We start from the raw sequence: 72089 nt of genomic DNA on the forward strand, positions 1-72089 counted from the left end.
ATATACGCTGTAGCGGTGGTGAGCGTTAGTTACCTTTTAAATTAGACGTAGTCGCGTGACGAGGGCCTCCCGTTGGGTAAACCGCTCGCCTGGTGCAAGTCTTTCGATTTGACGCCACTTCGGCGAATTGCGCGTGGATGGGGATGAAATGGTGATTAGGACAACACAACACCCAGTCCCTAAGCGGAGGAAATCTCCGACCCTGCCGGGAATCGAACCCGGGCCCTTAGGATTGACATTCCGTCGTGCTGACCACTCAGCTACCGGGGGCCGACATTAGACATCTGTGAGTTGATATTAGTCAAGACTGGCTTTAAGGCGACAAAGAAGCAGTTACTAAAATCTCACTGAGTTTTAACGAGGTTGTGTCATATGGCTACGAGGAGCTGGATTTTCCTTCTGTGATATTGTAGAAAGACTTTTCAGGAATTTAGCCACCGTAAATCACTGCAGGAAACGGTAGTCATGAGAATGTGGGGTCGTAAGGAGACTGAGCCCTGGTTGGCTACGTGACACTACCGAGAGGGAAGACCATCGTGTTCGGCATATGACTCTGGCTCATCGTACTGCATCTGGAACGGCAATTCGAGTTGCAGTTGGCAGTTAGTGACACAACGAATTGTTACGGATCGGTTACTTCGAGAACCACTCCGACCAAGACACCCAGTAGCGAGCATTCCACTGACCTCAACACTCCGCCACAGGTGTCCAGCGAGAGCTCGTTGGCGGGCAGGGTGAAGATCCGTTGTGTTTTCTGATGAAAGCTGCTTTCGCTTCGGTGAAGGTGATGGCCGTTTGTTGTTCGAAGGAGGCCAGCAGAGGCTTTGCAGTCAACCTGTCTGCGTGCACTTGACCTACGCCTAAAATTATGGTTCAAAATGGTTCAGTTCCAGACTGTAGCGCCTAGAACAGCAAAAAGTAATTAATCTACGGTACTGAAATTTCGGGAATACATTTGTCTAGGTAACGTATTTAAATGATTAACATTGCAAGACCACAGGTTAATGCAATCTCGGTATAAGCCATTGAAAATGTGCAACATTGGTACGATAATAACGGGTGTAGCTGCCAGAATGTTGAATGCAAGGATGTAGAGGTGCGGGGTGCCGGATATCATTTTATGTGATGGAATTCCATACCTGTTGCACCTGGTTGGTCAGTAGAAGGACGGTTTATTGAGTTTATGAATGACGCCGGTGTTGTCGTCCGATGATTCTCATTTATGCTCGATTGTAGACGGATCTCGCCTGGCCAAGGCAACGTGTCGGCATTCTCTAAAGCACGCTGGGTTACAATAGCTGTATGGGAACAAACTTTACGCTGTAAAAAAGCACCCTTGGAAAGGCAGCACAACAGGTCGAATCACCGGATTGATGCTCAACTTCGCATTCAGGGAGCGTGGGATAACGACGAGAGTGCTCCAGGTATCATACGAAATCCCTGCGACCGCTACGGTCGTAGGTTCGAATCCTGCCTTTTGGCATGGATGTGCGTGATGTCCTTACGTTAGCTAGGTTAAAGTAGTTCTAAGTTCTAGGGGACTGATGACCTTATCAGTTATGTCGCATAGTGTTCAGAGCCATTTGAACCATTTGATGAGAGTATGTAGCAAAGACGCTTTTTCTATAGCTATCAATTTTTGAAATCCACACATCGTACAAAAATCACACCGGTAACGAACATTTGAGGCGGATGTTGCTGACTCAGTCACAGTTTCTCAAGGTTGTTAAGGTATATGAGTCAGGCATACTGACAATACCCATAGGCCCTTTGATTAGAGATTCACGCACTCCACGTTATCTGCGATTCACGCTCAGTGACGCCGAACTAGCCAGATAGAGTGCGTCTCCAGATACCTGAGCAGCGTTACGGTTCACGGGACACATAGATGACACGAGAAACTGACACAGCCAAAGCCACAAAATTCCAAGACTCAATAGCTTGTATCTGTTAATCGAGTGAGACTAACTTCCTTATCATCCATACAGAAAAAGCACATTCCCTAGGAAACTTCCTATCAATTGAGTTAAAATGAGGTACTTGAAAGGATTTTTTTAAAAAAACTAAAACTTTGTTGTCTGATAGTCTAAAGAACTGACAACTATATGTGGCTGAATACGGATAAACGACTTTGCACTACTTGCGTTGTGTGACACTAACGCTCGTAAAAAAATGCAGACAAAAATAGAGAAACGTAAATAAAGCACCACACTACGCTGGAAAATTAAGTTTTTGTTTAGCTCTAAAAGAAGCGCGTAATAAAACGTCTAAGCCAAGCACTTCCAGCAAATTAACTACCGCAGTTGTGCCAGCGCCAGCGCACCCACACTGTTCTGAAAAGTAGAGACACACCAAACGAGCTAACGCAATTTATACACTGTGTTTAAAACACTCTGTCCCATATACTTACAGGAGGCTAGTCAGAGTTAGAAAAGCAGGTTACACATGACTGTCAGGAAACATATTTGTTGAAGTATGGGCCACTCTGCCCTACATTTTTACACATCATTCCTCCAAAGAATCTCGAATTCGTCGAATGCGAATACACTAGCACTTGATCCACCAATCTGACAGCAAATTTTAAGAAATGTCGGTCTCATGTTAAATCAGTAAATCATCTGTCCAGACATTCTATGCTTGTAATAGCATCGAAACGTAGTACGACAAAGAGAGGCTCAGATATTAAATTAGTTTCAATAAGGAAGATCGCACTGCACTGCGGTTCGTCATTCATTTCGTCGCACAATTTTCAATGTGACAGATATCTAAATAAGTGACCTAAATCCCTCAAAAGCGGTTGGACCTGATGGAACAACTAAACGATTCTGTAATTTTCAATGTGACAGATATCCAAATAAGTGATCTAAATCCCTCAAAAGCGGTTGGACCTGATGGAACAACTAAATGATTCTGTATCGAGTATGCAAAAATATATACATCTCATTTATCAGCATTAAAGAGTAGGTCTCTGGATGAGCGAGGCGTTCTCAGTTATTTGAAAAATATATAGCTACATCGTCGAAGAGGCACTCGACTAAACAGGCCTCTATTGCAAACTTCAGTGCGTTGTAATTTTGTAATTCGTTTGATGCTGATGTATTGTGGCACCCGTAGCCTAGGAGCGCACCTTATCTAGCCACTGAAGGGCAGTTTGCATGTTAACTCAGTGTCAATGAGGAGCAAGTATATCTGTCACGCTTGCTGTCTCCCCATTGCGTGCCACCTGTACAATTCTGGACATGGATTAGCATCGTCTCACGTGTTGATTGGCGATAGGTGTCTACTTCTTGGTGCGGCGGATGCTAGCCTTAATTACCCAATGAGTCCTCATCAGTTTCCTCCTCTCATGCTCCTCTTTCCGGCCTGGAAGACTTCCCACAAACGAAGACGCGGACTCGCGGTTCACTACTTGTTTGCAAACGACGAGAAAAATGTCCTTGACTTTCGACACTACCTTACCGATAGATATTATGCAGTTGCTAGCAATCTCAAAAACAGACAATTTTCCTATAGTTTCCATGCAGTGTTTTTCTTAACCCAACCTGGATATGGGGTATTGCTGCAATGAGCAATTGGTCCAACATTGTCTACTCGTTGACCCGACTATTCTCTAGTCATTGGAACGTTTTCTCCTGAAAATTACGTATCGATAGTCTCATCGAGTGTGGAGACATGACGCTCCTGCCTCCTGCGGTGTCGATTTCCCGCTACCCCCGACAGTGAGTTAAAGAAAGCTGTTTCATTGACATTCTTTGTACTACTGCTACTCGTTCCCTGCGCCTTCGTTTGTTCCTTGGGAGAGGAAACAGAAACGGCGACCAAGCCAGGCCTCGGAGTGTGACTCCTGCCCACTTTTCCCTTGCCCCTCCCTTTGCGTGACGGCAAGGACCCACTGAAAAAGAGCGGGAGTGGGGGGGGGGGGGGGGGGGGCAGGAAGCATCTTTAACTACTGCTCGAATCTCCATGGGTCCTAGGTTCAAACCCAACCGCTTTTGTATTTCGAACAAAAGTCATCAGCAATGGTGACAGATGACTTCCTGTATAATGAGTCAGCCTCAACCTGCAAGTGGCCTTGTTAATGGGGACTGAGGTGCGGGCAGACATAGTGGGAAACTACCTCTAAAAGTCGGTAATGATCAGTGGCATGTGAATGTAGAAGGCACTGGAATTCACTGTATTTTTTTTGGTCATCAGTCTACTGACTGGTTTGATGCGGCCCTCCACGAATTCCTTTCCTGTGCTAACATCTTCATCTCAGAGTAGCACTTGCAACCTACGTCCTCAATTATTTGCTTGACGTATTCCAATCTCTGTCTTCCTCTACAGTTTTTGCCCTCTACATCTCCCTCTAGTACCATGGAAGTCATTCCCTCATGTCTTAGCAAATGTCCTATCATCATGTCCCTTCTCCTTATCAGTGTTTTCCACATATTCCTTTCCTCTCCGATTCTGCGTAGAACCTCCTCATTCCTTACCTTATCAGTCCACCTAATTTTCAACATTCGTCTACAGCACCACATCTCAAATGCTTCGATTCTCTCCTGTTCCGGTTTTCCCACAGTCCATGTTTCACTACCATACAATGCTGTACTCCAGACGTACATCCTCAGAAATTTCATCCTCAAATTAAGGCCGGTATTTGATATTAGTAGACTTGTCTTGGCCAGAAATGCCCTTTTTGCCATAGCGAGTCTGCTTTTGATGTCCTCCTTGCTCCGTCCATCATTGGTTATTTTACTGCCTAGGTAGCAGAATTCCTTAACTTCATTGACTTAGTGACCATCAATTCTGATGTTAAGTTTCTCGCTGTTCTCATTTCTACTACTTCTCATTACCTTCGTCTTTCTCCGATTTACTCTCAAACCATACTGTGTACTCACTAGACTGTTCAATCCGTTCAGCAGATCATTTAATTCTTCTTCACTTTCACTCAGGATAGCAATGTAATCAGCGAATCATATCATTGATATTCTTTCACCTTGTATTTTAATTCCACTCCTGAACCTTTCTTTTATTTCCATCATTGCTTCCTCGATGTACAGATTGAAGAGTAGGGGCGAAAGGCTACAGCCTTGTCTTACTCCCTTCTTAATACTAGCACTTCGTTCTTGATGGCCCACTCTTATTGTTCCCTCTTGGTTGTTGTACATATTGTATATGACCCGTCTTTCCCTATAGCTTACCCCTACTTTTTTCAGAATCTTGAACAGCTTGCTCCATTTTAAATTGTCGAACGCTTTTTTCCAGGTAAACAAATCCTATGAACGTGTCTTGATTTTTCTTTAGCCTTGCTTCCATTATTAGCCGTAACGTCAGAATTGCCTCTCTCGTGCCTTTACTTTTCCTAAAGCCGAACTGATCGTCACCTAGCGCATTCTCAATTTTCTTTCCCATTCTTCTGTATATTATTGTCGTAAGCAGCTTCGATGCATGAGCTGTTAAGCTGATTGTGCGATAATTCTCGCACTTGTCAGCTCTTGCCGTCTTTGGAATTGTGTGGATAATGCTTTTCCGAAAGTCAGATGGTATGTCGCCAGACTCATATATTCTACACACCAACGTGAATAGTCGTTTTGTTGCCACTTCCCCTAATGATTTTATAAATTCTGATGGAATGTTATCCATCCCTTCTGCCTTATTTGACAGTAAGTCCTCCAAAGCTCTTTTAAAATCCGATTCTAATACTGGATTCCCTATCTCTTCTAAATCGACTCCTGTTTCTTCTTCTATCACATCAGACAAATCTTCACCCTCATAGAGGCTTTCAATGTATTCTTTCTACCTATCTGCTCTCTCCTCCGCATTTAACAGTGGAATTCTCGTTGCACTTTTAATGTTACCACCGTTGCTTTTAATGTCACCAAAGGTTGTTTTGACTTTCCTGTATGCCGAGTCTGTCCTTCCGACAATCATATCTTTTTCGATGTCTTCACATTTTTCCTGCAGCCATTTCGTCTTAGCTTCCCTGCACTTCGTATTTATTTCATTCCTCAGCGACTTGTATTTCTGTATTCCTGATTTTCCCGGAACTTGTTTGTACTTCCTCCTTTTATCAATCAACTGAAGTATTTTTCCTGTTACCCATGGTTTCTTCGCAGCTACCTTCTTTGTACCTATGTTTTTCTTCCCAAATTCTGTGATTGCCCTTTTTAGAGTCATCCATTCCTCTTCAACTGTGTTGCCTACTGCGCTATTCCTTATTGCTGTATCTATAGCGTTAGAGAACTTCAAACGTATCTCGTCATTCCTTAGAACTTCCGTATCCCACATCTTAGCGTATTGATTCTTCCTGACTAATGTCTTGAACTTCAGCCTACTCTTCATCACTACTGTATTGTGATCTGAGTTTATATCTGCTCCTGGGTACGCCTTACAATCCAGTATCTGATTTCGGAATCTCTGTCTGACCATGATGTAATCTAATTGAAATCTTCCCGTATCTCCCGGCCTTTTCCAAGTATACCTCCTCCTCTTGTGATTCTTGAACAGGGTATTCGCTATTACTAGCTGAAACTTGTTACAGAACTCAATTAGTCTTTCTCCTCTTTCATTCCTTGTCCCAAGCCCATATTCTCCTGTAACCTTTTCTTCAACTCCTTCCCGTGCAACTGCATTCCAGTCGCCTATGACTATTAGATTTTCGTCACCCTTTACATACTGCATTACCCTTTCAATATCCCCATACCCTTTCTCTATCTGTTCATCTTCAGCTTGCGACATCGGCATGTATACCTGAACTATCGTTGTCGGTGTTGGTCTGCTGTCGATTCTGATTAGAACAACCCGGTCACTGAACTGTTCGCAGTAACAGACCCTGTGCCCTACCTTCCTATTCATAACGAATTCTAGACCTGTTATACCATTTTCTGCTGCTGTTGATATTACCCGATACTCATCTGACCAGAAATCCTTGTCTTCCTTCCACTTCACTTCACTGACCCATACTATATATAGATTGAGCCTTTGCATTTCCCTTATAAGATTTTCTAGTTTCCCTGCCACTTTCAAGCTTCTGACATTCCACGCCCTGACTCGTAGAACATTATCCTTTCGTTGATTATTCAATCTTTTTCTCATGGTGACCTCCCCCTTGGCAGTCCCCTCCCGGAGATCCGAATGGGGGACTATCCCGAAATCTTTTACCAATGGAGAGATCATCATGACACTTCTTCAACTACAGGCCACATGTCCTGTGGATACACGTTACGTGTCTGTAATGCAGTGGTTTCCATTGCATTCTGCATCCTCATGTCGTTGATCATTGCTGATTCTTCTGCCTTTAGGGGCAACTTCCCACCCCTAGGAGAAGAGAGTGCCCTGAACCACTATCCGCTCCTCCGCCCTCTTTGACAAGGCCATTGGCAGAGTGAGGCTGACCTCTTATGCATCAAAATTTAGGCAGTGGTGGGGATCGAACCCGGGACCAATGACGTTCTGATTACGAATCAAAGACGCTACCACTAGACCACCGTTTCACTGTATTAAAGACAGATAATGTGTATCCACATGATATTGCCTGTAACTGAAAAACTATTGTAAAGGTCCCAAAATTGAAAATCATTCCCAATTCGTCCCATTTTCGTAGCTCTGGCAGTGGACCGACAGGTTGGGGGTTGTGAGGTAACGGACAAGTTGCGGCGCTCTGAAAATATTTTAAGTTCAGAGTTGCCGCGGCTGAATCGGGCCGCTCGGCAGTCCGGGGCTAGTCAGCAACCGCGTGGTACAGAACATTAGCCGGAGTGAAAGGGGTAGCCCCAGCGCATGGTCCAGGCCAACCGCATGTGTGGCAATTCCATGTTGACGCTGTAACAAGGACTGTGCTTTGTGGCGATGAAGGTGATCTGTATGCCAGGAGTACAAGAGATGGCTGGCTTTGTGGAACCATAATGCCAGACACTTCACAGTTCATGTAGAAATTAATAATAGCCAGAGGAATCATGATACCTCAAAAAGAAACAGGTACATTAGCATTATTTGAACGACGATTCTGATGGTGTAATCAAATTTTCAATATCTTTATTAGTTTAAAGTTTAGTGTCGGACTGTAAATTCTACAAGTAACATCCAGCAACGAATTTCCATCTAAACGGTTTGTCCGATTTTGTCGCTCGATGTGTCTTCAGAAAGCTATTAATGTACACCTAAATTGTTATGAATTACAGGCATGTAAGATGAACAGTACATGCGTTATTTTAGGTCAAAAGTGGCCGATTACTATTGATCACGTCAAGCCGTAAGTACTTCACAGTTACACGATAAAACGGTAGCAGCATGCTCACAAATATAGTTATTCGTCTGTGTCTTTGTTTATATCAGATATATACTATTCATGAAAAACTTAATGAAATATTTACTGTGCTTTAGAAAGCACAGAGACATTAGGCTACTGGCCTGCTTTGTTCCTGTTCCTTTGATATATGCTTATTTGATTTATTTATGTATTTAATAATGTGTGTTGGAGCGTGTTTAGGGTCCAGCCGTGGGAATATTTATTTAATTTCAAGTTATTTAAATGTAAATTCAGTATTTCGTATGTGTTTCGATATGTTTGAGAGTGTGCGTTGGCTTGGAGAAACAGCGGGATCGCTCTAGCCAATCACAGCGCTCGTTAATACGGTATGGAGAGACTGTATGGAAGTACGGGAGAAGCATTGGGTCACGGAGGACAGATGATGTTGGAGAAGCCGCGGCGGTCGGTCGCAGGAACTACATGGAGAGTGGAGCAGTTTGTCAAGGGACATAGAAACATTTCGTAGTCCCGACTTGTGCACTTGTGAGATTTCCGTGGCTTCTTCCGTGAAGACGTAGTATGCGTTTAGAAGTGAATATCTTGCGAGCTATGTTCTTGCTCATAACAAATTACGTGAAGTAGGACTCTATTGTTTCCTTGTTATTCAACTTATATTTCATTTAATTGCTGGACCATAGACATCAATAACTGTTTTGCAGTAATAAACGGCATTCTAAAAGGTACTTCTGCTATCGTACTCATCATTTAAAGTCGTTAAAATAGCACATGCAGATCTTATTAAGTTGCATTAATTTCTGTGTTACATTCAAAATTCGCAATTGCCAATTGATAGGAACCTTCGACCATCCGATTCATGTGTAAATTCATATTGTATACTGTTTGTATATTTGGCTTGTAACGCGGCAACTACGTATCCCAGCCCGTAGATAACGAAACCAGCCGAAACGTTTAATATTTCAACTCTAGAGCCTGAGGGTACGTAGTTGAGGTCCACTTCATTTCATTTTATTTGGAAGCCCGCAAGGTAACCGCTTGAAAGAGACTGAATAATCAATGGATGTGAGAAGTTTGAAAATGGTAGGTAGAAAATCTGCAAAGGGAAACCTAGGTACACCAAGGGTTAATATAATTACAACAGCAGCAAAAAATAGTATAACCACAGTAGAGTTTGTTATAAATAGGAGTTACTGTGAAAATTCCAGCGATAAAGTTGCCCTCGTAAGCACTGACAAAAAACCAACGCCGCCACCACTATTCCACGTATACGTGCTGACATCATAGAATGTAAAACTCATGTGTCATTGTTACGATATAGTTGGGGAAGTAATGGAAGTTAAAATTACGTGATAATTTACACTTTGGTAGTAGCAAGGGGCGGGGGGAGTTTTGAAATAAATCTCAGAGTAGCAAATTCCAGATAGATTGCGACATGGTCAGAGATTCCGAAATCAGTTGTCGGACTGTGAAACACATCCAGACGTAGATGAGTTAGTGACGATGGAGAGTAGACTCAAGTGTAGCAGAATCGTCTGGAAGAATCAGTGTGGAAGTAAGAATGTTACTGAAGTAATGAGAAACGATAAGAAGCGTTTCAAGTTCTGTAACGCTGTAGATACTACCACAGTGAATACCAAAGTAGGAAGTTTAGTTCAAGAGCTATTTAAATCTCTTTTATCTGTTGTACAGATACATACCGGGTGATCAAAAGTCATTATAAATTTGAAAACTGAATAAATCGCGGAATAATGTAGGTAGAGAGGTACAAATTGACACACATGCTTTTAATGACAAGGGGTTTTATTAGAACCAAAAAATACAAACGTTCAAAAAATGTCCGACAGATGGCGCTTCATCTGATCAGAATAGCAATAATTAGCATATCAAAAAAGACAAAGCAAAGATGATGTTCTTTACAGGAAATGCTCAATATGTCCACCATTATTTCTCAACAATAGCTGTAGTCGAGGAATAACTTTGTGAACAGCACTGTAAAGCGTGTCGAGAGTTATGGTGAGGCATTGGTGTCGGATGTTGTCTTTCGGCATCCCTAGAGATGTCGGTCGATCACGATACACTTGCGACTTCAGGTTACCCCAAAGCCAATAATCGCACTTACTGAGGTCTGGGGACCTGGGAGGTCAAGCATGACGAAAGTGGCGGCTGAGCACACGATCATCACCAAACGACGCGCCCAAGAGATCTTTCACGCGTCTACCAATATGCAGGGGCAACAGTCTGGATGATTGACTGATCTGGCCTTGCAACATTAACCAAAACGGCCTTGCTGTGCTGGTACTGCGAACGGCTGAAAGCAAGGGGAAACTACAGCCGTAATTTTTCCCGAGGACATGCAGCTTTACTGTATGATAAAATGATGATGGCATCCTCTTGGGTAAAATATTCCGGAGGTAAAATAGTCCCCCATTCGGATCTCCGGGCGGGGACTACTCAAGAGGATGTCGTTATCAGGAGAAAGAAAACTGGCGTTCTACGGATCGGAGCGTGGAATGTCAGATCCATTAATCGGGCAGGTAGGTTAGAAAATTTAAAAAGGGAAACGGATAGGTTAAAGTTAGATATAGTGGGAATTAGTGAAGTTCGGTGGCAGGAGGAACAAGACTTCTGGTCAGGTGACTACAGGGTTATAAACACAAAATCAAATAGGGGTAATGCAGGAGTAGGTTTAATAACGGATAGGAAAATAGAAATGCGGGTAAGCTACTACAAACAGCATAGTGAACGCATTATTGTGGCCAAGATAGATACGAAGCCCAAGCCTACTACAGTAGTACAAGTTTACATGCCAACTAGCTCTGCAGATGACGTAGAAATTGAAGAAATGTACGATGAAATAAAAGAAATTATTCAGATAGTGAAGGGAGACGAAAATTTAATAGTCGTGGGTGACTGGAATTCGAGTGTAGGAAAAGGGAGAGAAGGAAACATAATAGGTGAATATGGATTGGGGCTAAGAAATGAAAGAGGAAGCCGCCTAGTAGAATTTTGCACAGAGCACAACTTAATCATAGCTAACACTTGGTTTAAGAATCATGAAAGATGGTTGTATACATGGAAGAACCCTGGAGATACTAAAAGGTATCAGATAGATTATATAATGGTAAGACAGAGATTTAGGAACTAGGTTTTAAGTTGTAAGACATTTCCAGGGGCAGATGTGGACTCTGACCACAATCTATGGGTTATGACCTGTAGATTAAAACTGAAGAAACTGTAAAAAGGTGGGAATTTAAGGAGATTGGACCTGGATAAACTGAAAGAACCAGAGGTTGTACAGAGTTTCAGGGAGAGCATAAGGGAACAATTGACAGGAATAGGGGAAAGAAATACAGTAGAAGAAGAATGGGTAGCTCTGAGGGATGAAGTACTGAAGGCAGCAGAGGATAAAGTAGGTAAAAAGACGAGGGCTGTTAGAAATCATTGGGTAACAGAAGAAATATTGAATTTAATTGATGAAAGGAGAAAATATAAAAATGCAGTAAATGAAGCAGGCAAAAAGGAATACAAACGTCTCAAAAATGTGATCGACAGGAAGTGCAAAATGGCTAAGCAGGGATGGCTAGAGGACAAATGTAAGGATGTAGAAGCTTATCTCACTAGGGGTAAGATAGATACTGCCTACAGGAAAATTAGAAAGACCTTTGGAGAGAAGAGAACCACGTGTATGACTATCAAGAGCTCAGATGGCAACCCAGTTCTAAGCAAAGAAGGGAAGGCAGAAAAGTGGAAGGAGTATATAGAAGGTTTATACAAGGGCGATGTACTTGAGGACTATATTATGGAAATGGAAGAGGATGTAGATGAAGACGAAATGGGAGATGTGATACTGCGTGAAGGGTTGGACAGAGCACTGAAAGACCTGAGTCGAAACAAGGCCCCCGGAGTAGACAACATTCCATTAGAACTACTGACGGCTTTGGGAGAGCCAGTCATGACAAAACTCTACCAGCTGGTGAGCAAGATGTATGAGACAGGCGAAATACCCTCAGACTTCAAGAAGAATATAATAATTCCAATCCCAAAGAAAGCAGGTGCTGACAGATGTGAAAATTACCGAACGATCAGTTTCATAAGTCACAGCTGCAAAATACTAACGCGAATTCTTTACAGACGAATGGAAAAACTGGTAGATGCGGACCTCGGGGAGGATCAGTTTGGATTCCGTACAAATGTTGGAACACGTGAGGCAATACTGACCTTACGACTTATCTTAGAAGAAAGATTAAGGAAAGGCAAACCTACGTTTCTAGCACTTGTAGACTTAGAGAAAGCTTTTGACAATGTTGACTGGAATACTCTCTTTCAAATTCGAACGGTGGCAGGGGTAAAATACAGGGAGCAAAAGGCTATTTACAATTTGTACAGAAACCAGATGGCAGTCATAAGAGTAGAGTGACATGAAAGGGAAGCAGTGGTTGGGAAAGGAGTGAGACAGGGTTGTAGCCTTTCCCCGATGTTATTCAATCTGTATGTTGAGCAAGCAGTAAAGGAAACAAAAGAAAAATTCGGAGTAGGTATTAAAATTCATGGAGAAGAAGTAAGAACTTTGAGGTTCGCCGATGACATTGTAATTCTGTCAGAGACAGCAAAGGACCTGGAAGAGCAGTTGAACGGAATGCACAGCGTCTTGAAAGGAGGATATAAGATGAACATCAACAAGAGCAAAACGAGGATAATGGAATGTAGTCAAATTAAATCGGGTGATGCCGAGAGAATTGAATTAGGAAATGTGACACTTAAAGTAGTAAAGGAGTTTTGCTATTTAGGAAGTAAAATAACTGATGATGGTCGAAGTAGAGAGGATATAAAATGTAGACTGGCAATGGCAAGGAAAGCGTTTCTGAAGAAGAGAAATTTGTTAACATCGAATATAGATTTATGTATCAGGAAGTCGTTTCTGAAAGTATTTGTTTGGGGTGTAGCCATGTATGAAAGTGAAACATGGACGATAAATAGTTTGGACAAGAAGAGAATAGAAGCTTTCGAAATGTGGTGCTACAGAGAATCTACATCTACATCTACATCCATACTCCGCAAGCCACCTGACGGTGTGAGGCGGAGGGTACCCTGAGTACCTCTATCGGTTCTCCCTTCTATTCCAGTCTCGTATTGTACATGGAAAGAAGGATTGTCGGTATGCTTCTGTGTAGGCTCTAATCTCTCTGATTTTATCCTCATGCTCTCTTCGCGAGATATACGTAGGAGGGAGCAATATACTGCTTGACTCTTCGGTGAAGGTATGTTCTCGAAACTTTTAACAAAAGCCCGTACCGAGCTACTGCGCGTCTCTCCTGCAGAGTCTTCCACTGGAGTTTATCTATCATCTCCGTAACGCTTTCGCAATTACTAAATGATCCTGTAACGAAGCGCGCTGCTCTCCGTTGGATCTTCTCTATCTCTTCTATCAACCCTACCTGGTGCAGATCCCACACTGCTGAGCAGTATTCAAGCATTGGGCGAACAAGCGTACTGTAACCTACTTCCTTTGTTGTCGGATTGCATTTCCTTAGGATTCTTCCAATGAATCTCAGTCTGGCATCTGCTTTACCGACGATCAACTTTATATGATCATTCCATTTTAAATCACTCCTAATGCGTACTCCCAGATAATTTATGGAATTAACTGCTTCCAGTTGCTGACCTGCTATTTTGTAGCTAAATGATAAGGGACCTATCTTTCTATGTATTCGCATCACATTACACTTGTCTACATTGAGATTCAATTGCCATTCCGTGCACCATGCGTCAATTCGCTGCAGATCCTCCTGCATTTCAGTACAATTTTCCATTGTTGCAACCTCTCGATACACCACAGCATCATCTGCAAAAAGCCTCAGTGAACTTCCGATGTCATCCACCAGGTCATTTACGTATATTGTGAATAGCAACGGTCCTATGACACTCCCCTGCGGCACACCTGAAATCACTCTTACTTCGGAAGACTTCTCTCCATTGAGAATGACATGCTGCGTTCTGTTATCTAGGAACTCCTCAATCCAATCACACAATTGATCTGATAGTCCGTATGCTCTTACTTTGTTAATTAAACGACTGTGGGGAACTGTGTCAAACGCCTTGCGGAAGTCAAGAAACACGACATCTACCTGTGAACCCGTGTCTAAGGCCCTCTGAGTCTCGTGGACGAATAGCGCGAGCTGGGTTTCAAACGACCGTCTTTTTCGAAACCCATTCTGATTCCTACAGAGTAGATTTCTAGTCTCCAGAAAAGACATTATACTCGAACATAATACGTGTTCCAAAATTCTACAACTGATCGACGTTAGAGATATAGGTCTATAGTTCTGCACATCTGTTCGACGTCCCTTCTTGAAAACGGGGATGACCTGTGCCCTTTTCCAATACTTTGGAACGCTTCGCTCTTCTAGAGACCTACGGTACACCGCTGCAAGAAGGGGGGCAAGTTCCTTCGCGTACTCTGTGTCAAATCGAACTGGTATTCCATCAGGACCAGCGGCCTTTCCTCTTTTGAGCGTTTTAATTGTTTCTCTATCCCTCTGTCGTCTACTTCGATACCTACCATTTCGTCAACTGAGCGACAATCTAGAGAAGGAAGCACAGTGCCGTCTTCCTCTGTGAAACAGCTTAGGAAGAAGACATTTAGTATTTCGGCCTTTAGTCTGTCATCCTCTGTTTCAGTACCATTTTGGTCACAGAGTGTCTGGACATTTTGTTTTGATCCACCTACCGCTTTGACATAGGACCAAAATTTCTTAGGATTTTCTGCCAAGTCAGTACATAGAACTTTACTTTCGAATTCATTGAAAGCCTCTCGCATAGCCCTCCTCACACTGAATTTCGCTTCGCGTAATTTTTGTTTGTCTGCAAGGCTTTGGCTATGTTTATGTTTGCTGTGAAGTTCCCTTTGCTTCCGCAGCAGTTTTCTAACTCGGTTGTTGTACCACGGTGGCTCTTTCCCATCTCTTACGATCTTGCTTGGCACATACTCATCTAACGCATATTGTACCATGGTTTTGAACTTTGTCCACTGATCCTCAACACTATCTGCACTTGAGACAAAACTTTTGTGTTGAGCCGTCAGGTACTCTGTAATCTGCTTTTTGTCACTTTTGCTAAACAGAAAAATCTTCCTACCTTTTTTAATATTTCTATTTACGGCTGAAATCATCGATGCAGTAACCGCTTTATGATCGCTGATTCCCTGTTCTGCATTAATTGATTCAAATAGTTCGGGTCTGTTTGTCACCAGAAGGTCTAATATGTTATCGCCACGAGTCGGTTTTCTGTTTAACTGCTCAAGGTAGTTATCAGATAAAGCACTTAAAAATATTTCACTGGATTCTTTGTCCCTGCCACCCGTTATGAACGTTTGAGTCTCCCAGTCTATATCCGGCAAATTAAAATCTCCACCAAGAACTATAACATGGTGGGGAAATCTACTCGAAATATTTTCCAAATTATTCTTCAGGTGCTGAGCCACAACAGCTGCTGAGCCCGGGGGCCTATAGAGACATCCAATTACCATGTCTGAGCCTGCTTTAACCGTGAACTTCACCCAAATCATTTCACAATTCGAATCTCCGTCAATTTCCTTCGATACTATGGCACTTCTTATCGCTATAAACACGCCTCCCCCTTCACTGTCCAGCCTATCTCTGCGGTATACATTCCAATCCGAGTTTAGGATTTCACTACTGTTTACGTCTGGTTTCAGCCAACTTTCTGTTCCTAGTACTATATGGGCGTTGTGACCGTTTATTAATGAGAGCAGTTCTGGGACCTTTCCATAGACGCTCCTGCAGTTTACTATTAGCACATTAATATTGTTATTCCTTGTTGCATTTTGCCTACTCCTGCCTTGCCGCGTCTCAGGAGGCGTCTTGTCGGGCCTAGGGAGGGAATTCTCTAACCTAAAAAAACCCCATGTGCACTCCACACGCACTCCGCTATCCTCGTAGCCGCTTCCGGCGTGTAGTGCACGCCTGACCTATTCAGGGGGACCCTACATTTCTCCACCCGATAGCGGAGGTCGAGAAATTTGCACCCCAGCTCTCCGCAGAATCGTCTGAGGCTCTGGTTTAAGCCTTCCACTCGGCTCCAAACCAGAGGACCGCGATAGGTTCTGGGAACGATACTACAAATAGTTAGCTCTGATTCCACCCCGCGAGCGAGTCTTTCCGCCTTCACCAACTCCGCCAACCGCCTGTACGAACTGAGGATGACCTCTGAACCCAGACGGCAGGAGTCATTGGTGTCGACATGAGAAACAATTTGCAGTCGGGTGCAATACTGAAGATAAGGTGGATAGATCACGTAACTAATGAGGAGGTATTGAATAGGATTGGGGAGAATAGAAGTTTGTGCCACAACTTGACTAGAAGAAGAGATCGGTTGGTAGGACATGTTTTGAGGCATCAAGGGATCACAAATTTAGCATTGGAGGGCAGCCTGGAAGGTAAAAATCGTAGAGGGAGACCAAGAGATGAATACACTAAGCAGATTCAGAAGGATGTAGGTTGCAGTAGGTACTGGGAGATGGAGAAGCTTGCACAGGATAGAGTAGCATGGAGAGCTGCATCAAACCAGTCTCAGGACTGAAGACAACAACAACAACCAATATGGAGTGGAGCGCCATCCTGCATAAACATCGTACGTTCCAGCAGGTGTTTATCAGCCAGGCTGGGGATGATGCGATTCTGTAACAAATCGGCGTACCTCTCACCCGTCACAGTAGCAGTTTTGCTGTCCAGCGCCATCTGTCGGACGTTTTGTGAACTTTGTTTTTCTTTTGGTTTTAATAAAACCCCATGTCATTCCAAGCATGTGTGTCAATTTTCACCTCTTTATCTACATTATTCCGTGGTTTATTAAGTTTTCAAATTTATACTGACTTTTTTATCACCCTGCACACAAGGGCAAGTAGGGTAACTGAGGAGAAACATAGATTCAAAGAAGATACACTTATGTTGTTCGTCGAAAGAAGGAAATGCAAAGGTGCTCAGAAAAATAGAAAAATACAACAATGTTAGTCGCTTAGGAAGGAAATAAATATGATGTACATGGAAGCCAACGTGAAATGACTGCAGGAGAATGTGGAGATCAAAAAAAGGAGTGGTCGTCAGAAGAACTGATTCAGAATATAGAAAAGCCAAAATAACCTTCATGGAAATTAAAAGCGTGTGGATAGCATGAAGAGCGCAATGGAAATTTCACAGTTAAACGCAGATGAGGGAGCGAAGAGGTGGAAACAGGGCATTGATGGACCTTACGAGGGGACTTGTCCGAAGACGTGATATCTTTGGAAGACGCGGTATCTAGGAAAGTAGAAGGGATGGACAATATTCCTTCGGAATTGCTAAAATATTTGTGGTGTAGTGAGTGTAGTTGGTGAGTAGAATCTTTGAGGCTGGAGATACAACGTCACAATTCTTGAAAAATATCCTTCAAACTCTCCCAGATACACCGAGACGTCAAAAGTCGTAGACTAATTATATGCATGTATACAGATGGCGGTGGTATGCGTACGCAAGGTATAAAGGGACAGTGGATCGTCGCAGCTGTCATTTGTACTGATGTGATTCACTCGAAAAACGTTCCGACGTGATTATGACCACATGGCTGGAATTAAAGACTTTGAAAGCGGAATGCTCGCAGCAGCTAGACGCATGGAACATTGCAGTTCGGAAATCGTTAGAGAATTCAATATTCCGAGATCCACAGAGCCAAGAGGCTGCCGTGAATACCAAATTCCAGGCATTACCTCTCCCACTGACCACGCAGTGGCTGACGACTTTCACGTAACGAGCAACAGCAGTGGTGTTTGCGTAGGCTTGTCAGTGCTAAGAGACAAGCAGCGTCGCGTGAAATAACCTCAGAAATTAATGTGGGAAGTACAGCAAATGTATCAATTTGAACAGTGAGGCGAAATTTTGTGTTAAAGGTCTAAAGTAGCAGACAACCAAAGTGAGTACCTTTGCCAACAGCACGACATCGCCTGCAGCGCCTCTCCTGGGCTCTTGACGACATCGGTTAGACCCTAGACTAATGCGAAACAGTGGTCTCATAAGGAGAGTCACGATTTCAGTTGGTAAGAGGTGATGGTAGGATTCGACTGTGGCGCAGCCTCCATGAAGCCATGGACCCAAGCTGTCAAAAAGACACGGTTCAAGCTGGTGGTGGGTCCATTACGGTGAGCGCTGTGTTTACATGGAATGGACTGGGTCCTCTGGTCCAACTGAAGCGATCGTTGACAAGAAATCGCCATGTTCGGCTACTTGGAGACTATTTTCATGCATTCTTGGACTTCATATTACCAATAATGTTACCCTGGAGAAATGTTCGCGACTGGTTTGAAGAACATTACAGTCAATTCGAGAGAATGATCTGACCACCCACATCGCCTGAAAAGAATCAAATTGCTGCACAAAATACTACACCGGCAACACTTTCGTATTTATGGACTGTTATAAAGGCAGACAGATCAATATTTCTGTAGATGACTGCCAGTGACTTGTTGAGCCCATGCCACGTCGAGTTGCTCCACTATATCGAACAGAAGGTGGTCCGACACGATATTAGGAGATATCCTATAACCTTTGTCCCCTCAGTATGTAGCAAGGGCAGAGAAGTGTGGGTCAGCTTAAATTCTCTCTCACATCCAGGTCGCTGCCAAGAATAATAAACAGAAGAATGGAGAAGATAATCGAGGAGCTGTTAGAAGTCGATCAATTTGGCATTATAAAAGACGAAGTGACCAGAAAGGCTGTCCTGACGTTGGGTTTGATAATGGCGGCAATACTTTAGAAAAACCAAGTAACTTTCATAGGATACGGTGACGCAGAGAAAGCATTCGAAAATGTAAATCGTGTAAGATAGAAATAATCAGAAAAATAGAAATAAGTTAGAGATGAAGACATCTATACTACTATATAAAGATCAACGGTTGTTTAATGTCGGTACTAAATATCTAGAAAACTTCCTGACCAGTTTTGTTCCAATTTTTATATGAAGGGAAACATTTATTCCGAAAATCTCGAAAGTTCAAGTTGATTTCTCCATCGATGTAACTGCTCTGCAATTCATATTTAAATTCCTGGAAGAGGATTAATGCAGCCACCTTCGCCGCGCGGGATTATCCGAGCGGTCTTAGGCGCTGCAGTTATGGACTGTGCGGCTGGTCCCTCCCTCGGGGATGGGTTTGTGTGTTTGCCCTTAGGATAATTTAGGTTAAGTAGTGTGTAAGCTTAGGGACTGAAGACCGTGGCAGTTAAGTCCCATAAGATTTCGCACACATTTTGAGCATGTTTTCTCTTTGGAACCACCTTCAGACTGATTCACTACCATCATAATCTCTAACAGTGCGAGAGAATCCTAATTTTTGGACTTTCCTCTAGCTGCAGATTCCTCGACTTGCGCCAGTGGGTGGTTGGGGTTCGGGTTACGATGAATAGGCCAGGTGTCCACTATACGCAGGAGGTGGCTACATGGGTGGCGAGGAATGGGCGTTTTTTAGGTTAGAGGGTCTAGGAAAAACACAAGAAGGGCTTCAGTCACAAATGGTTCAGGCCGAACACAGGAAGAGTGTAGATACAGGAACCATCGGTATAACAGTTGTAAATTGTCGTAGCTGTATTGGGAAAGTACCAGAGCTCCATGCGCTAACAGAAAGCACTGATGCTCAAATAGTTATAGGCACAAAAAGCTGGGTAAAGCCAAATATAACCACGGAAATTTTTTTTTAGAACAACCTAACGGTGTTCCGAAAGGATAGGCTAAACACCGTAGGCGATGCCTTGCTTCTTGCTTTTAGAAGTAGTTTATTTTGTATCGAAACTAAAGTAGATAGTTCCTATGGGTTAGTATGGCCAAAGGTCATTGTTGAAAACTGGAATGAAATAATAATTGTATCATTTCACCAGCCTCCCAATTCACGTGATACAGTTGCCGAAAGTTTCAAAGAAAAGTTGAGTTTGGTTTCAAATACGTACCCGACTCATAAGATTATAGTTGGTCGTGACTTTAATTTACCCTCGAAATGTTGGCGAAAATAACAGGGTGTTACAAAAAGGTACGGCCAAACTTTCAGGAAACATTCCTTACACACAAAGAAAGAAAATATGTTATGTGGACATGTGTCCAGAAACGCTTATTTTCCATGTTAGAGCTCATTTTATTATTTCTCTTCAAATCACATTAATCATGGAATGAAAACACACAGCAACAGAACGTACCAGCGGGACTTCAAACACTTTGTTACAGGAAATGTTCAAAATGTCCTCCGTTAGCGAGGATACATGCATCCACCCTCCGTCGCATGGAATCTCTGATGCGCTGATGCAGCCCTGGCGAATAGCGTATTGTATCACAGTCGTCCATAATACGAGCACGAAGAGTCTCTACATTTGGTAACGGGGTTGCGTAGACAAGAGCTTTCAAATGCCCCCATAAATGAAAGTTAAAAGGGCTGAGGTCAGGAGAGCGTGGAGGCCATGTAATTGGCCCGCCTCTACCAATCCATCGCTCACCGAATCTGTTGTTGAGATGCTTACGAACACTTCGTGAGTGAACCACATGTTGTGTCGTACTTGTCAAGGCACATGTTCTAGCAGCACAGGTAGAGTATCCCGTATAAAATCATGATAACGTGCTCCATTGAGCGTAGGTGGAAGAACATGGGGCCCAATCAAGACATCACCAACAATGCCTGTCCAAACGTTCACCGAAAACCTGTGTTGATGACGTGATTGCACAACTGCGTGCGGATTCTCGTCAGCCCACACATGTTGATTGTGAAAATTTACAATTTGATCACGTTGGAATGAAGTCTCATCCGTGAAGAGAACATTTGCACTGAAATGAGGATTGACACATTGTTGGATGAACCATTTGCAGAAGTGTACCCGTGGAGGCCAATCAGCTGCTGATAGTGCCTACACACGCTGTACATGGTACGGAAACAACTGGTTCTTCCGTAGCATTCTCCATACAGTGACGCGGTTAAAGTTACCTTCTACAGCAGCAACTTCTCTGACGCTGACATTAGGGTTATCGTCAACTGCACGAAGAATGGCTTCGTCCATTGCAGGTTTCCTGGTGTTTCTAGGTCTTCCCCAGTCGCGAGTCATAGACTGGAATGTTCCGTGCTCCCTAAGACGACGATCGATTGATTTGAACGTCTTCCTGACGGGACACCTTCGTTCTGGAAATCTGTCTCGATACAAACGTACCGCGCCACGGCTATTGCCCCGTGCTAATCCATACATCAAATGGGGATCTGCCAACTCCGCATTTGTAAACATTTGCACTGACTGCAAAACGACGTTCGTGATGAACACTAACCTGTTGATACTACGTACTGATGTGCTTGATGCTAGAACTGTAGTGCAATAAGTCGCATGTCAACACAAGCACCGAAGCCAACATTACCTTCCTTCAATTGGGCCAACTGGCGGTGAATCGAGGAAGTACAGTACATACTCACGAAACTAAAATGAGCTCTAACACGGAAATTAAGCGTCCACACAACATCTTTTCGTTATTTGAGTGTGAGGAACCTTTCCTGAAAGTTTGGCCGTACGTTTTTGTAACAACCTGTATATTTAGTTTCGGAGGTACGCATACAGTATCATCCGATATTGTGCTAAACGCAGCAGGCCGGAGTGGCCGAGCGGTTCTATGCGCTACAGTCTGGAAGCGCGCCACCACTACGGTCGCAGGGTCGAATCCTGCCTCGGGCATGGATGAGTGTGATGTCCTTAGGTTAGTTAGGTTTAAGTAGTTCTAAGTTCTACGGGACTGATGACCACAGAAGTAACGTCCCTTAGTGCACAGAGCCATTTGAACCATTTTTTGCTAAACGTATTCTCTGAAAATTATTTCGAGCAGTTAGTTCATGAGCCAACGCGAATAGTAAACCATTGTGATAACACACTTGACCTCTTAGCAACAAATAATCTTGAGTTAATAATGAGAATCAAAACATATTCAGGGATTAGTGAACACATCGAGAGACTGAAAATTGTAACCCCCAAATCCTGCAAAACTAAACGAAAAGTATACCTTTTCAAAAAAGCAGATAAAATTCACTTGACGCCTTCCTGAAACACAATCTCCACTTCTTTCAAATTAAGAAGTGTAAACCACACGTGGCTTGAAGTCAAAGAAATACACTTCTGGAAATGGAAAAAGAACACATTGACACCGGTGTGTCAGATCCACCATACTTGCTCCGGACACTGCGAGAGGCCTGTACAAGCAAAGATCACACACACGGCACAGCGGACACACCAGGAACCGCGGTATTGGCCGTCGAATGGCGCTAGCTGCGCAGCATTTGTGCACCGCCGCCGTCAGTGTCAGCCAGTTTGCCGTGGCATACGGAGCTCCATCGCAGTCTTTAACAGTGGTAGCATGCCGCAACAGCGTGGACGTGAACCGTATGTGCAGTTGACGGACTTTGAGCGAGGGCGTATAGTGGGCATGCGGGAGGCCGGGTGGACGTACCGCCGAATTGCTCAACACGTGGGGCGTGAGGTCTCCACAGTACATCGATGTTGTCGCCAGTGGTCGGCGGAAGGTGCACGTGCCCGTCGACCTGGGACCGGACCGCAGCGACGCACGAATGCACGCCAAGACCGTAGGATCCTACGCAGTGCCGTAGGGGACCGCACCGCCACTTCCCAGCAAATTAGGGACACTGTTGCTCCTGGGGTATCGGCGAGGACCATTCGCAACCGTCTCCATGAAGCTGGGCTACGGTCCCGCATACCGTTAGGCCGTCTTCCGCTCACGCCCCAACATCGTGCAGCCCGCCTCCAGTGGTGTCGCAACAGGCGTGAATGGAGGGACGAATGGAGACGTGTCGTCTTCTGCGAGAGAGTCGCTTCTGCCTTGGTGCCAATGATGGTCGTATGCGTGTTTGGCGCCGTGCAGGTGAGCGCCACAATCAGGACTGCATACGTCCGAGGCACACAGGGCCAACACCCGGCATCATGGTGTGGGGAGCCATCTCCTACACTGGCCGTACACCTCTGGTGATCGTCGAGGGGACACTGAATAGTGCACGGTACTTCCAAACCGTCATCGAACCCATCGTTCTACCATTCCTAGACCGGCAAGGAAACTTGCTGTTCAAACAGGACAATGCACGTCCGCATGTATCCCGTGCCACCCAACGTGCTCTAGAAGGTGTAAGTCAACTACCCTGGCCAGCATGATCTCCGGATCTGTCCCCCATTGAGCATGTTTGGGACTGGATGAAGCGTCGTCTCACGCGGTCTGCATGTCCAGCACGAACGCTGGTCCAACTGAGGCGCCAGGTGGAAATGGCATGGCAAGCCGTTCCACAGGACTACATCCAGCATCTCTACGATCGTCTCCATGGGAGAATAGCAGCCCGCATTGCTGCGAAAGGTGGATATACACTGTACTAGTGCCGACATTGTGCATGCTCTGTTGCCTGTGTCTATGTGCCTGTGGTTCTGTCAGTGTGATCATGTGATGTATCTGACCCCAGGAATGTGTCAATAAAGTTTCCCCTTCCTGGGACAATGAATTCACGGTGTTCTTATTTCAATTTCCAGGAGTGTAGTATCAGCAGTAATTGAGAGATGTATACCAAATAAATTAACAACCGATGGAGCTGCTCCTCCTTGGTAAACAAAACGGATCAGAGCACTGTTGCAAAAACAGCGAAACAAACATGCCAAATATAAACAGACGCAAAGTCCCCAAGATAGGCGATCTTTTACAGAGCTCGAAATTTAGCGTGGACTGCAATGCGAGATGCTTATAAGAGTTTCCACATCGAAACTTTGTCTCGAAACCTGGAGGAAAATCCAATGAGATTGTGGTCGTATGTGAAGTAGGTTAACGGCAAGAAACAATCAATGCCATCTCTGCGCGATATCAATTGATATACTATCAAAACAGTGCTGCCACTGCAGAGTTACTAAAGATAGCCTTTCGAAATGCATTCGCAAAAGAAGACAAAGTAAATATTCCATATTTCCAATCAAGAACAGCTGCCATCATGAGTAACGTAAACGTAGGTGTCCTCGCAGTAGTGAAACAACTTAAATCATTTAATAAAGGCAAGTCTTCTGGTCCAGACTGTATACCAAGAGGTTTCTTTCAGAGTATGCTGATACAGCAGGATTCGGGAACGTATATTGTGTTCGAACATTATGAATTACCTTGAAGAAAACGGTCTATTGACACACAAGCAACATGGCTTCAGAAAACATCGTTCTTGTGAAACACAAGTAGCTCTTGATTCACATGAAGTGCTGACTGCTATTGACAAGGGAATTCAGATCGATTACGTATTTCTGGATTTCTGAAGGCTTTTCACACTGTACCACACAAGCTGATTGTAGTGAAATTGCGTGCTTATGGAATATCGTCTCAGTTATGTCATCCGGATTTGTGATTTCCTGTCAGAGAAGTTTCGGTTCGCAGCAACTGACGGAAAGTCACTGAGTAAAACAGAAGTGATTTCTGGCGTTTCTCATGGTAGTGTTAGAGGCCCTATGCTGTTCCTTATATATAGAAACGATTTGGGAGACAATCTGAGCATCCGTCTTAGGTTGTTTGCAGAAGACGGTGTCGTTGTCGATTAATAAAGTCACCAGAAGATCAAAACAAATTGCAAAAAGATTTGGAAAAGGTATCTGAATGGTGCGAAAAGTGGCAGTTCAACCTAAACATCGAAAAGTGTGAGGTCATCCACATGAGTGCTTAAAGGAATTCGTTAAACTTCGGTTACACGATAAATCAGTCAAATCTAAAGGCCGTAAATTCAACTAAGTACCTAGGAATTACAATTACGAACAACATAATTTGGAAGGAACACATAGAATATTTTGTGGGGAAGGCTAACCAAAGACTGCATTTTATTGGCAGAGCACTTAGCAAATGTAACAGATCTGAGGAGACTGCCTACACTACTATCTTTTAGAATACTGCTACGAGGTGTGGGATCCTTACCCAGCAGGACTGACGGAGTACACCGAAAAATTTCAAAGAAGGCAGCACGTTTTGTATAATCGTGAAATCTGGGAGAGAGTGTCACAGAAATGATGCAGGGTTTGGGCTGGACTTTATGAAATGAAAGGCGTTTTTCGTTGCGACGGAATCTTCTCACGAAGTTAGAATCACTAACTTTCTCCTCCGAATGCGAAAATATTTTGTTGACACTGACCTACATAAGCTGAAACGAACACCACGATAAGATAAGGGAAATCAGAGGTCTTCCAACGCGCTATATGAGGTTGGAATAATAGAGAATTGTGAAGGTGGTTCGATGAACCCTCTGCCTGCAACTTAAATGTGACTGCAGAGTATCCATGCAGATGTAGACGTAGGTTTAGATGTAAACACTTTGACAGACCTGGGCTAGATTTTGTTTTCTTTCAAGGAGACCTGGACGTGAACGGGTTCATTTTTTAAACCTCGCTCTCAGTATACTCTTGATTTACAGTGTGGAGGAAGTTAAGATTTTTTACCAACGATGAATGGCATTAACTCAAACTGTAAAATGACATTCATTGAAATATCCGTTATAGTTTAAGAATTACAGTATTTTGCCTGATAGATGTTTTTATAATACACGTTCCCATTCTGGTACAATTTTCTGGCCCATCATCACTCCAATAGCATTCAAACAGTGGTAGGCTACTGTCAACATTCATAGGAACACATTATGCCTCTCGCTTTGTAGTTTGGCGTATATTTGAGGAAACAGAAAACCCCTTTTTTATACCACATTACTATTTTGTCTGAAAAATACCGCTAAACTTTATAGAATGACAAACAAAGATCATTTCTGCGATGTATTAGGCATAATAAAATGATACAATACCATTCTTCACTTGAGAGAAATTTAGTGAAGATGGATAAAGCCATTGTAAGCCATTGTGAAGTTATATGTACGTAATGGTCTGAAAATGTAGTTTCGACAAAATGACAAAGAATGTTGACAGAGTTTTTGACTCACCGTATACCTATTTCATAACATTCCATTAGCATAATCTTGCTGGTCATCTGCTTCTTTATCCTCTGTAGACTTCCTCAGGAGCCTTTTACTTACTCTAGACTCTTTAGTGGCGACTTCCACAGCCCTTTCAGCTTAAACTAGTCGCTGATGATCACTGGCAGTCAGAGCAGCTACCATATTATTTCCTGGCTGGATGCCTAATCTGTCCATTACTTTTGTTCTGCTGATTACACCATCACTGAAGCAGATGACAGCATCCATCAAACAAACACTGTTTTTGGTACTCGCTGCCACACGCAGCTATTGAAACTCTCATTAAGGTTTTGTGTACTGCTATGTAGACATTTGCTAAGTAATTTTTTATCTGCAAGGTCCCTGTGTATTGGCTTTATTGTTTCCATGACTGTGACAGCATGGAATGTTTATGGTGATATTCCTTGCTTGAAGCCAGTCTGCAGACATCTGGTCAACTAGCGTTTAAGACTTTAATAACAATGGTTAATAAACCATACATTTTGGCAAACGGAAGAAATTTGTCTTGCAGATAGTGGCAATTTTTTCCGATTTTCAGTCGTTTTCACGTCCAGGTCCCCTTAAATGTCTTGAGGCCAAATCCAGGACAGGAACCTATGTCCGGAAATTTTATCCTACCGACACTACTGAGCACCGAAATCACAAGCGCCGGCGGTCCCACTATGCCACCCATTCGGTAGCAAATTTAACTTTGTTTGTGCGCTGACGGACCGTAGGCGGAACGTCTATTACCGGTGTGCGCTACTCAGTGATTGCAGCTACTCGACACGATGGCCAGTGGAGATGATGGAGCTAGCTGCCGCGTAGGAAGGCTTGTATCCTACGAATGCGATGCTCTGTTGCGTCGGTGGATGACGCTTCGGACGTTCGTTTCAATCAGGAATTTATTTTGCTTCTGAGGAGATTTGAAAGAGTTCCAGGAGGTTGTGTGTACTTGAATGGGACCAACCCACACTTTACCTTAAGCAAATTAGGGAAATATTGAGAAATTTATTGTGAACTTTCCGATGGGGATCTGAACCTTCCTTACGAATATGAGCCCCTGGAGCCTTGCTATATCCGGACCATTTTTCTGTACTGATACCAGTCCCAGCAAACTGAAAACTGTCATTTCCACCCAGTATACAAAGTGACGAATAGAATAAAATTAACGGCTGTCATAGAACTTTTTCCGTGCGTTCATCGAGCGGAACGGGGCTTCTCGTTTTGTCGTATCTTTCACAATGTTCGCGAAAAGCAAACGACAATTTCCGCAGCTGATGGTGAATACTGCGGTGTTCGCAATACACAAGTGCAATACGGGCTTGCTATGTTTTGCCTGTTGCCGGTTGCGATAAGGTGGAACACAAATTACAGCAGCTGCAGTTGACAGTTGCTGAATCTGAATCCAGTGCCTGCAGCAAAGGCTACGTCGAAGTGGTAGGCTGCAAGTATCTGGAGACGGGGTGGCGGGTTCCACTGGAGTAGCGCAAATACAATTATCTGCGGACCCAGTGTCCCGCTCAAAGCCGGTGGCTCCCATTGTATCCGCTATTGCTGCAAATGAATTATTCGCAGACCCTCCCTCCCTGTAGCTACCGCCAGCCGCCACCTGCGCCACGGGCGGCCACCTCCACCTCTGGGCAAATGGGGTTGAGCAGCAGTGGCCGCGTGAGTGGCCGGAAGTTCCTGTACACTGCACGGCCTCTCCAGACTGTAAAGTATCTACTTTACGCCGCTCATTTCACAACAGAGTTAGTTAAAAAGTCAAGTAATGTTGCCATTGAACTGGAAACTTTTATACCTGTATTTGTGTTCGACGGTAAAACCATCTTTACTCTTTTAGCACCGTGTTCACAAACGTGGAGCACACGAGCCACCTCTCCATACGTAACTTTAAAATTTGTTGAGTACACCAGGACAAATTGTTTAGAAACAACAGGTTTACGGATTACGCGCAGAATACTGCTGGACGCTGTGAAGACTGTGTTTATGTAATGAAATAAATAAATGTGGTATAACTCACACTTTAATGGCTTTATTGAAGCACTTATCACGGATATGAATTTTGATGCTCCCTTATATTTTTGCCTTCTGGCTCTGAGTGGATCTACTCTGAGAACTTCACGCGAAATAAGACACCAGAATTCGAATGCCGGATTTGAGTAAGTAGCCAGCGACACTACCCGCCTCATCACAGAAATACGTGTAAAAAAAAATTACGACTTTAGAAAGATTAATAGTGAAAGGGACCCTAAATCCGTAACTCGATCAAAAATAGCTCATTACATTAATGACGTGTAACGCCGCCTCTTCCTAGAGACTAACTTTGCATCTAGTTACCATTTACCGAATATTTGCATCAAATAAAAAGGGAAATCAGGTCCAAGTGGGAAACGGAATCAGAAGCATCAAACATAGGTAATTGGAAGTGTTGCGGGTGTGATCAACTCCACACACTCGGCTCTGGTTTCACGATATGTCAGTACACTGCAGTCTGTCGACCCATTTTGCTGGGCTTGCATGATATGCGTCGAGCTGGGCACTTAGTTTGACCTTTCACTCGGTGTGGTGCTGGTCGACTCGGAGAATTTGTTGATGACTCACCCGCACGGGATCTCACATGTTACTTGATAAATTTTCCGGGTTGTTTTCTTTATTTTTTTTTTCTTTTTTACATGACTGCTCTGACTTTCTCGTAGGGAGTCAAGGGCCTGAAGATGGGATTTATATCCTCAACCTGAGTGGTGTACGATTTTATCCCACTAAAGAATTTATCAAGTACAACTGTAGCAGATTTATTCATCATGAAGATTTGCAGCGCTATCTCTAAAGTCACTCGAATATGATTAAGTCAAGGCCGCTCTCCTCTTGATTTTTAGTGCTTAAACTAAGAAATTCTGAAATTTGTGTTTTGCAATAATGGACTGTAAGAATTATTTAATCATTTAGTTTTCACTTGTTCCAAGTTCCAACAAGATTGAGAACAACTCTTCTCAGAATTGACAAAGCTTAGAATCACATTCCCTGCAGGTATTACTGGTCTGCTACGAATGATATGGCGGTTTCCCGATGCCTGATAAAGTTTATTTGAGTTATCAGTTTACAAATTTATTCACAGACTTACTGAAAAGGTGCCATTAACATTGTTCAGACATTAATTATAAAATTCTTTGTATGTCACTAATTAGTGATTTTACAAACCGGTTCTGTAGGAATTAATTTAATTATAACTGAAATGATTAAAAATTAAAAAGCTTTTCCTTCATGCGATAAAACATTTTAAATTTTTAGTTCCTTAATAGCGCAGCTGTTGAAGGCTGAATTGGGTAAATGGTCATGGCTTAATAATGTAGTCACTCACAAGAGCGAATAATTAAAAAATATCACTGCTGCTAGTGCCGATAATGGCCTCTGTTTGGGGAAGAAGAGACTCAACAAGTCGCTTCAGGTACGCCTTACGCAACTGAAACCCTCTCGTTGAGTTATGAATTTGCGCCGATGCTGACTGTTACATTTGATCCGACGTTCCCAACAGTCTCTAAAGTTTCTGTTGTACTAAAGCAATGTGCTTTAGCTGGCCAGTCGAAGTGTGATGGGTTGCTTGAGCCTTTGACAAACCAGAAATATACGCATGCAGCCTTGCGATTGTAGCTGTTGTAATCCTGACTCGGCAGCTAGCTTCCTCTGCATGCTCGTTACGAAGATAAGTAAGAAAGGGCTACTTTTGGTCACAAAGAATACAGAAATAAATATCCTATTTACTGTTCAAGATTAGTTAAATTAGTTGGCCCAAGTTGACGTAAGAAAGGCACACCAAAACATCATGGAACCACCTTTGGTCTGAATTACATCCCCCACTCACTACAGATAAACCGCCTCGTTGGGTTGGCAGTGCACTCAACACCTTGGACTATTTGAAAAGGTGGTTGTAAGATTGCTTCCACACTCTACATAGCGATATAGTTTCAATGTACAGTAGCTCTTTGACACGACATACAAGGGGGTATGTTCAAATGGCTCAAATGGCTCTGAGCACTATGGGACTTAACGTCTGAGGTCATCAGTCCACTAGAACTACTTAAACCTAACTAACCTAAGGACATTACACACATCCATGCCTGAGGCAGTATTTGAACCTGTGTCCGTAGCGGTCGGGCGGTTCCAGACTGTAGCGCCTAGAACCGCTCGGTCCCCCTTGCCGGCAAGGGGGTATGTATCCTCTTCAACATGTTCCAGAACACGGTAGGATCTCACGTCAGACTTATGAGGCAATAGATGCACCGGGAGTCAGACTTGTGAGACAACAGATGCACCAGGACCTATTTCACGAAATATTCTTGCAACGATATTCGGTTTCAACTTTCAGACCTCTGTGAGACGTCGTAATGCAATGTCATTGAATGTTTATATAATACGGCAAAAGGTCTAATTAATGTAAGACGAAAGTGTTGAATTCACAGAGAGCAGCACTCAAAAGTTTGAATTTAGTGACCTCTTCACTTGCGCGAGCAGTCCTGCGTCAGCCATCTCTTCACTGCTGTTGCTCTCCTGTTATCATACTCACTTCCCCTGAGGGTTCACGCACGGGGAGAGGTTACCCACTGCATGCTTGAACGCAATATGCGTGCTCGAGTGTGTCACGCTCATTTCTATTTGTCTTCCTGAGGCATCCTGAGAGGTATATCTGATCTTTAGGAAAACTCTGCTTAAAACGAATAACAAGCTATCTTTCGTTAACGTAAAAGTTTGGTGTGAATGTATTTCCACTTTCTGTTATTCGTTAAATAAATGCAAGCACTCTCAGGCACCATCTAGTTCGCAGTCAAAGACAACATTGTACCATTGCAAAGAAGTGTTATCACGAGTGACCTGGAAATACATCTTAGCTGCATTTACGTATAATATTGAACACAGCACATACATGGGTCTGCCGTAGCACATATTTCTACTTGCGCTTTATCCCCCAATACTACTGTTACACTGCTACGTACGACGTCGAAAAGAGCGAGCGGCTGGGGATAGCAGCTGCCGTCTGACCTTCTCCCCACCAAATCACCCGCCTAAAAGCCAATTATTTTCGTAAACGGACAATATAGCCTTGCGCTGCCACAGAAACAGGCCTATCAGTTCAGATTAGTAACAAGTGAACCCAAAGCCATTTGTCGTAAAATCTCATAAATACTTAGGCGTTCGCAGCTATTCTTCTTGCTACAGAAAAGATGAGACGATTGTCTATTATATAAGCTTTCAGTACCGTTCGTTGTGCCTTCAGTTAACGACATTTCTTCTTGTGTTACAATCCAATATCAGAAACTATAAAAAATTTGAATACAGGAAGTATTATCATGTATCTGAAAGCTACCTGTCTGACAGGAAAATAGTATGCAGAAAAATCATACCGACTGTATTACATCAGTTAAGTAGTAGGTACCTGTTTCTAAAACTGAGAGGTTTAATATGTTTGATTGTTACTAACAATACAGTTCTCCAGAATTTCTGAGAATTACTTTGCAAGAATTTTTAATCCGTTTTGCTTCGCCCAACCCATGTAAATGAAATTAAAATGAGTTCCCGCTCCCTTTTCCACGCAGCGAGTATTGTGGGTTATTCTCTTGTCTGTGTAGCTGCAAAAATAGAAATAACTCTTACATCAAAAATACAGTAAGCAATACGTGACTGACGAACGTGTGGCTATGTTCAGGACAGCCGGCGGTGATCAGAGCATGATTTGACAGCTAACCATGGGTCATAAATGCCCCGTTCTGAAGCTATGCATATAAAACGACAGCCAAAATTAGGAGAACTTCAAATTCATTTTTGTGTCACATACAGTACAAGATTGCTTTGATGCAGCTCTCCAATCAAGTCTATCCAGTGCAGGCCTTTTCACTTCTTAATAACACCTTCAATGCACATCCACCTGAACCTACTTTCTGTATTGAAGGTTTGACCTTCCACTGCAGTTTTCAGCTCCTCACAGTCTCTTCCATTACCAAAATGGCGATTCCTTGATATTCTAGGACGTCTCCTACAACCGATCTCTCCGTTTAATAATATTTTTTCATAAATTTCCTTTTTCTCCACATCGGTCTACTTTCTACTCTTTACTTGAAGATCCACTTATATTCATCATAGTTCGTTAGTAACTCATTTCAAACGCTTCTATTGCCTTCTCAAAACTGTACACCACCCAAGTTTCATTTTTGTACAAGGTTACACTACAAGAAATCGTCAGAAGATACTACCCAATACCAAATATACATTCGATCTCAACAAATTCCTTTTTCTCAGAAATGCTTCTCTTGTCATTGGCAGTCGGCATTTGATATCCTTTGCACTTTGGTGGGCATAAAAATTTTGCTTCTCGAACTACTAAATTCTATTAATTTTAATAAATCTTTGATAACTACAGAAATGGAAAAAGTTTTAACTATTCGTTGCAAATTTTGAGGAGTAAAACAGTCTTACTTTATACTTTAAGCATTAAATTTATAAATGATTAATTCGGTAACTAATTTTGTTGTCCAACATATAGAACATCATGATGTAGTTCCACAGCTAAGTGTAGTACTGGTTTCCAATAAGATGTTAGCAGCAGTTGCACTTATCGTATTATTTTAAAAACCATGACTGGTATAGGCCATTATCCAGTGCTATATGAGAACCAAGAACGACTGCTAAAACAAATTTTGTAGTTGTTACTGATGGGCCTCATAATGAAGTTATTTTAAATTTCATTTTTAATTTTAATTAAATGCTTAGTAACGTTTGGCTTTTCTGGTAACCACAGTGACTCTAGGAAAATAAAATCTTAGTTTGGGACGACTTTGTTCTAGTCATGTGTAGAGATGAGTGTATTTGAGTTTTTGGGGCAGCAGGTCGCAGCGCATATTATTATCATTATCATTACCATCATCATCATCATCATCATCACTTCCTTCCAAGGATTAGGTGTTGTGGTCACCTGTTCCGATCTGTATCATCCATCTGTCTCCCGTTAATTCACTATCTTTTTTGGCAATATATTTTCTGTCTATATCAACATGATCCTTGTACTTCGTTCTATTTTGTATCCCGTCATTAACCAAAAAGTTTTGAAATGTGATCTTATTGTTTCGTTCCTTATTTTATCAATTTTATTACAGACTCTTACACATCTAATGAATTTCATCTCTGCTGACTGTATATGTGAATTTTCTTTTTTCGTTACTGTCCGTGATTCGAAGCCACATGCGACAGTAAGTACTTTATTGAATTTCTTTTGGGTTTCTGTTCTTGTCCCTCCTCCTAAAGTGCTTCCAGTTTTTCCACAGATATCTTCTTATTTATTAACCTCTTTCTCAGTGTCTTTGTCATAGTTAAAAGTAATATCACATCCCACATAACTGAAGTGACATACGTATTCTAAACTTTTCACATTAACCATTCTTTTCGATCTGACGGGATTCTTTCCTTAGAATCCCATTATATTCGTCTTATTCACAGATATGGTTGTAGTATGTCGCGCTTTGGCTCAATCTTTTTACTACTTTTATAAATTATCTTCTGTTTCCTGAATAGCTACCTAGTCATCAGTATATAACAGTTTTTAACTGTACTTTATATCCTAGTTTAGTTCCTAGCTATATTTCGTCTACCTGTTTCATAAATAGGTCGCCAATATAATAACTAAATAAAGTGGATAATAGGTTAGATCATTGTCTAACACACTGATTTATTGAAATTTCGTCTGACATTCACAAATCTGAACTTATAACTAATTTTATATTTGCGTATAGACTCTTTCTGATATCGATAAGGTGTTCAGGAAATACTTTCCTTTCCAATATTTTCCATGAAAGGGGCCTCTTTTTACCTTATCAATAAATATAAATGAGTTTTTAAACCAAATTCCCGGTTTTTTCAAGACTTTGCCTTATTCTAACTACATTACCATACACGAACGTCCATTTCCAAAGCCTTATTGTCCTTTGAGGTTATTGCATAATCAATGATTTGTAATCTTTGATTATGAATTTTTTCATATATTTTATAGCCTGCATTTAGTAAACTCATCCCTCTATCATTCTATGTGTCTTTTCTATTGTTTTTTGAAATATAGAAATAATTTTAGCTGTGTTCCATTCTTCAGGTACAGAACTGCTCCTCTAAAATATATTTAAAAATTTAAAAAGTAAAATTGTAATTGATTACTCCATATTTTATTAATTGAGCATTAATACCATCTATACCAGACTGTTTTTTTAACTTTTTGTTACATTTTAGGCTGCTTTTAATTATTTTATGTCAATTTGATGTAGAGAGTTATCAGTTTTTGTAGAACGACTTTCCTCATTGTTTTCGTCACACCACAAACTCGTGATGTATCCATTGATTTTCTGTTATTATATCAATGTTTTCAGTGTCTTGCTCCGTTTTTTTCATATGCGTTGTTAGTTTAAACTACACAATCTGTCATCTGTGGATTTCACATTGATCGTTAGCAATGAACCTTGCCAGGATCCACTATGATATCTTTTTGTTATATTCTTTGTTTTATTTCTTTTCTGTTTATATGTTTCACAGATTTTATGTGTTTGTGTTTGTAAATAGGTGTTATAAGCAGTTTGGTTTTCTTTAATATTGTTAGCTGTTTTTGTTGTCATATCTTCAGACTCCTTTTTCGGTTTCATACTTTACTTTTTCCTAGTACCTCATTAGCTATTTTCAGAAATACTGAGTTTAATATTTCCCATTCTTGCTCAGTATTGTCTTTAGTTTCAACCTGTTGTTATTGCTGTGTGAGTATTTGTTCCAGCCACTCCCTACAATGACTAGAAGAGTGGAAGCACCAACCCGCTCCGCTGCAGTTTATTTAACGCAGTAGAAAATGGGAGATAGATCTCTTAACCCTGGTAGTCATTTTATCGAAGGGAAGGTACTCTAATGTAAAACCCGGTCTCCCAGTGTGGGGGTTTGCTCGATGGGCTGGTTATCCATCTTTATGTACCTGTATGTGTAACTCGTGAGTGTAATGAATAAGTCAGATAGTTCTCAGTGTACATTATAGGTCCCTATACAGAGACGGATGTACCAACATAACCAGTAATAGTTTCGGCTAGATTTCGATAGTTTATTGTGGGCTGTCACTAGTAAGATCAACTTCACCACCATCAGGTCCCCTTCATCTACTCTACTTATATGTGGAGAGGCGATGTTAATCTCGAAACACACAGTCTATACGTATCATAAATTATAGTCCGCTTTCTGTCTGTATGTGAAGGCTTACTTCAGGAATTACTGTACGAATTTCGATACGGTTTTCATTAATAAAAATATTAATTCACTAAAAATATCTCTCTATAAAGGTATTATCTCTGTATAAAGCTTATAAATATTTCTTGAAAATTGTCTGGCCTATGATGAACTGAAGTCTATAGCCACGTTTTTCTGTCCGTATGTGAAATCTAATCAGTGGAACTAATGTAGAGATTTCGGTACGGTCTTTGCTAATAGACTGATTCACGAGGAAGGTTTGTGTGTATGAGTTAATACTGCTACCCCAGACAAGTCGACCGGCATGACATATTTAGCATTACCCGTGTAAACCAGTTTTGTTCGCTAACATATTAATAAAATGAATTCTCATTACAGTTACCAACATAGTTCCATGCTACTTGAAGTGTGCACTGCTAAATTAAATTATACCATACCATAACATACTTGTCATTGATTTTCGCAGATGAAACACTTCTGAAGCGTTATTCGATGTGGATCACGGCGACTGTAAAGATTAAAGGATTGCATAAATGTCGTTCCACTCTGCATGAGACACCTTATGAGCATCAGGAGGCTCAGAATGTCCGCTGTGGTCCAGGCAATGGAGTAGACTTATTTTTACAAAATGCATCACACTAGGTGTGTGTGATAATATAACTTATTCTGCTACCGGTTTCGGTCCGAAACCATCATCAACGGCAGTAAAAATTATCGCAGATGTAACATACATCATACATGCTTTGATGTACATTACATGTATGACATGTGATACATCTGTTATAATTTTTTCTGCCGTTGGTGATGGTATACAATAGAAACCGGTAGCAGAATAAATACCATTATCACAGACAGCACAGTGTTCCGTATTTTGTAAAATTCGTACTTGGTGTAGATCAGCGCCTAAGAATGAGGAGTAGCTTTAGTCTACCGACATGGGTGGCCGCTTATGACAGAAGAAGCAGCGAGCAGACCGCAGGTCGTGACGCTTCCATCGATGCCAGCAGAGCCGGGGGTACACGGAGATGGGGAGACAATAGCCACCGGCTGTCAGTGAATAGGCGAGCGTCATCGGCCCACGTCGACATTAACACATCGAGGCGGCATTGCGCTATCCGGCAACGTCTCGTACACAACCACTTCCGTCCCTCTACAAATGGTGAAACTGATTAAAGTCCCAGACACGCCCACTTACTGATTGGTGTATTTGTAGAGTCAAATAGGCACTGAGAACTTTATGTGTATAAATAGTACCCTATCTCGCAAGAGAATAAACACGATTATTGCCCTTCCAACAACTATCTCAATTTCCGACATTTTGCGTACAACAGTTACGTTTTGTTAACGCCCGAGGTAGGATATAATGCAGCAGGAATAGCATTTTATTACTACATTTTGGTGCCAAAAGTGGGGTCACCTCATTTCACTTGCGTTCCCGCTATTACTACAGTATTTTCGTTGGAAACCACCATCATTTATCTTCTACTTTTGAATATATACCAAGAAGGCTGGAGGCCTTATTGACCGACACATTCACAGCTCCGCTGATAGAGAAAGTGCTTTCCCCTAGCCTCACCAGGGCTACATCGCAGCCCATAGAACCATCGTGGTAGTGAAATGTCAGTCATAACTATGCGAACGTGAAGGCAACGCAGCATCTAGTCCCCGATCAACGAACTTTTGTCTCGTTCATTGTCTGATAGGAACTGTAAGGTGCTTTTTGAAAGCATGAATTTAGATGCTTAGACAGTTCTAACACCTACGTGTATTCTCCTCCGAGCATATTCTGATAGGGAATATCTCCTCCTGGTATACCGTAACCTTTTTTTCCTGGGGAGATTGGATTCTCGAGTCGAAGCAGTGCGGCATACCCCTTGACTTCTGCATCTTCGTCTGTTTTCAGCCCATCTTTGAATTAAACTGTGTCACCTGAACAGTTTCGTGGTTGTTTCTTCCACTGCTCCCTACTTCATATAGCTACATAGTTGTGTTTATTGAAGCAGCTGTAAGTTTTTGAATAGAAGACTGGTGCACTTGCGCTCATTCCCATGTTTACTACATTCCTTATCCTAGTGTGGCTTTCTGCAGTCCTAAGGACTTCCAAGTTATTTTTCAATTTTCAACCTATGCTCATGTGTTGCAGCCTATGAAGTAACCGACAACGTAACGAGTGTATATCCAGCACTGTCTCCAACTCAGCAGTGGGAATGCTCACAGTTAGGCGGGTCAGTCTCTGCACCTTCTATTCTCTTTTATTTCACAATACTGCAGCCCTATTTATTATTATAGATCTTATATAGAATTGTAAATCCACTTCTTGCCCTTGGGACTAAGACCTTATTTTTTTCACAGGCCCTCCTAGTGCACTTAGGAGCACCTTTCGCCTTGAAATGCGTATTTGTTTTGTGTGAGAGGTCCGTGTACTTCAGCATCTGGGTATATTCCTCGTGACTGGTTACAGCAGTACTCCTGGGACTAATCCGTAGTTTGTCTTCCCTACGCCAATTCTCTACAATGTTTAGGGACACAGTATCGTGCAGTGAGTTGTGCTGCAGATGGCTTCAGAGTGTGGGAACGTGACTGCTAGTGGTGACAATATCATGCTGGAGCACCATACAGACAGCTTTGAATCACATAGTGAAGGTGGCGTGAAGCAGTAAAATGTTGTTGGCTAACATCTTTCATTTGAAAGCTACTATGCAGTGGTGGCTGCTGTGTAAGAGCACAAAAGCTCGCAAACACCATAACGTTCGACATTTCCCTGATTTGTTGGTTATTTTTCTTTGAATGATGTTAGACTATCATAGACCCTGCAATATGAAACATCCGGCATTGAAATCTCCGCACCACTGCTCCTCTAGACACCGTGAAACTTGGAATAAGAGTCGCGAGCACACCTTCAGTTTTGCACGTTTTACGGAGCTTTTGCGCATGTGCAACTCTGTTGAAGTAATTGCTTTACGGGCCAAATACATACGGATTTGATAAACAACGTGCATGGTTAACGATGTGCGCAGATAGTCCTTCCCTCTCAACCAGAAGTTTACATCAGTGCCACCAGGTGGTAGCACACTGCAATATACTTTTAAGCCCTGTCGCTCGGCATAAATGACAGCAAGATATGTTAATTCACTCGCTTTCTACTGTAGTAGAATTAGATTCGACGTCAGTGTATGGTAAAGATGTACGGACAGTAAACCTATTTTATTTGTTTCTGAATGAGTTATAGTACATTGAGCTATGAATTTTATCTTACAGTAATCCATATGAGGCGCTGAAATTCATAAGTGCCTAAAGCACATCACCGTCGACTTTGAGACTGTAGCAGTTATTCTAGCTCCTGAAATCTGTTGACCTTACGATGAGTCAAGTTTATCTGTGTTTTAAGCCAACATTATACACATGAAAGTTCACGAAAAGCTGTGTCAATTGTTCCTCTGATATTCAGTTAAATGTGGGATCAACGGCGGTGTGCTTTAGGCCCTTATGGGTCTCAGCGCCTCATTTCTACTCTATTTAAGTCACCAAGTTAGTAGGCATACTACTTGAGTTAAATTATTTTCACAAACGGCACTTTGTGTTTTTAGTTAGCTGTTCACTGTGACGGAATTGACTGCCGTGTGCAGCGTAAACATGAACTTTATTCAGTCTTTCAGATGCTGACAGAAAAGTAAAGTTGTGAGGACAGGTCGTGAGTCATCCTTGGGTAGCTCAGTCAATAGAGCACTTGGTCAGGAAAAGCAAAGGTTCAAAATTCGAGTCTCGGCGCAGAACACAGCTTTAGTCTGACAAGAAGTTTCATATATAGCGCACACTCCGCTGTAGAGCGTAAATCTCATTCTGGGAACAGAAAAATGCATTACCAGGAAAAGTTAGCCGCAAAGGAACTAGGGCCTCCGAGAATAGATCCATTGATCGAGAGCGTTACTAAATCAATTCAGCGTGACCGCAAGCAAACATTTAACAAGGAATTGTACAGTTAGCAGAAGTTGTTGCGAGGGTGCAGCGTAACAACATCTGATTTTCAGTCCAGATATAAATTCATGAACCAATACATATGTTGGAGATCTTGTACGTTTGTCACAAAAAATGGAAACGCACAAAAATTCCAACTTACACAAAAACGCAAACTGGAGAGCTGCGAAAGCTTACACATTATTTCCTTATTGCCATTACTGTACTTAATTATGCACAAAACAACAAAATTCCAAAAAAATCTATTCTTTCTTTTGTCAGTGTAATGTCTCCTGGCAAACACACATTATATGTGTTAAAAAAAAGAATAATTGAACTGGATGATTGTAATTGCTTTGACAATGACTGTGTGAAATTTATGTAATAAAGAGAAACCATTATGTGTCATGTTTTATACTTGTGTAGAATTATGTACCGGTTATTTTTAAAGATAATATCTGTGTCGGCGAGTACTGAAACCGCCACAGACGATACTATTAAATATCAAACTGAATATAAATAGTAGTGACCGAGCATTACCTTCTCTGGCGTCGTTTTGGCGTTACGTGAGTAGGAAGGGCCCCTGACGCTATATTGTATGCTTGTGTAGCATGCTTTCGTCAAAATTGAGAGAAGGACGCCATTAGGCATTGATTTGTAAATATGTGTAAAAATTTAATCTGTCTAAATGTTTTGAATAGAGTTACTTAGTGAAAACTTGCATTATGATTTGTAATAAGCTTACCTGGTATTTTATCCCATACTTTTAAGACATTTTCAGTTATTTAAATATTATTCGTGGTGCAGAGCTGCGCTACAATCGAACGAGCCGCTGCCGCGGCGTATTTAAACTGCATTAAATGAAATCAATCACACCGCAAAGAAGCGGACAGGTAATAGTGAACCAAAATAATTTCTTTCAGCTTTCGGGATTGCAGGGCAGAGCAGCAGATTTTATGTTGTGTTTTACAGTTGGACGCGGGCTGCGGATGATATATTATTAATAGATAATTTACCTTCATGACATAAAAAAATCTTGCTGTGTGTAGTTCTGGTGTGGCAAACATTATAGTAAAAACATTTTCTCTCTGATAATAGTCTCATGTCCTCGTGTTAGTAATGGTACTTATTCTTGTTTTACTGTTAACAAAAATCCATTGCAAAATTTTGATGTTGAACAAACATTGCGTACTGTAACATCAGTATTGATAACGAAATAATTTTCAGTAACCTTTTCAATAACTGTAAAGTAAGAGAGAAATGCTTAATTTTATAGCGAGTTGCAGTAACGAAATTTTTGTTGAAAATTAATGATCCAAAGTAAGTCACAGCGCAGCAAGTACTTCAGGGCTCCTTTCGTAGCAACATATGTTATCTTGTATATTAGTTGTTACGCGATCAATAAAAAGAGAGAGCGAAATCAGATAAGTTATGCAGATTATTATTAATATCGTTATAATTATTGACAGTGGCTGTAGTTGTATAAATGTGTTGCTAAGCATAACTGGTATTCAGTAGGGGCTATTAATATCACACTCTCTAATGTACCTGAATCTAAAAATTTGTAAACACCCAGAATGTATACTCATGAGCCGTATCTACCACTACGCTCCACCGGACATACCGCCAAGATTACTTACACTGATAGAAGGTCAATAAAAATTTCATGAAGTCATTAATGAAAGAAAAAACGTAAATGAGAAGGACATTTAGATCTGGTCCTTATTTAGGAAAGAAGGTGGACCAATCAGAAGCGTGCACTGAATGAGAAGGCGCCAAGCTGTTATTGTAGCTCACGACGAGTCTTCTAACGAATGGCAGCGAAGCAACACGCGTCATGACGGCCAAATGGAATACGACGCCGATAATATTTCGACGAAGTTAAAAGTGCTTCGGAAAACATTTGTGTCTAACGACTTACTAGAAGTTTTAAATAACATATGAATAAATACAACACTCGCACGCTTTGGACGTATAATGTGAGCAACTGCCGAAATTTGTCGCCTTGAACAGTAACTTGGAGAACGGTCACGTGAATGTTTGAACTCTTTGTAATACTGTGAATCATTTCACTGTGTCTTGATGCGATGCTTTGATTATAGATAGCTTCCGTGGAATTTTATTTAATGAATTAACATGACCAGGCTCTTACCTGCTTTTCTTGATAACCACTAAACGTTAATGAATACAAATCAAGTGGCATCCTAAGTTTTCATGACTTTACTCCGTGGAACAGGAAGTTTTCCAACACCGCCACTGCAATTTAGTGCCATTTGTTATTTGCACGTAGAATCCTGCACCAATACGGAGACGGAGCTAGTCGGGACGAAATGCACTAGACAACTTTAGAAGATGCAAGGTAAGCAAGCTTGTCAGTAATGCTACGAAAGGCATAGCCTCATAAACTGTCATATTGATAGAAACTAGCATTTCTGCAAGGAGGGACAGATAGGCGAACGTTACAGCGAAACGTCCCCTTAGAAAAATTATACAAGACTGTGCTTAAACTGACACACAATATTTTTAGCGCAACGCAATCTGACTTCCAAAAATCCCTACGAAAGAATGGCCCTGACTAACATTAACCTATACGTTTCACAAATCACTTACCTCACAAAAATCTTCGTTACTCAAGCTACTGCAATTCAGCGAGAGCCACTACTGCCAGCTATCTAAAAGATTCAAACTACGGAAGGCACTAACTACTGATAGGCACAGTTAGCAAATGAAAGATTTTAATAGAGAACAAACAATGTATTTACCTTTATAGTCATAATATATATATCAGTTCATGACACCAATTCTTACAAATTTCAAAACTCCGCCATCTCTCTCCCCACGTCCACCACTGCTGGCGGCTCACCTCCAACTGCACAACGCTACGCGCTGTTAGCATCCAGCTGCCGCTGCCCGACACTACAATGGCAGACAACAATGCAAACTAGCCACAGACTGCACACAGCACAGCCAGTGATTTTTCATACAGAGCGCTACGTGGCGTTACCAATAAGAAAATGTAAACAGCCTACTTACATAGCCCCCATGCTCCCCACAAAAAAATTTACAAGTTGTTTTGGGCAGTGGCCAATACAGATTTGAAAATTTTTTTCATAATTACAATAACAAAGAAATGAAATGCACACACTTATCGATACAATGTTGGTCAAAAGCTAAAATTTTCTCACAGTCCATATAGACAGTCCTGATCATTCATCACAGTAAAATAGTAGTGTTTTTCTCAAAGACTGAGCAATAAAAGAAAATGCACACGGAAGTAGTGAATTTCCATGCAGTCTTGAAGAAGTAGTGTTGTCCTTCCAACGAAAGACAGTGCTGACTCTTGACATGCAGACAGGTAATGGGCCACAACAGAGTCAGTCGACGTTGAAGACTATCGGTAGGTAGGTCATCACAGAGCAGACCCACTGTAGTCCTGGTAGAGATTACGGTGTTGGTGGGCCACCAGAGGTGCAGACCCATTGCAGTCCTTGTAGAAATAATGGTATTGGTGGGTCATCAAAAGTGTAGACCCACTGTAGTCCTTGTAGAGATGGCCAGCAGCCATCTGTTTAACTGTGCAGGAGCACAATCACCATTGAAGAGTCTTGCGGATAATATAACAAGTACATAACCACCACTTGTGCACTCAGAAAAATTGTTTTTGAAATGTCCTTAGAACCAGCAATGCTGTTATCCAGTCCCTTGCTGAATTATTAACACACTTGCAAACACTATCAGTCCCTACTTCTCACATATTGTCCATATACTATGACCAACAGAAACGTGTGCAGTGAAATGTAATTTACAAGTTACTTAATTTGATGAACTGGTGTCAATTACAATTTTATAACATGAGAATACAATAACAAAGGTACAAAAAATATCATTAAAGAACATAATAGTACAGATAACATTTACAGTAATACAGGCTTTACAAAAGAATCGAAATAACATATACATCAGTGTTAGAGGAATTGTGACATGAGTACATACATCAAAAATCAGAATAACTTTTGAAACATCAACTTCACACATGAGCATTAAAACAAAACACTATAAATAATGTCTGAACATATTTACAAAGAAAATGACATAGTATTTGAAAAATTCTACAACATAAATCTTATTAGCTAAACACATAAAACACAGGAAAAAGACAAATACACAAGGGTACATAAACACATAGAGCGATAATATGAAAGGAAAGGACAGGGTTTGTTTTACTGCAGTATTTTGCATAGAGATCTCCCTTAGTTCATCATTATTTCCAAAAAGTCCTATCTAAACCTGCTTTCTGTATTCTGTTCACATCCTCTTTCAAAAATAGTTTTTCTCCACTGTACACTACTTTTTTGGCCAAACCATTTTCTTAAAGCTTCTCAATGCTTTTCTTCCAATTCATCATAGTTAATTTCTTATATAGTCTACCCCCTCTTAAGCTAACCTAAATCTACTGAGCTCAGATGCTTAACTAAGGGACGAGGCAATGCAGCAGCACAAAACAATTAACACAAACAGCAATGATAAAAAAATGGAAATTGGCAAAAAAAGGCAGCAATATTACAACTAATATAAGGCAATGCGCAGCAAACAAGAAAAATAAATCAGTAATAAAATTGGCTTAACCTAGTAATACAAAGTGACATTTAGTAGCACTATGAATTGCAAACAGCCACAGCAAATGCTATAACTTATACCTAAACATGACAAACCCACAAGCAGAAAAAATAGCACACTAAAGACAACAATGCAGATAAGGACAATGTCTATTCACATCTTAATGTCTATGCAATTAGTGGTGCACCACAAAAACTAATGCTACAACAAATTACCAAGTACTTGAAAAGAAAATTATGTATACAGTTACTTCTTATTGCTCTTTCCATTCCAAGAGCTCCTTTTTCACAGAATGTGGATCATAAAATAATTATTTAATAGATCTGTCGACAGAAAGTGTTCACATTAGCAAATGCATTTAATTTTATAAAACCAATGCTGCAACATAGCTGGAAAACAGATATCAAATGAAATAAGCAATTATGGACAAAGCATAAAAATATCATTCAATAGTCATGTGACATTTCATAAGTTAGTAGAATTCTCTCAACTCTCGTAGAAGTTTGTTATAATCAGGTGTCAGATGTAAGTATCTTTCTCAGTAATGAGCGTGTAGTATTTGCGATGCTTTCTACAAAGGAATGTCAATAGAGAGGATAATGGCCCTTTTTTTTTACCTGTGCCTCTGAAAGGCATACACTAATGGCTGTCTTTTGTCAGGTGGTTGTCGTGCAGCTGGGTGCCCACGACGCATTACGTGCAGGTGGTCACTTAATTGTCTTACCGAAATATTTACGACACCAGTGTCCGCTACAGTGGCAGTCTCATATAAAAAAAGTCACAGGTCAAGAATTTGCGTTACAAATATGTAGAAACAAAATCCTTTAAATAGAATAGTGTCCAAAAAATTTTCGGCGGCATTGTAATACATTCAAGCATTTACATACATTTCATAACTTTTAAAGTACGATTCTTGGTTTTCAACAACCTTTTTCACAAACCAGAGTCCCTAACCACTACTCATTATTACTTACCTTATTCGTCGACACTTCTTCAATATTTCATCATAACAGATACGTAGCATAATCAAATAACTCATATAGCATCAACTTAAACATACCTCAGCAGCATAATTCACATTGTCATCGTAATTATATCATAACATCTCAGTCATAGCTTTCTGCAATAATTTCGAAACTTAAAAAATATTCTCTGCTCATGTCAAAAGTGTCATCTACCTCAAACGTACTTTAAAAATCATGATCCCATACCAAATACGTCATTCAAAGCTCTCATAGTATCACAATGGTTCTGGAAAAATATGAACAGTTCACAAAGTACAGTAAAGAATACAATTTCGTAAGTGTGAAGTTATCCAACTGTGTAATTACGTAAACATCTGTCACTGATGTAGTATAATAAATGTTTGTTTCTCTCAGTTAAATGATCAGGTAGCTGTGTAATTTATGTGTTAGGTAAATATGGTACCGATGTGTAGAGTTGTATAAGCAAATACCATATTAGCTAGGGCTCCTTGTGCTTCCCAAACACATGGTACACAAAGTAAGCGTGTACCCCCCTGAGGATTAATGTAATTATATCCTCAGGAGTTACAGATTACAGCAATGGAATAAAATGTATCACGGAAAACTTTCTTTGTAATTCAAAAATCTTGAAAAATAAATGGTTTAAGTACGAAATTAATCACTCAAATGCGTGTCCTGTAACGCTAAATGTGTGTCTTACTGTAAGATAATTTTGTGGAAGTGTTGTAGTTATCGTCCTCTGTAAGCAAAGTTCTGCTGAAGTCAAGGTACTTACCTCGTAATAAAGGAAGTGAATTGCTTTGCGTATAAATATCTTAGTTATTACGCTTATTCCAGAAAAATTCAGACAAACTGTGCAGATATAAAACAGATAAACTGCAAAAGCAACATTGTAAATTGTCACTCATTAGTAGCGTCGTGATAAAATCGTGTAGCTATCACATAAACTAACCAGTGTGTCATCTGGTATCTCACAGAAAGTACTTTAAATCCAGAATGAATTTTCAAGTAATCAAAATGTTGCATTAAAATCTCATTTAGCAATACTGGTAAATGTTCTAAGTATGTGAGCCTTATAGTCGTTCCTTAATCGTGCAACTAAGAAGCAAGAATGTACACACGCAATAACACTGTGATGTCTGTTCACTATAACAATGCATTTGTAATTTCTGTTTAAAAATGTTTCCTAGGTTCTAGATTGTATGGTTAACTTCAAAACATTGTTGCATGTTAAGAGTTTCTCAGTGTGGCAAAGCATACTAGTAACGTGAAGTGAACAGCTTTATGGCAAAGACAAAGTTAAAAAGCAGATTATATTTCAATAAACGGTTTTACATGTGAAATGTGGTGTAAACCTTTTGCCCTTTATAGTACTCAGAGTTTGAACATGAATGCAATTATCATGCGGTATACGTCGGTAAAGAATACTGGAATTTTTCTCAAGGTTAGCGTCTATGTTAGTTTTCTCTGAGCCAGCCGGCGCACGCGGCTGCCTGCGGTCCGAGTCATTGTCTGTTTCTTTGTTGGCGCGCGTCGTTATTGGGATTAGGAGACCTAACTTCTACAAATTCACCTTGTCGAGAGGGCCCTGCTCTGTTTGAATCCCACCAGTACTGATGCAATTCAGGTATGTCGTTACGATCATATCGTCTGTCGTCATGTCGATAATTCCTGTAGTTTCTTTCTTGTCGGTTAAGTGGTGGAGAATTTCTCCCTGAATTGTAACTGCGCGCTGGACCATTGAGTCTGAAGTTATTCCGTCTCCGTTGATAATAATTGTTTTGGTTTCCATATTGTCTGTTTCTCTGATTGTCTCTGTGATATTCATTACTACGGAAATGCGATCTTTCTCTGTAACTATTACTCTGCCAGTGGTTGACATATGGGTGGTGTCTGTTTTGGTCACGATTTGTATTGTGAGAATAGCCTTGTCGTGTCCAGTTATTATTTCTTTCATCGCGGAATTGCGACGGATGTGACCTGTAATTGTTGTGTTCCTGTTTTCGCTTTCCACGATTGTCAGTGTCAATTTCTAATTCTTGTAAGAGTCCCTGAAAAGCTTCAATGTCGTCTTTGCAACGGCCTGCCAAAATAATATGCCGTAAATGTTCAGGCAATTTGATTAAGCAAATGCGGATGAGTTCTGACGGGCTGTATGGGTTTGACAGGTACTGATTCTTGTGCAACATGTCTTCAAAATATTTGACAAGACTGGAAAATTCAGATTGTTCGAAATGTTTCATCATCATGATGCCATGTTTTACTCGGTCTTGTGTGGCTTGGGACCAATATGCTGAGAGGAAGGCATGGTAAAATTCTCCTTCACTGTGGCAATCGTGAATGATCGATCGCATTCTTACAGCTGGTTCATTCTCTAAGTAGCCACACATAAATTCTAATCTGTGCTCTAGTGACCAGTTGGGAGGAAAACAATGAGAGAATTGATGGAGCCATGCTTGTGGATGAATGTCTTTGCAAGAATTCTTAAATGTTTTGAATTTACGGGTAGTAATGAACAGCTTATAGTCAAAATCATCGTCTCGGCGGGTCGCTTATCGGTCATTGTTACGTCTTTTCGGCGGTTCCATCTGAAAATTCGGTGTACTTTGCCAATTTCTTTCATAATCTCCAAAGTGCCCTGTGTTGTTATGTTGTGGCAGTTCCGTATTTTTATGTCCCTCTTCCCGTATTGGAGTGCGAGTGTCCTCTGAAATATTTAATTCTTGTATTACCTGTGTCAACAGATCTTGTACTTCCCGGATTTCTCTTTGGTGCTGCGTATTAATTTGATTCTGATTTTGTTTGAATTTCCTAATTTGTTCGAACTCCTCTGTGTCATTAAAGACTACCGGTTTTGTGTCATTCAGATTATCATCTACCTTCGTAGATAAATTATTCAGCTGATCCGAAAGTTCAACTACTTTCTCTGATAATGAACTAATGTCCTCCATGTGTCTTTCTGAACCAATTTTCAGAGTATCTACTGTGTCCTTTAAGTTTTCTTGAGTTTTTGCAAGTTGCGTAACCGAATCGGTAGGTGCAACTGAGTCAATTTTAGCTTGCAAGGTCTCATGATTTTCATGAACAATTGTTTGCAGTTCTTTTATGGCTGCTTCGTGATTCTGTAATGCATTTTCATGCCGCTAAAAATTGGTTGGAAATGCTCACAAATTTGTGTTTTTACGTCATTACAGACTTTTTGACATTTTGATTCGATTTTATGTAATTCAGTAGTTAAATCTTCACGTGTTTGTTCAAGTGTATGTTCCACTGAGTCTAACTTTTGAAGCTTTTGCTCCATTGCGTCTAACTTTTGCTGTGTTTGTCTCTGATTTCGTTCCATTGTGTCTAACTTTTGAAGATTATGTTCCATTGTGTCTAACTTTTGAAGATTTTGTTCCATTGTGTCTAACTGTTGCTGTGTTTGTCTCTGGTTTTTTTTATTTGTTGCATTAATTGCAATAATAATGTATTAGTCTGGAATTTGATCCTCTATGCTTTTCGGCAGTGCATTTGCACCGGCAACATTCACAGTTTGACAAGCAGAAAATGTGTCTCGACTTATTTGAGAAAACGGTGAGGACGCAAAACCTGAATGTACAGTATTTGCAAGATTGTGTCCTGTCATATCGGATTCCTGACGCGAGCTGTTGCCGACCGATCGATCGATAATGCTTCCCTGTGCACTAACTGTTTCACTTCCTACACCATTATTTGCAGCCCGCTCCATTTCCCTATGCACTATTACCAAATTACTACTTTGAACATTTGTGAATTCAATACATGGTGGCGCTAACACATTGCTTTTGTCTTCACTGTCATTTCTCAGTTTACTTTGTAGCCTAGTATTACGTTTTTCACACGCCATTATTGTCACAATATTTCACACTTTAACACAGAAAGGCACAATTTGAAGAGCAAAAATAAGAGAACACATTAACATAGCACTGAAAATAATATCTAGTTAATTGCAAGCGCAGCTGCGAAATACTTCGTGCAAAATTACATGCATGCCACAACTGTTTTACTGTACAACAATGAAAGACTGCAACTACAGAGGAAATTCTCTCTACAATTACGCGCTAGCAATAAACAAAAGCTACACTAATTACACAAACTACAAGAACAAAAATCAGAAGATTCCAGTGAGGTATCCTCGGCTAAGAGTCGACATATGAAACGTCCCCTTAGAAACATTATACAAGACTGTGCTTAAACTGACACACAATATTTTTAGCGCAACGCAATCTGACTTCCAAAAATCCCTGCGAAAGAATGGCCCTGACTAACATTAACCTATACGTTTCACAAATCACTTACCTCACAAAAATCTTCGTTAAAAATTTCAAAACTCCGCCATCTCTCTCCCCACGTCCACCACTGCTGGCGGCTCACCTCCAACTGCGCAACGCTACGCGCTGTTAGCATCCAGCTGCCGCTGCCCGACACTACAATGGCAGACAACAATGCAAACTAGCCACAGACTGCGCACAGCACAGCCAGTGATTTTTCATACAGAGCGCTACGTGGCGTTACCAATAAGAAAATGTAAACAGCCTACTTACAACAGTAATAATCGACCGTCGCCATTCGTTTTATATAAACGACACATAATGTTGCACAGTTTACTGTAAAACGCCCTGAGCTGTTGAGGAAGAAATGACAACATCGCCAACAGGTCTTTCTGTTTTGCAACTGATAAATTTTGATGATCCTTCAGATAAGCCATGGCATGGTGTACAACTGCCATGATTTTTCTCGTTTGTATATACTGACATTCTTCCGTTCTTCTCTTTCAGAGCAAGAATATTTGATGGCTATTTTAAAATAGCTCTGAGCATTATGGGACTTAACGCTGTGGTCATCAGTCCCCTAGAACTTAGAACTAATTAAATCTAACTAACGTAAGGACATCACACACATCCATGCCCGAGGCAGGATTCGAACCTGCGACCGTAGCAGTCGCGTGATTCCGGACTGAGCGCCTGAACCGCTAGACATTTAGCTATTTTAGATGAATGATTATGAAACACTTCAACCATACTGCAATTGACCATTTTACACGCCTGCTTTGAAAACAATGTTTCAGTAGCATCTTTAATATAAGAGAAGTCAGTTTCTTGCATAGGAATTGCACAGAATGGCTTCATACCTTTAGCTGACGCAACAGTCCCGTGTAAGTCTTGGAGAACGAAGGCATCGCCTACTTTTCTTTGTTTCTCTACGATTGCAAAATTTTTGACGTAGCTCAAAAATTTGTACCTGCTCAACAAACATGTCTAGTGGACTGATGACCTCAGATGTTAAGTCCCGCAGTGCTTGGAGCCGTTTGAACCATCCCAGAATAAATGGAAGAGACGTTGATGCATTGCACTAGAAACTCCATTGAGATGCACTGCTTGTCACTTGCTCCATACATCATCTAGTAATCAGTGTCTGAGACATTTTCTCCCTGTTTTGACACTTGGTACAAGTCTGGGGGCATAACAGCACTGAAAAAGTCTTCTCGGAATAAATGGCACTTCGATAGTTCGGCATTCCCACTCTACATTTTCTACACACGTCTGAACGCCTTTTGGAGCAAAGCAGTGCTGATGTGAAAACCTGAAGGTAAACGTCAAGCGGCAAACCAAGAACGCGATTGGTGGAGGAAACAGAAGAGCTACGACGGCTCGAGATTGAATCAAAGTGAATAGAAATAGCTCAAGAGCGGAGTCACTCGAGGCAGAATGTGGAGACGGCACACGACCTTCACGTCGAGAAACGCTGGTTACGTAAGTACACTAACAGAACAATAGTATCCTATGTAATGCGGAATTCGGCACTAGATGTCACTAAAGGTGGACCAGACAGCATAAAAGATGACGAAGAGTACTGAGTGCCGGCCAGAGTGGCCGAGCGGTTCTAGGCACTTCAGTCTGGAACCCCTCGACCGCTACAGTCGCAGGTTCGAATCCTGCCTCGGGCATGGATGTGTGTGATGTCCTTACGTTAGTTAGGTTTAAGTAGTTCTAAGTTCTAGGGGACTGATGCGCTCAGCTGTTAAGTCCCATGGTGTTCAGAGCCATTTGAAGAGTATTGTGTTGTCAGTAATAGCAGAATGGGAGGATCAGAAGAGTCCAATGACTTCGAAAGCGGGCTAGTCATTGGATGTCACGAGTAACAAATCTATGAAGAACATTTCAAGCCTTCTAATGCATCGAGCTGACTGTGGAGGATCAACCACAGATAAACCACCACCAGACAAACCTTATGTACTGACGGACGGGAACCGACGAGCGTTGCCTAGGATAGTTGGAAAAATTCGTATGGTCACCAGCGAAAGGTATCGTGAGTTTCAAAGCGCTACTAACAGCCACATAAGCATAATGATTGTGAGTAGAGAGTTTAAAAGTATGGGTTCAATAGACGATCAGCTCCTTGTAAGCAACACATTTTTGTCATAAATGCTAAGCGACACTTGAACGGGGGATAATTGCAATCGAATGATGTGGTTAGTGAATCACGCTACACCCCGTAGCAATGTGATGGAAGGATTAGGGTTCGGCGAATGCTTCGACAACGGTTTCTGCCACTATTGGTAGTGCCAACTGTGAAGAACGGAAGTGTTGAACCCCTTATTGAGCTTAAGAAAACGCAAAATGTGACAGGATATGAACACATTTGGCCCGATTTTGCACTGCATACAGTTTAGGGACTGTTCGGAGAAGATGGTTGCTTTTACCGGTAAGACAATCTCTCCCGTCATAGCAGTATGTGTGAGCCAAGTGCGAAGCATTTCTGTTCACACGCTAACTGAAACAATTGCGCAAACACTATAGACAGGTGACACAACAGGCAAGGGCAAAATATTTTCGAGAGAAATTTAAATGTGGGGACCACATACAACACGTTCGAAGAGTTTCCGGGATTGCAGCCGGTCGTCGTAAACTCCATAGCTGAGCCATCGAAGACAGGATTCGATGGATCACCTAAAGATGACTGCCAGGTGTCTAGTTGAAATATTGTGGTCTGAAGCTTACTGCATCCAGCTGAAATATCGAAACCTCTTCCAACATTTAATTCGTCTGGGAAATACTAAATTTCCCACATAGAAAACGTCGCGAACAAAGCGCACGCAAGTCTCAAACAACTTTACCCAATCGTTAACAGGGAAAGTACACTACTGGCCATTAAAATTGCTACACCACGAAGATGAGGTGCTACAGAAGCGAAAGTTTCCAGCCGATTTTTCATACACAAATAGCAGTTGACCGGTGTTGCCTGGTGAAACGTTGCTGTGATGCCTCTTGTAAGGAGAAGAAATGGGTATCATCACGATGCCGACTTTGATAAAGGTCGGATTGTAGCCAAACGCGATTGCGGTTTGTCGTATCGCGACATTGCTGCTCGCGTTGGTCCAGACCCAATGACTGTTAGCAGAATATGGAATCGGTCGGTTCAGGAGGGTAGCACGGAACGCCGTGCTGAATCCCAACGACCTCGTATCACTAGCAGTCGAGATGACAGGCATCTTATCCGCATTTCTGTAACGGATCGTGCAGCCACGTTTGGATCGCAGAGTCAACAGATGGGGACGTTTGCAAGACAACAAACACGTGCACGAACAGTTCGACGACGTTTGGAGCAGCATGGACTATCAGCTCGGAAACCATGGGTGTGGTTACCCTTGACACCGCATCACGGACAGGAGCGCCTGCGATGGTGTACTCAACGACGAACCTGGGTGCACGAATGGCAAAACATTTTTTTGGATGAATCCAGGTTGTGTTTACAGTATCATGATGGTCGCATCCGTGTTTGGCGACATCGCGGTGAACGCACATTGGAAGCTTCTATCCGTCATCGCCATACTGGCGTATCACCAGGCGTGAGGTTATGGGGTATCATTGGTTACACGTCTCGGTCACCTCTTGTTCGCATTGACGGCACTTTGTACAGTGGACGTTACATTTCAGATGTGTTACGACCCGTGTATCTACGCTTCATTCTATCCCTGCGAAACCCTACATTTCAGCAAGATAATGCACGACCGCATGTTTAAGGTCCTCTACGGGCCTTTCTGGATACAGAAAATATTCTACGGCTACCCTGGTCAGCGCATTCTCCAGATCTCTCACCAATTGAAAACGTCTGGTCAATGGTGGCGGAGCAACTGGCTCGTCACAGTAAGCCAGTCACTACTCCTGATGAACTGTGGTATCGTGTTGAAGCTGCATGGGCAGCTGTACCTGTACACGCCATCCAAGCTCTGTTTGACTTAATGCTCAGGCGTATCAAGGCCGTTATTACGGCCAGAGGTGGCTGTTCTGGGTACTGATTTCGCAGGATCTGTGTACTCAAATTGCGTGAAAATGTAATCACATGTCAGTTCTAGTGTAATATATTTGTCCGTTTATCATCTACATTTCTTCTTGGTGTGGCAATTTTAATGGCCAGTAGTGTACATAGACCGGTATCAAGGTCCATGTACATGACGCTTGTCAGACCTATGATGACACACGTAACTCTCGTCGACGGTAATGCAGCTCCTACACGCCTGCGCCGCCTGCCGGTTGTACAGAACTAAGTGTTACGTATCATTTGCAACGCTCCACCATACACTCCCATCTTGGATCCTCGCAATAACTACCCTCACAGAAGTATTCAAAATACTCACCACCACTATATAGGAACTCGAGACACTCAAACATTCCTTTCATCCTTACTCTGTGGAACAATGATGAGAACCATAGGCGGAAGCATAAGCGATAGGCAATAGCAGGGAAGTCGATAAACTAGGACACCAACGCACAAACAAACCGCCTACACTACCTTACACTGTGCATTCGATATATGACCTATTCGACTCTAACCGATGATTAACCCAACTGCTACAGGTATGGTGATGCTCCCTGAGAAGACAATGCCCGTATCCAGCTACAACCGCCGAGAGAGAACGCCTCGCAACGTCAAAAGTATCGGCCTGCGTGATACCCACCACTAACTTACTTAACCCCTGCATGCTCTGTCGCAGATACCAAGCAATCTGCTAGTGCTCTTACTGCCCGACCGACTATTGCAGAGGTTTTCTTCCCATGGTTCTATCCCTGACACTTTTTTCTCTCTGCCCTTTAAACCGCTACCCTTCGTTCAACTTCCGACCAAATCTATCTCAAGAGGAGCGAGTATTAATGGTTGTAACCAGACGTACGACGACAATGCAGTACCCACATCCTGCGTGTTGCCCATCATGCAACTGTGGGCGTGGAGGGGCTCTAACCTACATAAAAACGTGGTTTGTGGACAATAAGATTCCTGAAATTGACGGGCCTGACCAGAGTCCCGACCTAATGCCAATGGGACACCTCTGATATAAGTTAGAAAATTGACTTCGCTTCATATTTCCTAGTCCATCATGTCCACCTTCTAAGGTTTCAGCTCTTAATGAAGAACGGGCTATTACTCCCTCTACGGACGTTCAGACACGTCACTGAAAGTATCCCCAGCAGATTTCATTATGATTGGATGGAGAGACACCATATTAGTTTCCAATAACAAGGTGGCAGGATACTTTTGATCAGCTAGTGAAAGTATGAACGTTGAACGTTCAACATGACGTCATTGTGGATGAACGTAGTGGGCGATGGCCCCTCGGCTGCACATTGAGCAAGAGGTGCAGCAAGGCTCCTTCAATGAGATTTTGGCTAATTTTCCTTTATATCTGGTGAAAACGCAGAGCTGGGACCAGAGAGTCAGGTTCTGTATAGGGATGTTGTAGCATCTGCTGTGGTAGACTTCAGTCCTGGGGCCATTTAGATGCACGTAGATGCATGTTTACCTATCGTGTGCAAGTGTTTTCATCTCTACATGACTACTTCAACTACTACGTGGTTACTGCAGTCCTGCCTAGATAACCTCCTCTCCTTCTCTCCTCCTCTCCACACACACACACACACACACACACACACACACACACACACACACACACACATTCCTCCATTACCAAATGTATCAGGCTAAATCTGTCAACAGACTTCTTCTTTTTCTCAAATTTCTGTTCTCCCCGTTTACATTCCATATCGATTAATTACTTTTTCGGCCTACCTCCGTAATCTTCAGCACTGTTCTGTTTCCACACATTTGAATAGCTCCTAATCACGTCTTGCCCTTGCTGTACACCATTCTCATTTTACCTGCAGATAACGCCGCAGCCCAAACTAATACAATAAGAATCACCATCCTAACACGGCAGTTTTTGTTCGATATGGTTCAAATGGCTCCAAGCACTATGGGACTTAACTTCTGAGGTCATCAGTCCCATAGAACTTAGAAGTACTTAAACCTAACTAACCTAAGGACATCACACACATCAATGCCCAAGGCAGGATTCGAACCTGCGACCGTAGCGGTCGCGCGGTTCCAGACTATAGCGCCTAGAACCGCTCGGCCACCCCGGCCTTCTATGTTCAATATATTCGGTTCGTTTTCAAAATCGCTTCCTCTGCTATTGTCAGGTTGTAGCCTACCCACACTCCCCGGTAATTGACGACACGTGTACCTAATGTTTCGTAATTTTCAGAAAAGGTATCAATCCCGAAGAACTTCTATCGACAGAATGCAGATAAGCGTACTACTGGGGCTTATAGTGCAAATGAAACATATTGCACTTGCATTATATTAATGGAATGTAATTATTTAACGCAAAAGTTATTTACTGGGAACTGGAAATTTAGGAAAACTGTAATTGTTTAATGAATTAATGCGGTCACCAGGTCACTTGAGGACAAAAGTTAAGAAACATGTCGTGTGAATTTTAAATTTGCGAAACGGTTTCCGAAATTCATCTAAGCTACAAGGGTCAAACTACGTGCGAGAGCTCTACTGAAAATGCAAGATATAATAAAATATTTGATAGCTGATTAACATGACACTGAACACTTTTCAACAATTCAAAAAGAAAAGTAATTTACTAACTACAACAGGTAACACGGTACTAATAGAAAAACTATACTTTCCTATAATCTGCAGTGTCTTCAGGTTTCACTAACCAGTTCTTTCTAATTAACATAACTCTGTACAAGAAACTTAACATCTGAACACTAAATATGATACAGTTGACAGCAATCAGAAGAGGCGACGCCGAAAGTACAAAGCCAGGAGTAAACAGCTCAAAAATAAATACCTAAAGTTATATAAAACTACTGAATTACATTATGCATTATTACTTTCGCAAGGAAATTTATATTGATCATTAATATGCTTATTTCTGAAAAGATAAATAATGTAGTTAAATTTGAAAAATTTAAATAATACTTTCAATTATCGTGAACTTTCTCTTTTCACTGAAATAGCAAAATTTACGATTTACCTTCTGGTATAATGAATATTTTCGTATTAAACTTCTCCTCTGTTTTCAATAAACTAATGTACGGATGTAAAATGATAGGAATAGAATACGAATTTTGGTGCTAATGACGTAGGAAAAGTAGTGACAGTGAGTAAGAATTAAAGTTGACAAAAACTGTGAAATATCAGTAACCGATTCTACTTCGCTGGGAAGTATTTTACGTTTCCAAATTCCCAAATGGTACAGTCTTACTTTGAAGGGACACTGTTGCAAGTGGAACGTAAGGTTTATACCAAAACAATTACTACAAAAGGCTCTTCTTCCATGATGAGCAAAATTTGTTATATTTGACCACACAGCACACTACTTTCCTTAATACTCTTGAAAAGCTTCAACATAAACACTGCACTGTGGACCACACCACTGACTGCTTGCTATCTTAACAATGCCTTGCTTATTTTATCACCACGTGATTTCACACGTATAATCTGCGCGCGCTTTCACAGTTACTCGCGTCCTATTTCATACTCATTCTCGTTCTGTGCGCGCTGTCACGTACTAATGGTGTTAGTGCCTTGCCGACAGTATCTTTTGTTAAAGATTGTTACTATGTATTGTGTAAAGACCGTGACTTTATTAGTATGTCTCATAAGCTTTTCACAACATTGTTTTTAAATTACTTTTATTATGTTTCATTTACAATCTTCAAGAAAGTAATAAAGTACGTACGCTTATAACCTTATAATAAAATCGAAAATGCGAAAAGAATTAATGTGATAATAATGAATCACTGTATTGAAGTGTTTTAAGGCTATTTCTATATGCCATTTATTTCTGCCTTTAACCTTTATTTCGCTGTCCAAACAGAAAAAGCTCGTCAACTGCTTTTAGAATCTCATTAATTAATCTACCTCCCCTGACATCAATTGATTAAATTTAACTACCCTTCTTTACCCCTTTTTCCTATTATTGAATTTCATCTCATAAACATGTTTTAGGACTATTCGATATATTCAGATGATCTTCCAAATCTTTTGGCTTCACATTCCGCCCACTGATAGAATTATAATTGGTAAAACAGAAACTTTTCTTTTGTGTTCCCTGAACTTCAATTCCTTTTCCATAGTTCTCTTTCCCGGCCGGTGTGGCCATGCGGTTCTAGGCGCTTCAGTCTGGAACCGTGTGACCGCTACGGTCGCAGGTTCTAATCCTGCCTCTGGCATGGATGTGTGTGATGTCCTTGGATTAGTTAGGTTTAAGTAGTTCTAAGTTCTAGGGGACTGATGACATCAGATGTTAAATCCCATAGCGCTCAGAGCCATTTGAAACATTTGAGCCATAGTTCTTCTTAGTTGCCCTTACTGCTTCTTCCAAGTAGAAATTTAATATTACGTTGGATTCGCTATACATGTATCCCATTCGCTTCTCACCTATGGCCTCGCTTTCACCCCCTTTTGTACATGTTGTAGATAAACTTCGGCACGTTGTATTTTACCGCTGATCATAATTTAGAAGAATGTATTCCAGCTCAAAAGCGAAATACATAGGAAAAAGCAGAATTGGGATTAATGTCTCTAAATGAAAGGGTGGATGAATTCAGCAGTTAGTGGAGAGAGGGTGGAGGATGAAGGACAGCTAAAAATTTGAAACACAAATCAAAGATCGGAAGAAATATAAAGAGAACCATAATCAGGCAGGAAGACTTATACTAATCGCTTTAAGCAGGCTTATTGCGTGCAGAAGTGTTGATAACAAATTGTAATCAACATTGTCGAAAGCCCTTTTCAAATTGTCAAGTAGCAGTCTCCTCCACCCTGCTATGTTGCCGTCCCTCGCCATACTTATCTCTGTGGGAGGTCACTATCGGTGCTAAAGGTGCATCCACGGGCGTTTTGTTCCGACTGAAAACAGCGCTTTGCACGTCCAAGCTCTAGATTTCTGAGAACTGCTTTGTAACTCCGTAATTACCTCTCCGCTCAAAATTCCGATTCTTGGAACAGTAGATGAAGTACAAAGGAGGAGAGAATGATGCTCATACCCCTTTGTGAGTACTAGAAGTTGCCCCACCGACCAATAGTGGCATTTTTGTAACATACTACACGTAATAAACCAGTGTTCATTCACAGCTACGCATTTCGAGAGGACGCATGAGATGCTTTACACAAAATAATTGAATCTCGTCGAGTTGAATGTTTCTTTGTTGTAGTCTTGTACTATGCATACTTTGTACCTCATTCGCATAGCCAAAGTTCATTATACGGGTACGTCAGTATGTGATCTGATAACCAAGGGGAATTTGAACGCTGTTATAGGGAAAAGGATAGAAGAGTAATGTACAGAAGAATACCGACTAGGTAGTAGAAACGAGAGGAGAGTGTGTAATATATTTAAACTAGTAACAGCGAACACAAGCCTCACCAATTGTAAAATGAGGTGAAAAGAGTGGGACACACGGGAAAATACCGGCTGGATTACAGAGTAGTGAGACAGAGAATTCTAAAGCAGATTTTTGATTGTAAGGCGTAGCCAGTGGTAGATACGTGATGTTCACCTCACAACAAATCAAACTACTTCCATAAATGTGAGAGAGTATTAGTCCTTTTCTACCTATTCACTTTTCATTACGAGACATTTTTGGCAACGACGTATGCCTCGACAGAGAACTCGGCTGTAGAAGTCTGCATTCTGATTGTTGTGATGACGCTGCATGTCGAAAATACCTTGTTGTTCTGAAAGTATCTGCCAAGTAACCGATTATTTCTTCAACGAAACAGGTTGAAGTCAGTAGGTGATACGTCAGGACATTACGGGAGGGTAGGGGCAGGAGGGAGAGACTGAGGAAAATTCGGTAACCTAAAGATACAGTGTGTACAAAAGCAGCATGTGTGTCTGTGTAATGACAACGTTCAGCTTGAAATTTGTCGTGGATTTAAGGTACCCAATTGGACAGTTTCTCCCGACTCTTCGTTTGGCAGCTTTGTGAGGAGAGTTCAGTAATACACTCGTGGAACTTTTTACCCCATACGTGTATATGTTAGCACCACAGTCCCCAAAAATCGTTCAACACCAACTTGTCCAGCGATCGGTGGATCTTCCCCTTTTTCGGCTGCGCTGAATCCACAGCTTTTCTCTGATTGTTTCGCTCGGAATCTTAGTGATTTACGAAACACTCTTCCGTGGTGATAAGGCGGCTAAAGACAGTATCTGGACTGGGCTGACACAGCAATAACATTTGTATTACTGCTTCCTCTCGGTAGGCTGTTTTAGTGGGTGTGAGAAGTTACGAAACACAACGGACACCGACATTTGTCAAGTTCAAAACGCGAGCAGGTTGTTGAAATAATTTTCGCTGATTTCCATTTTTTCGACGGTTCACACATTGCTGACTACAATGGAAGCAGCTGCGCTAACTATCTACTGAGTAAAAGGCCGGTGCGTTATTATCCAAACCCCCACCAACACGGTACGGAATGTTGTAGCGTTAATCAGCCACAAATGTGGGAAACAAATTATCGCACGGGTAGCTTGAAATAATTTCTATACCTAAAAGGCAATGTCTTGACTGACTGGCTGGCTGATCACTGTCAAGCCCAAACTGCGACTGATAGAAATTTGAAATTTGGAGGAGTATGTGTCTTATACTGTAGGCATCGACTAAGAAGAGATTTTTCCAATCACCCCTTTGGGGGTGAAATAGGGGACGAAGGGTTTATTTTTATGTTTAAAGATGTCGCTAATATTTAGCTAGAACTACGAAAACTGTTATTTAACCCTATGGGGTGAAAACTTTTTAAAAAATATATCATTCTAAAAGAACTACTAAAGTATTTTAGAGCTACATCCTTGAACACTGATATTTGAGTTCTCTGTAAACAAATTAAAAAATTCATCGTTCGCTGTTTTTTGAAATTGAACCCCTAAGGGAGTGAAATAGTTGACAAGACTTTTCACGAAATTATTTTATTATGAAAGCATTTTCAAAGCTAACTCTAAGAAAATTTAGATTTGGCTTCTCAGTTAGAAATAAATGAAACCCCTATGCGGGGAAACGGGGGGGGGGGGGGGGGGGGATGAGAGATTTTACCGAAATATTTCATTGTGTAAGCATTTTTGAAGCTAAATCTACGAAAATTGGTATTTGGCTTCTAGAAATAAAACATATGTATGTCACTGTTTTTGGAAATGTAACCCCTAAGGAGTTGAGACAGGGAGTGAAACGTTTTGTGAAACTACGTCATTGCGAAAGCATTTTTAAACCTAAATATCTGAACATCGGTGTTCGGCTTCTCCATTACAGATGAGGAAATACGTGTTCCCCCCCTTTTTTATTTATTTATTTATTTTTTTTTTTCCCCAGTCTCTGAGGCGGTGTCACACTGATTCACGGACTCATCATCGCCCAGGCCAATCCGCTAAGGATACAAACTTGAAGTTTGCAGTGGGTATGCATCTTATGCTATAGGCATCTTTTAAGAAATGATTGTCCAAAATCCGTCTTCTAAGGGGATGAAACAGGGGATGAAAGGCTCTCTGAAAGTACGTCGCTATATTGGGAATTTTGAAGATACAATTACGAAAATTGGTATTTGGTTCCTCAGCGACAAAATAAAAAAATACGTGTTTAAACACCACTAAGGGGGTAAATAGTGGATGAAAGGTTTTTTGAAAATAAATAATTACTAAAGAACTACTAAAAGATTTTTGAGACTTTATCGATGACAAATGGTATTTGACTTCTCGGTTAGAAATAAAGAAAATACGCGTTTCAGTGTTTCTTGAAATTCAGTCCTTATGGGAGTGCAATAGGTGGTGAACATTGCTAAGAAAATACTTCGTTACAGCCGGAGCTATACATTTCTGCCATTTCTACATTTGTTTCATACAGAATTCGCGGAACCCCTCGCCTATTTGTTATGTTCAACTGCAAATCTTTATTGTCTGTTACATAGCATTACACGCTAGGAAAATACACAATGCTACCAATACGCGGCCGCAAGTGTAGCTAGTGAATCTCACAACGATACGAAAGCTGAGAGGAAAACAGTTATCTGCTACAATCACAGCCAGAAAACCAAATCACGTATTTCTGTCTGTAGTGATCGTCGCACACTGCTTTGCACGTGTCATCTCGGTGTTATACGCTAAGCTTCTCACGAATGAGACATTCTTTTATCTATCACTTTTGTCTTAGTTTCAGTGAATGAAGACAGTAAGATACGTTAAGATACTACACAATGGGAAACATGATTCTGACATTTCTGACGCACCAGACTGGAAAAGGTGATAACATAACACGAAAATTCTTGAATTAGAGGATGGAACGTAATTATGTATCACTTGAAGCAACCTTGATTAACCAGATGTTTAGTGAGAGCCTCACGAGCCCACATGCCAGAACCACGCTAATGACACTTATTCGTTGACGGGCAGAGAAAGGAGATCTTTCTCTACATCCTTGGTTACGAATCACTAGTTGTTGCAGTGCACCACGATCTTCGGACAGGTTTCCGCCCACCAGCTTTGTCGGTCGATAGCATGGAGGCAACTGTTCGGCGTGGCAGATCGCTGGTAGTTTTCTCAAGAGAGGAGATTTCATTCTAATGCTCACATCTACTGGTTTCAACATATTCTACTGATGCTGCAACTAAGATATTAGTGTGAAACTAACAGATATAAACAAGTTGTGTTGGGACAACCGACAGTTTCCTCTATAGATACATACTTAATACAGTCATCAAAAAGAGCTTAGCACCACCTCCATTTCTAGAATTCCGGAAACTGCACTGAAAATTGGAATAGAGATCAACATAACGCCCTTTTTATTGGTCACGAAACCCACACACTGCATTTTGTACCACCATACAGAAAGACCTCCACAGGTGGTGGTCCCGATTGATGTACACACCAGACCTCTAATACCCAGTAACGCGTTCCATTGCATTAATGCATGTCTGTATTCGTCGTGGGATACTATTCACAAGTTCATCAAGGCACTGTTGGTCCAGATTGTCCCACACCTCAACGGTGATTCGGCGTAGATCCCAATGAGGTTCGTGGGTCACGTCGCCCATAAACAGCCCTTTTAAATCCATCCCAGGCATGTTCGATAAGGTTCATGCCTGAAGAGCATGCTGGCTACTCTAGTCGAGCGATGTCGTTATCCTGAAGGAAGTCATTCACAAAATGTGCACGATGGAGGCGTGAAATGTCGTCCATGAAGACGAACGCCTCGTCAATATGCTGGCGATATGCTTGCACTATCGGTCGGAGGTTGGGATACGTGTGTCGTACAGCCGTTACGGAGCCTTTCATTACCACCAGGGAATTACGTCGGCCCCACATAATGCCACCAAAAATCCGTAGGCAACCTCCACCTTGCTGCACTCGTTGGTGTGTCTATGTCGTTCAGCCTGACCGGGTTGCCTCCAAACACGCCTCCGACGATTGTCTGGTTGAAGGCATATGCGACACCCATTGATGAAGAGAACGTGATGCCAATCCTGAACGGTCCATTCGGCATGTTGTTTGGCCCATCTGTACCGCGCTGCATGGTATCGTGTTTGCAAAGATGGATCTCGCCTAGGGCGTCGGGAGTGATGCTGCAAATCATGCAGCCTATTGCGCACAGTTTGAGTCGTAACACGACGTCCTGTGGCTGCACGAAAAGCATTATTCAACACAGTGACGTTGCTATCAAGGTTCCTCCGAGCCACAATCCGTAGGTACCTATCATCCACTGCAGTAGTAGCCCTTGGGCGGCCTGAGCAAAGCATTCATCGACAGTCCTGTCTCTCTGTATCTCTTCCGTGTCCGAACAACATCGCTTTGGTTCACTCCGAGACGCCTAGACATTTCCCTTGTTGAGAGCCCTCCCTGGCACAAAGTAACAATTCGGACGCGATCGAACCGCGGTATTGACCGTCTAGGCATGGCTGAACTACCGGCAACACCAACCGTGTCCCTCCTTCCTGGTGGAATGACTGGAACTGATCGGCTGTGGGACCCCGTCCGTCCAATAGGCGCTGCTCATGAAATGTTCTTTACATCTTTTGGCGGGTTTAGTGACATCTCTGGAGAGTCAAAGGGACTGTGGTTGTGATACAATATTCACAGTCAACGTGTATCTTCAGGAATTCTGGGAACAGGGGTGATGGAAAACGTTTTTTGAGCTACCGGGTGTGATGGATCTATCTCGAAACAAGCATTCTAACGGTACCAAACGAAAAATAAACCATCGACTTTCAGGGTAGAGTGGTTATTAATTTTATTAATTGCGCATCTTAAGTCAATATGTTATAGATTTTTACTCGAAATACAGTGTCAGATGTAGGCCGACTTGTTTTTTGTAATACCTATACAAAACTACCAATGTCTATAATCCACTGAGAACCTTCAGAACTGCAGCTAATTTATCCACAATCGCTGTCTTATAAAAATAATCAAGGATCATCTATTGGGGTTTAATACCAGCACACACGATTATTTCAAACGAAATTTGTGAGCACCGAGTTTTGCTAAAAGATAAGATAATTTATTAAGTCTGATCAGCTGACATACCACTGGTTATCAAATGACGGCTCGAGTACCCACATCGTCACAGGTTTTTTTTTTGTACTTCTGAATATATTGTATTATCTTTTCTTAAAAAACTCCTATAAAATGTTAATAATGACTAGTATTTCAAACATTATGACGCAATATTATTGTCGTACAGCCAATTTCGATAAACTTCAGAAGTCCTAATGGCAAAAAAAGAAACATGGGCGATAGAGAACAGATTTGCAACTAACGAATTTCTCGAAGTCATCATATCCAAGCAGATAATGTTTTTAGTTGTTGTTTTTCAGTAATAACACAAAAAATATCTTTTGTCTGTAAGCAACATTAAGAGTTTTAAATGATTGCACCATGCGGCCTTACAATCACTTAATGCGCCGAAGTGAGTGTGTGACATAGAAGTCACCAGTATTGAGAACGTTTTGGGAGGACGTTCTGTATCTAAAACAAAGAGACACATATTTTGGCTCTTTGGCGGAGTTACTCTTCATACGTAGATGAAAAAATTATGTTACATGACCATGGATGTAGAAACGTATTGTTCCCATTTTACACTTGATTTTTTCCAACTCATTAATCATGGAAAACATGCACGAATAGAACGCATTAGCATATCACATGTACCTCTTTCTCATAAGAGATATTCAGTTTCCAATTCGTGGGCACTGATACATATATCAACCCGCCGTCGTAGTGTATCTCGGATGCACTAATGTATCCCTGGAGTATTTCGTATGGTTTCGCTGTCTTCCATAATACGGTCACGAAGACTCTGAACATCTTGTACTGGTGTTCCATACACAAGAGCTTTCAAAAGCCCCAACAAATTAAAGTCCAACGGGTTTAAGTCCAGAGGGTGTGAAAACAGCAACTGGTCAATCTCTACCTATCAATCTGTCATCGAATCTGTTATTTCTAAGCGACCGCATTATCACTAAAATGAATAGGTGTTCCACAGCGCATGAAGTACCGGTACGTGTTTTGTAGCACAGATAAAGCCACATGTTCTAATAAATCAGGTAGAACGTTCCCTACGAAATTACGATAACTTTGTCCGTTGAGCCTGGGCGGAAGAAAATGACGCCCTACCACATAGGCACCAACGATGCCAACCCAACCACTAGCAGAAAATATTTTTTGACTTGCTTCAGCAGTTGCGTGAGGATTGACGTGTGCCCATGCATGCACAACTGTGAAGATTTAGAATCTGATGTCACTGAAATGACGCCTCATCTGTGATCAGCACCATTATACTAAAATTAGTGTTGACACTTTGTTCAACAAACCCTTCACAGAGGAGTAGACCGCAGCTCGTGGTTGTGCGGTAGCGTTCTCGCTTCTCGCGCCCGGGTTCCCGGGTTCGATTCCCGGCAGGGTCAGGGATTTTCTCTGCCTCGTGATGACTGGGTGTTGTGTGATGTCCTTAGGTTAGTTAGGTTTAAGTAGTTCTAAGTTCTAGGGGACTGATGACCATAGATGTTAAGTCCCAAAGTTCTCAGAGCCATTTGAACCATTTGAACAGAGGAGTATACGAGCAGGACCGTCAGAGGCTGATAGTGCCTGCACGCATTGTAAATGGTATGGACACTGCTAGCTGTCGCGTAACACTCGAACACAGTTGGCTCTCGTGGAACACTCGCCAGAAATGGTTCAAATGACTCTGAGCACTATGCGACTTACTTCTGAGGCCATCAATCGTCTAGAACTTAGAAGTAATTAAAACTAACCTAAGGACATCACACACATCCATGCCCGAGGCAGGATCCAAACCTGGGACCGTAACGGTCGCTCGGCTCCAGACTGTAGCGCCTAGAACCGCACGGCCACTCCGGCCGGCTCACTCGCCAGACAGTCATGTGGTCAACAATCAATGTTGCAGCTACAATGACATTTACTGACACTAGGATCGTCGTCAACTGCATGAAGAATTGCCACCTCCCGTAGCAATGTCACCGTCCTTCTAGTTGGCTCCGGGTCGGGGGTATCAGGCTTAAAAGCCCCACGTCATCAATGGCTTCCGCCGTTTTCCTGTAGGGCACCTTGTCCTGTGAATCGCACCCGGTAGTTTATGAACACTGGTACTGCACGATCGAAGTCTCTACATAGTAACCTGTGCACTTGCAACGCTCATACTGTTCGCTGGAACAGTTGACGTAACCTGTAAGCAATGACGTGCGTCAAATGGCAACAAAGTCATGTAAAACAGAACAATGGCGGTGCACAATGTGATCAGACGTCAACAGTAGTGCGTGTTATCAGTGATTCTAACGTTATGTTCTTGTGCGTTTCCCATTATTAATGAATTAGAGGAAATGAGTTGTGCCGGCCGCTATGACCGAGTGGTTGTAGGAGCTTCAGTTCGGAACCGCGCGACTGCTGCGGTCGCAGGTTCGAATCAGGCATGGATGTGTGTGATGTCCTTAGGTTGGTTAGGTTTACGTAGTTCTAAGTCTAGGGGATTGATCACCTCAGATGTTAGGTTCCGTAGTACTCAGAGCCATTCGAAACATTTGAAATGAGTTGTACACGGGACCAAAGTGTTTCCAGACCCATGAGCGAGTAACAATTTCTTCGTCTGCATGTGAGGAATGTGTCCTGCAATTTGTGTCGATCATTTTTGTTACACCCTGTTTCTAGAACAAAATTGCACCGTAAGTAAATTACTGCGTAATTCCAGCTGATTGTCTATTTGTGTACGTTTGCACTGTGAGTAGGGCGAAACAGACAAAACATAAATAGTTCTCGCACCATGCGCAACACACGAACGAATTCTCGCCGCATTGCTTGTGGAAAAAATGCGTGATCCAGGTTCTAAATGCAGAGAGGCAAAGAAAGGTATTTCGGTTATTAGAATATTAGCCCATGGACAGAAAAAATTATCGAACAAAAGATAGCTACGATCAAGAGTCGAACACGAACCAGTGGTTTGGTGCTCTAATTCCTCGGCTGCCGACCTCGCTTGGCTAGACGCGTAGACTTACGTGTACGAAAGCTACAGCATTAAAATATGATTTTCCGTCATCAATTTCGACCTTAAATTTTTTTTTAATAACTCGGGAGTGTCAAACAAAAAACCTAAACACGTTCCATTTTATTTTCAATATCGGCGACCCACATGTTAGACCCTCCACTTATAACCCGATTACGCTCCATTCGGTAGTAGGAGGAGGACATCACGTTTGGTTAAAATGGCTCTGAGCACTATGGGAATTAACATCCGTGGTCTTCAGTCCCCTAGAACGTAGAATTACTTAAACATAACTAACCAAAGAACATCACACACATTCATGCCCGAGGCAGGATTCGAACCAGCGACCATAGCGGTCACGCGATTCCAGACTGAAGCGCCTAGAACCGCACGGCCCCACCGGCCAGCCACTCACATTTAGCGAGAATTCCGAACAACGCAGAGACCGGGGTTCTTCACTTGCCTCTTGTAATGCCGGAAATACATATCATTTTATTTCCATCCATTTTACTATAAATTTTCTTTCATATTTTGTTACCTGAAGATATGGTATTTCTGTGTCTTTATATATTGTAATTGTTTTACTATTTGTATTTCCAGCCAGACCCTTTCTGCCCGCGCTCCATGCGACAGAGTTAACACTAACAAACATCCTAAACACTTTCGTTCTCCACACGACCTATCGCTGTAATCGTTCGATAGCATAATTTTCCCTAGGCCAGACCCAGCGTAAAAATACTAATAATATTTACACAACAAACCAATTATGCATCGATATATATATTCTGGCTGCAATAGGGCGGTGGAGCAGGTGTGTCGTGTGACGCTCCCGCGAGTTGCCGAGCTGTCGGGATTTGGCAGCATGCAATTGCGCATGACTTGCTATGAGAGTTTCTGACACGGTGTCGCGAACGGGAAGCATTAGCTGGCGCACATCAAGAGCCCGTTTCGCCTGGTGACCGTGTCGAGAAGAAGGCGCGCCAACATCCAGCTTCTGCAACAGTGACGGCCGACATTGAGTGACTATCGCCACCTCCTCGATCTACAACTTCAAACCTTCAATCAACCAACAAGGAAGACTGGAGCACGTAAAGGTTTGGAACTGTATGGCAGACCTCAACATTTCAAACTGTTTCAAAATTACAGCAACGTAGCATGAACGTTTGTTGCTCATTGTCCCAATTGCATTACCAAGCAGGGTCCCTTCCTTTTCCAGAATGAACCCGAGCGTCATTGAAATTCAAATGCCAGCATTAAAGTAATAGCATTCCATATCACTGTTTAATTTAAAAATTCAGTTAAAGTTGTCATAGCTGGATGCAATATTTAGTTTACACAAGCACAAATTAAGAGTGCGAGCTTTGTTACCATATTTTATCTTACCTGTGACTGCAGCTCAGCTTGGTATGTACTAAATATTAGTATTGTTAATTGTTCAGAATCAGTTAATTCAGGTTCAAAGTTAAGTCTCTTATTTCAAAATTGTGTAGATTCAAGTAGCTTTTTAAATGACTGTTGAGGTAGCCCAACACTAACCTCATTTTACTGAATTTCGTAGTGTTTCAGAAACAAAGTTCACTATTAATTTCAGTCACTGATTTAACTTTCAATTTTCCGGTTTTATTAATTCTTTTGCTAAATTGAGTCAGAGTGTAGCGAAATTTATTACTTCTGACAAACATTCAATTTTCACACAACACGCGTCAACCTTCAGTTGCCACGCTTTTAGTTCTAAAAATATGTGCATTAATCATTCATTTTCAGTTATTATAGTAGTTGTCCATGGGACTGGCGACCGTAATTTTCTCCAATTCTCAAATACCTAATTAAAGCCAATTAATTGTTAACGTAACGACCGCACATTTACTTTCTTTATTAATTTACCCCTTTTCTTTAAATTAATTTCCACCAATTTCATTTGCATTTTTCCTTTTATTTAGATGTAACCCTTTCCTCCCTCTTTACCGACAAATTAACTTCGGTGACCTTTGCTTTTCCCAAATTTCCATTAGGTGCACGCGTTTTAATTTTTCATTGTCATTAAGGTCGACCAGTGAGAGGGAGGCTGCACTTGGTGAAATGGTGACAGGACAATCTTCGGATTTGAGGTTACTTTGGAGACGAATTTTGCATTGTGCAAATCTCGTAACTAAGTACTGGTTACGAACAGGTCGTTACGTGTGAGAGAATAAGTAGTGGGAGGAATCGTAATTAGATTTGTGAGTTGTCATTTATATTGAAAATTTGTAATATGACTGAAGGCCACAATTACCAGAATTTGATAGACTTGAGTACGAAACAATCGGTCGTACAGTTGGTAACGCGCACCGCGGAACCCATTGTTAAGGGCAGGCGGCTAGCATGAAAGTCGCGACCGCGGAAACGCAACAAAGAGCAGAAATGCAATCCCAAACTTTAGAAAATGTTACGGAATCGGAAGTGAAACTCAAATCTGAACCCCTTGATGACGAATACGGGGGAAAATTAAAGAAGAATCCGCTACGGAAGTAAAACTGTTAGTTTACAGGAATTTAACTAATTTATTGAATGTTGTAATTAACTAAATCAAGAGTCAATCGGCAGAAATTAAAGCTCAGTCTGCCAAGCAAGAAGCTCAGTCTGAAAAATTCGACAGGAAGCTAGACAATCAGAACAAAGCTATTAATGTTGTTACCAACAATGTTGGAGTTGTTAACACAAAAGTTGATAAAATCGAAGAAGAAATTGTAACTAATAACGAAATCGGTAATCTTAAACAGGAAATGATAGGCGTTCAGGCGGAAATTGCGAAGTTAGCAGAATCGACAAAAGTGTAGGAGAAGCAGTTGCTCCGATCTTCGAGAATAAGGTGACGGAACAAATTCCATTAGTTGATCACAGAAGATAGAATCTTTAAAGGCTTTAGTGTCCGATGTAGATACTAAAGTGAGGAAGTAGCGTAGTACATGAGAAGAGAAAAAGAGGGAAGTGGAAACGCTTGCGACAATCACTTGCCAAGTAATTACGAGAGTGTCGGAAAAAGAAAAAAAAATTACGAAAAACAGAGCTATGTACCAATCTGTGCACGTAGTTCGGAATTCTTGACGAAAGAGGAGCGGTTAGACCCCTTGAAAAAAGGCGGTATACACGCGACGGATTTCATTAAAAATTGTAAAATAGTTTTACCCAGATCATAGACTAATGAGAGAAAAATTAATCCGGTTATTGACGTGTTGGCTGGTGATGCCAAGCGTTGGAGCTTAAACCTCAACATTACGAACCTGACTTTTGACTAGTTTAAAAATTAGTTTCTGGCTGAATACTAGTCAGAGCAAGAACAACAAAGAGCCTGGCGAGAATTTGTCGTACCGAGGCCTTTCGATGCGAATTCGCGCGGCTCGATGAAGGAGTTTTGTGAGGGCTGGATCAACAAGTTGGAATATTGGCATGGTCGCCGCACAGAATCCGAAATAGTCTCAGAACTCTATAAGAAGCTTCCAGATGATACAGAACGCTACATGGGAAGCAATTACAAGACAATCAATGATTCCTGGAAAGAGTTGAGGACGAGAACAATTGGCACAATAATAGCGACAGTGGTAGAGGCCATGGTAACAACAACAGAATCCGAAATAGTCTGGGAACTCTATAAGAAGCTTCCAGATGATACAGAACGCTACGTAGGAAGCAATTACAGGACAATCAATGATTTCCTGGAAAGAGTTGAGGACGAGAACAATTGGCGCAATACTCGCGACAGTGGTGGAGGCCGTGGTAACAACAACGGGTACCACAGCAACCACAACAACGATAACTATGGGAATAACGCATACCGCAATCTTCGCAGCAATAACAATAATGGTTCGGACCGTAATGACAATCGTTACAATACAAATAATAACAGGAATGACGGAAACCAGTATCATACTAGCGTGATACGGGCTTCGCAGAATAGTAATAACGCCAGAGGGTGTGACCTGCCGCCTCAGCAGTATCCGGGGAGCGGATCTGCTGGGACGAGACAAGGGAAACCATTAGCCACGCCGGTGAGGGGCCGACCGGGCGTGGAGAAATTTTGGCGGTCCAACAACAGTATAAAATCTAATTGTCGTCGTTATGAAAACTCCGTACGGAATAATCAACTGCGGAAGAGTGTGCCAGTGTTAAGAGAAAGGAGAGCGCCCACAGGTAGTAGATCAGCTGTAGACACGGCAGCAGAAAATACATTCACTGTCAGTGAGAACAATTTAAGTAGTGTTCCGGAAATCGATTATAAAGTGGCAGCTGTAACACCCACAGCGGAACTGGAAATTGAGTTTAAGAATGATTCGCAAACTGTTGAGAGGAGATCAGATGTAGAAAAACACGGTCGTCATCGAGCGAGGGGATTCGGAGAGGGATGAGGTCTGGTTAAGGCAGTTCGGTCGCTTATACGACGAACTAAGAGATTATAGGGGCCTGTACGGGCAAAGTGTTTATGGGGAGCGCGGGGAGGATCTGCCGCGTGTTCAATGGTTCAAATGGCTCTGAACACTATGCGACTTAATTTCTGAAGTCATCATTCGCCTACAACTTAGAACTAATTAAACCTAACCAACCTAAGGACATCACACACATCCATGCCCGAGGCATGATTCGAACCTGTGATCGTAGCGGACGCTCGGTTCCAGACTGTAGCGCCTAGAACCACACGGCCACTCCGGCTGGCTCTGCCGCGTGTCGTCCTGCAGGGAGATACTGTTTGTGAAGTGACAGGAAGTTCTGGCCCTAACCGGCAGACTTTACCAGAAATAGTTTATGTTAATGGAGAGCACGAGCAAGATGCGTCGTGTTTCGTCCCGCAGGAGTTGGATGTTGAAGTAGTAACAGAAAGTTCTCGCCCTAACCGGCAGACTTTATCGAAAGTTATAGTGGTAGACGTAGCCGACCATTCCGATGCAAAACTCCAGTTTAAACATTGCGAGAATATTAAGGAGAAAGATTACGAAAATTTTAGTGATAGCCGGACACGACTGGTAGAAAAGCACGTAAATTGCAGCGTGTATGAGGTTGGATCTGACGTTATACGGTCGGACGATAGCAGTGTGGGTTGCGCAGATCCAGAGGAAGTAATTGCAGATACTACTGGGCACATTCCTCCAGGTAGATTGGCAGATGAGATCAGTGTGGCCAAAGAGGATTCAACG

This window comes from Schistocerca gregaria, chromosome 2 (assembly GCF_023897955.1).
Source record: "Schistocerca gregaria isolate iqSchGreg1 chromosome 2, iqSchGreg1.2, whole genome shotgun sequence".
NCBI classification, from domain to species: Eukaryota; Metazoa; Arthropoda; class Insecta; order Orthoptera; family Acrididae; genus Schistocerca; species Schistocerca gregaria.